The sequence below is a fragment of the Dermacentor silvarum genome, chromosome 10, assembly GCF_013339745.2.
Source record: "Dermacentor silvarum isolate Dsil-2018 chromosome 10, BIME_Dsil_1.4, whole genome shotgun sequence".
NCBI lineage: Eukaryota > Metazoa > Arthropoda > Arachnida > Ixodida > Ixodidae > Dermacentor > Dermacentor silvarum.
Window position 1 is genome coordinate 61972604 of NC_051163.1, and position 72089 is coordinate 62044692.

General features: G+C 46.3%; 1 protein-coding gene and 1 long non-coding RNA gene across 2 annotated transcripts in view; both read right to left on the bottom strand.

The window, feature by feature from the left end:
• Window positions 1-25789: 25789 nt before the first annotated feature.
• On the bottom strand, window positions 25790-31029 carry LOC125940887 (uncharacterized). Its single transcript, XR_007464060.1, has 3 exons — window positions 30932-31029; window positions 28230-28544; window positions 25790-26263 (listed from the first exon to the last, which is right to left on the bottom strand). It is a non-coding gene; the product is annotated as an uncharacterized LOC125940887 (long non-coding RNA).
• A 34733-nt stretch (window positions 31030-65762) lies between these two features.
• The window catches only part of LOC119465815 (probable lysosomal cobalamin transporter), a 37331-nt gene continuing 31004 nt past the window's right edge, over window positions 65763-72089 (bottom strand). The window contains exon 4 of the mRNA XM_037726291.2: window positions 65763-67514. Coding sequence (XP_037582219.1) covers window positions 67404-67514 — 111 coding nt within the window. The 3' untranslated portion in view covers window positions 65763-67403. The remainder of the gene's footprint in view (window positions 67515-72089) is intronic.

The window sequence follows — 72089 nt, forward strand, 5'->3', positions numbered from 1 at the left end:
TTAACACGAAAGTGTTTTATGCCGGGGTCCACCAAGACTTCACTGACGTATTTCCGTCACGGAAATACGTCATACGGAAATACGGAATGACGTTCTTACAGTGTACACGAACATAATACAAAGAAAGAAACCAGAAGAAAAAGTTCCACAAACATGCAAAATTGGGAAATCGAACCCACGACCTCTCGGTCCGCGACGATAGATCGCCGAGCGTTTAACCCATTGCGCCACAAACGCATTTGCAGAGAGCTACACAGACGCGCCTTATATATCTAACACTCCTCCGTGTACCCGCGCTCTTGCTCGGGGCGGTGCCGCCGCCTACGAGCAGAAAAGAGAAGTACTGCATTATGACACTAACGCGCACCGACAGTGAACGCTTCGGTGGTCTCAGCACTACGACGCCTCGATGCCAGCATTCGAAGGGACGCTGGCATCAAGAAGCACTACACCTAGGTGGCGTTCACCGTACTCAGCACAGCGGAGCGTGGCCTCCGCAATTAGCTCTGAAAATGTTTCTGAAGTTGATCGCGGAGGCTGCAATTACGACGCGCTGTACGCGCTTATTTGACTCGGTGACGATTCAGTTACGTGCTTTGTCTTGCGCGTTGTATTAGTGTGTCAGTTACGTGCTTCGTCTTTCGCGTTGTGCTAGCGTGTGCAGCGTAGTGCAGCTTCCATATGCACGACGGTTGCTCATGGTCATCGACGTTGGTAGTCGTGATGGAGGAGACGTGCCACCAGGCGTCAGCGTGGGTGCATCAACGCCTAAGGGCGCTTTAGCCACAAAACACCAATAGACATTATATATCAATGTGCAATAAACATTACACTACTTCTGTGAAGACACGTTTCACTTTCGTGTTCTATACCGATTCCTATATAAGAGGGATCAACCACATTTTTTTTCCTTTTTTCAGTTCCCTTGCATCATTTTCTGAGGCGTCCTTCCGCGGGCAACCACGTTTTACAGCTGCCGCTTCGGAGTACATCCCAGTAGCACCGATGAAATCCGAAGAGCGAGTGAAGTGCGGGAGGCAACCACGTGACGTGTGCAATGACGCACGCACTAGACACACCTCCTTTCGTACACTCATGATTTGGCGTCGAGAGTGGATTGCAGTAGACACATCACCGATGAAACCCAAAGAACAAGTGACACGTGGGAGGCAATGGGGACTCCGGATTAATTAGGACCACCTGGGGTTCTCTAACATGCGCCTAAAGCTAAGTACACGGGTGTTCTCTACATTTCGCCCCCATCGAAATGCGGCTGCCGTGGCCGGGATTTGATCCCGCGACCTCGCGCTTAGTAGCCCAACACCATAACCACTAAGCAACCGTGGCGGCTCCGGCTATCCTGCTCTACAATAATGGAAACTATACAAGCATCCCCTAGCTTCGGCTAACCAATCTGCAAGCTATGCTGCTTTGGGTTTTCATTTATGTAAAACAAAAACTGCGGGATGTTTCCTTGGAATGATTTTTATTATACGTCATGTACAAAGTATCTAGACGCACAACTGTGAAGAACAACGAAGCTACAATGTTGCGAGATATTGTACGCAATATAGGCTCAGTGGGTAATGCGCGGCTGTGGCCGTAGCCATCGCGTTTACAATATTACCGTCTCGGTAATATTAGACATGTGGCCGAAACAGTCTAAAAAACGTAAATCGTAAATTTTTGTGGCCACTTTTGTGGCAATAGTGTGAAATTATTAGGCTCTCCCAAAACGAGATTTCAGGTCAGCAGTTGAATTGCAATCTTGTAGAGGCGCAGCTCAGGCCGTACAAAGGCCAGACAGACAACAAATAGAAATACGAAGACTGTATTTCAGATCAATGCCTGGTACTTGATAGACTAAAGTGAGGGTGATAATTTTGACGAGGTTTCATGAAAAAGAACAAGCGTGAAAGAAGCCCACTCGAGGCACTTTTCGTGCATTTGCGGGCTTTTTTCGTGATCGGAAAAAAAACTTATGTAGCACGTATTGAGCAACAGGAAGCTGTATCGGAAGATTCTCTTGTTGCTTTTCTCGTTGACACTTTTCATCTAATTATATTGCTTAAGAAGCTGACTAATTAATTAAGACTAATTCTGTAAATAGACGGAAAAGAAAAATCTGGGTATCTCCAAGTGACGCCAAACAACATTACCTTGCTTTCGTCCAGCTACGTAGCATTTGCGTATTTTAAATCTGGGTGCATGATATTTGGGACACCCTGTATACATATCTGCTTTTGTTCATAAACTTCAGGCTCGTTTCTAAATTTGTGTACCTGCGCTCTCGTAGGTCTCAGTAGTTGACGAGTTGAGGTTTGCGAGAAAGCTGGACGACAGCTGGATAAAGTCTCCCCGCTGACCGCAGCGCCTCGATGTCTTCGCGAAGACAGGTAAGTCATCAGTTCGTATTGGATTCTTGATGCGAACGTCGCTCCAAGTGAAAAACTCTGACGACACGCTCCGGGCGACGCTTCTTTTAGGCCACGTCACAGGGATGTCGATGATCACGTGTCTGAAATACACTCGGCCATTTGTGGCGCGGTGGAGGAATTCTGACGAAGCCCGTAGCAGAACCTGCGTGTTAAGAAGCATCGTCTGCACTAAGGACAGGTCGCGTTATACAAATGGAAAGCATGCCCAAACAGCGGGCTGTTCGCGTGATGTGCATATATAATCACAAAGGAAATTCGCAGTGTGCTCTCAAATTTTCATGAAAACATCGCGTTATCTCTTCGAAAGTTTAAATAGCTAAAATACGCCATTATAACAGTACTGACTTACTTGCTTATATTACATAGACGTCATTCTATTAAGCCTTAATGCTCATGATTTTCTCCGAAAGTATGACTTATATCACGTTAAGATTACCTGCAGTGTGATCCCTTCAGCCGACTTTACTCTAGGCTTAGTCAGTGCGAATGTACCTGGCACGGTGGGTGGGGCTCGAGAAAAGCAACAGGACACGCTGCTATAATTCTTTACTGAAGTGAACATGTCTGAAATGAAAGCTACACACAGGCAAGACACACTTGAGCTTCCTGCTGGAACCAGAGTATACAACCTTTGCGGGTACGTAACTGCAAATTTTTCCGGAATAGTCTCACTTTATTCTCAATTAGTTACGTGTGTCAAACACGTGTGACAGTGCACCTGAACCACGTCCTTAATAACGGTTAGAGAAACCAGGAATGTGTGATTTCGCCTGCTCTGAGTGAATTCTGATAGGCGCAAGAGACGGCTGTGCTCTTATAGACAGGATGATTTAGCACTGCACGCATCGCATCATTAAAATGTTTGCCTGTCGTCTGCCAGGTTCGCTTACTGTAGCATACTGTAAATTACATATAAGATGGCACCAAACATAGACACCGAGGACAACATAGGGGAAATTGCACGTACTTACTAATTTAAATACAAAATGATAATTGAATGGAAATGAAAGTGGATGAAAAATCCTACAACATTGATGCCTTCAGGTAGCATATGTGGGTTTATTGACAAGTTGCCTTCATCCAAAAGGATCACGTACTCGTGACGCTTGCAGCAGAAAGGATGTTCCACATCCGCCGTCAAGGGTTGTGAGTGGTGGCGCTGGCTAACACTCCCAGGGTTATTTGTAGTAGTAAAACACAAATACCCCAGAAAATGGATGGGAAAACGACGCCGCGGTAGCTCAGTGGTAAGAGCATCACACGCGTAATGCGAAGACGTGGGATCGTTCCCCACCTGCAGCCAGTTGTTTTTCATCCAATTTCATTTCCATTAAATTATCATTATTTTAGTGCAATTAGTAAGTACATGTAATTCCCCCTATATTGTCCTGGGTGTCTTCGTTGGCTTCTGGGATGATTAATAAAAATCGGGCTCCTCGGTTCCCTTTCTTCTCTTTTATATCATATATATATATATATATATATATATATATATATATATATATATATTTCACAGATATATGCAATCTGCGCAACTGCTAACTGAGAAACAGAGAAATACTTTATTTTTCCCATCTGTTAAATTGGGAGGAGGGCCCTTAGTTCGGTACCCTCCTGCCGCTTTGGGCTTGACCCGACGTGGTACGGCAGTATAAAGTTAAATTTTCAGGTCACTCCTGCCCTAGTGACCTGAAAAGTTAACTAAGATAACGTATTTCACTCACTCACTCCTGACCTAGCCGCGCGTAATAGCCCTTCTTCGACCTATGCAGTATTAGAGCCATGGTCCAGATGACTGGCGGCTGCAGTCAGCCACCTTGGATTAGATGGGAGGGTAAGTCACGGAAAAGGAGCGAGTGGGGGCGGGCGTTCAGGTGGGCCAGGTCATATGATGTGGGAAGTGTCCACATTCCCTGTTCGCGCCTTTTTTTTTCATGTCCTTGGTCGGGGGCACGTCTTTTAAGCCACAGCGTTAAGGCCCCGTGTCGAAGAAAATCCGCGGTCGGTGTCGGCGCCAGCGTCTCGTCAACGAAACTTATATGCCACGCCTTGCTATATGACATGCGGTATATGCGGGTTATACGTGTACCGTGCTGTATTTCTGATGATGTGCCGTTTTGTATTGGGTGCCCATAAAAGGCAAGACCTGGAGACGTACGATGAATATGGGTGTGGTCAGAAATTCCAACACGTGACAAATAACACTGTCTCGTTGGCTGTTATTACTTTCCGCCTAATTCGGATCCTAAAGTTCTCACGAATGATTTTTTGGTTCCTGAGAACCAAAAAGGTTCAAAAGGTTCATATTTACGTGTGCATTAATCTCCCTAAAGTCGAATGGGCACCTAGTTTGGGGAACAGTAACTACACAGCCATGAGAGAAAAAGCCGGATGTCTCATTGATTTTAGTAACTTCCATAGGTTACGTCAATATAACGCGATGAAGAGCAACGCTTGTAACATTATAGATTTATTTATATCTAACGTGCCTGTTTTTGATGTTCAAGCGGTGCGCGATCCTATTGTTCTGGTAGATAAGTTTCATTGCCCGTTTACTCTGCCGTTCTTTTTGTCTTTTCGTGCAGTGCATGAATTCGAAGCAGAAAAATTTAGGTCGCTTACGGCGATTACCTTGGGCTGTACACTGAGCTTCACAACTATGATTGGTCTTTATTCTTTGAGATCGGGAATGTTGGTTCATGCGTTGAGCTACTGACATCATTTGTGCAAGGATTCATTAAAAAATGTCACAGTTTCGCCCTAAGGGCGAAGCAATGAATGCGATAGCAACACAGCAATGTCATACGAAGTAAGGTGAGCGGCTTTGGTAGCAACAACACGCAGAACTGTTGTCGACGCCATCGGCGTTTTGCCCGCGTTCGCTCAAAATGCGTGCGGCGTTGGTGACTGTTGCCGGAGCCTCTGATATAAATAGGCACTGCGTGCCGCAGCTAAACGTCGCCTCCCTTCCCTCCCCCTCCCCCACGGCCTCTCGCTGGTTGGAAGAAGGCGCGTTTGCTCTACATACATGGTTATTGTGAAGGAGAACAGAGACGCCTACTTCTGCAGCCCTTAAGCGAGCACGGCGCAGAACGCGCGTTTGTTCTCCGCCGTGCGTTCACTCCCCGTGAAAGACGCGCCCCTCGCGCCCTTTCACTCGCACATACAGCGTTCGGCGCGCGGCGACGATTTCTTCTCCAAATGACGTCATACGGAACCTCACGGCGACGGCGACGGCGACGGCGACGGCGACGGCGACGCCGACGGCAGAATTCTGCTTTTGAGTGTCCATATAATTGCTATCGCAATAAAATGTATACCGCGACGTCATCCGAGAAAGTCTAGACTCCCTTGTTGGTTTTCTTGCGATTTGAAACACCACTTGAAGAAAAAACATCTGTATCACAAACTACGCAAAATCATAAAGTGAGTATTGGTAATAAGATATCCATTACGTAGACAAACTGTGAAAAAAAAACTTGTTGTAGGCGATGAAGCCGCATAGCGTAAACTTCTTGAAGAGAACAAGAAAGAACCAAAGTGTTCTGTGCGGAAGCAAAGTAAAGATAACGTCAGTACTGCTGTGCTGAAGATGCGTGATAGTATTTGTTTCAAACCGCAAGATGTATGCCAAGCTGTCGCTGAACACTAACTCTTGTCTTGCACGCCCTGATAACACACCCACTGTTATCACCTTCGATGACACCATTGGCTGCTTAGTGTATGAAAGTGTCGATGAACATGAGGCTTTATCGATGATTAAAAAGCTTAAGCCAGAACTTTCAGCAGGAGTCGATAAAATTGCCACCTTCATAATCAAAGAATGTGCTCACATTTTTGCAGTATTTGTTTCAATCCGGAAGATGTATGCCAAGCCATCGCTGAACACTTTAGCTCTTGCCTTGTGCACCCTGATAGCACAACCACTCTTATCAGCTTCATGACAGCCCGGACTGCTTAGTGTATGAAAGTGTCGATGAACATGAGCTTTTATCGGCGATTAAAGACGTTAAGCCAAAACTTTCAATAGGAGTCGATGAAATTACCAGCTTCATAATCAAGGGATGTGCTAACATTTTTAGTCGTGCTTTGACGTATTTGTTCAACTTATCTTTGCGCACTGGTGTTTTTCCTTGCGTCGGAAGGTGTCAGTAGTTGTTCCTGTATTTAAATCCAGCAATGCATGTGATGTGAATTATTTTCGACCAGTGTCACTTATTTGTTGTTTTGCAAACGTTTTGAAAAGGGTAATGTACGAGCACATGAGTTCATATTTCAAACAAAATATCTCATGTTTACTACGCGACAATCCGTTGACTCGAATTTATGCGCCTTTCTTGGATACAGTGGGTCTCACATGCTTAAACGTGATTAGGGGGACCCAATCTGCTTTCACAAGAGTAAAGTGTTCGACAAGGGTTCCCATGAGGTACCTGTGATGAAGATGGCAAAATACGGGCTTTGCCTCATCTACTGCAAATGGCTCAAAAGCTACGTTTCCGCCGCCGTAATCGAGTCATATTATCTGGTTGTGTCCGACGAATTTGTATCAACATCCGGAGTACCTCAAGCTCCAACCTTGGACCTTTATTGTTTATATTATTTATCAATGATTTGCCGCTACATGTCATGAACTGGAAGGTTTTGTTCTTTGCAGGTGATTTAAAATTATTCCGTAAGATTGAGAACTTAAAGGACTGCGCCGTTTGCAAGCTGAGATTGACAACATCGAGAATTGGTGCTCAGAGAGTAGGCTTAAATTTAACATTAAGAAAACTTCTGTTTTGTCTGTTACTAGAAAACATGATACAGGTATGTGTAATTACACTTTTCTTGGCGGACAAATATTCTGTGCTGCCCATGTACGAGACCTTGGCGTTATTGTTGACCCAAGGCTTGATTTCCGGTTGCATGTATCTTCAATTGTTTTCGGCGCATTGAAAAATATTGGTGGTACATCTGGGTTAACAAGAGAATTTCGTCGATGCGAGTCTCTGCGAACTATTTACTGGGCTCTCGTGAGACCACGTCTCGTGTTGGCGTCAGTAGCCTGGAATAAGCGTCTCCATTAGCTATTGCAATCGAATCGAAAATGTTCAGTGTAAGTTTGTACGCATCCTTTATGATAGATATATTGACCGCCATCGTTTCTATGACTGTTATTCTCTCTTAGCAGACCTCGGTATGTACATTCATGACCGGCAACTTTAGCGTGACATATAAATTCTTCATGAAGTTGTAGGTGGCTCCATCGACTGTGACCAGTTATTGACGTCACTGCGATTTCGTGTGCCTCATGCAAAAGCAGCCAAATGTTCTGATGCATGACTCGTTTGCATATCACCTATAATTCGTCCTTTCATTTCGCGGACATATTTGCCAAAATGGCTGTTTTTATAGCTCTTTTTAGACAATTGTTTCATATTGTATATATTGTCTTTGCGATTTGCATTTCCCTGAAATCTGTCGGGTTCATGTCATATGGTATTTGTTTTTGACCTAGTGTGCGCTCGTTCACGCCGAAGGCTGTTAAGTCACACTCAAAATAAAGTATTGATACGGGGAGATGTCAAAAAGGGTTTATAGACAATATTTACACGTGACAGCGAGTGGAACCACAACAACAAAGATGGCGGGCCGGGATACTGCTCGTCCTTTTTCTCGTCTGCTATTTCACTACTATTTCGTCCGCAGCATAGGAGCATGACTCATAACATTAACCGCCGGCGGCGAAAGCAGTCGAAGTACGACAGCACGGAAAAGGTTCACTGCAGACACAGGGTTATTGAGTGTCTGGGACGTGGTAGCGCTTCAGGCGGGCGACGTGCACGATGTCGGTGCGGGGTTGAGCCTATGGGGATGAAGACAATAGAGCAATTTCGTACGTTACGTTGGTCACTTGGCAAAATACTCGATATGGCCCGGTGTACGGGAACAGCAACTTTTTAGAAAGCCCGACACGGCGCGTTGGGGACCAGAGGGGGACAAGAGACCCAGGGGCTAGTGGATAGTCTACGATCACCTGCAAAAGAAACTGTCTGCCCCGTTCAGTTAGCAGTTGCCGAAGTGCACCATGCTAAAGAATGACGTTATGGAGTAAGCAGTCCGCAACGTCGGTCGCGCAGCTTGTGGGTAAAGCACGGGAGATGGCGAATCGCATCGCATAGCCTGTAGCGATGGCGACTCATCTGTTTACTGAGACTGACACTGGAAACGGGCCAAGTAAGTCGAGGCCGACGCGATGCAATGGCTCATATGGAACGTCAAGAGGCTGAAGATGGCCAGCAGGTGGGGAGCGGCGGCTTTTTTTTTCCGGCGCTGACAAAGGCCACAAGAGGCCACGTAACGGCGCACCGCGCGGGACATGTCTGGCCAGTATAACCGACGGCGTGCGCGATCGTATGTGAATGAAACGTCGAGGTAACCCGCTGTTGGCGTATCATGAAGCTGGGCCACAAGACTCGAGCGGAGATGTGCCGGAATGACAAGTAAGAGGTCAGGACCATCAAGAAGCAAACTTCGACGATGTAAAGTGTTATCGTGTAGCACAAAAAGTCGGAGAGAGGCATCATGAGCCTGGGAGTTGAGACGGTTGATAATCTTGCGTATGGCCGAGTCCCGGTGCTGTTCAGCAGCAATGTTGAAGAGTTCGGAGATGGCAAGCATACAAGGACTGTAGTCGCTTGGTGCAGGTTCCGGTTGGTCGACGGGGTACCGAAAAAGGCAGTCGGCATCCCGATGCAAACGGCCAGATTTGTAGATGACCGTGTATTCTTTAAGTCGTAATGCCCAGCGACCCATGGAATCTTTGAGGGAAGATAGCCACCAGACAGCGTGATGGTCAGTCACAACGGTAAAGGTTCTGCCATACAGATAAGGGCGAAATATTGCAACGGCCCAAACAAGAACGAGACACTCTTTGTGATGGAATAATTCCGCTCAGCGGCGGAAAGGAGGCGGCTGGCATACGCAATAGCAAAGTCCTGACCACGATGTCTTCCGCAGCAGCAGAATTGTCGAAGAGAGTCATAACAGGTGGCGTAGTGAGTAGTGCGATGAGCTGCGAAAAGGCAGATGCTTGGGCAGGACCCCAGGTAAAAGGAAGGTTTTTCTTGCGCAGGCATGTGAGAGACCGTGCTATCTTTGCAAAGTCTTTCACTAGGCGATGAAAGTAAGAGCAGAGGACAAAAAACGAGCGGACGTCTTGCGACGAACGGGGCGTTGAAAAGTTGGGAACAGCGCGTACTTTGGCAGGGTCAGCTCGGATACCGGCTACATCAACAGGATGACCAAGTACGGTGATCTGTCGGTGTCCGAAGCGCTATTTGGAGGAGTTGAGTTGAAGCCGGGCGCTGTGAAACAGCTGCAAAATATCGGATAGTTGTTGGAGATGACTGGGGAATGTGGGTGCAACAACTACGACGTCGTCAAGGTAACGCAAAAAAGCAGACCACTTGAACACGTGGAGAAGGGAGTCAATGATTCTTTCAAAGGTTGTTGCATTACACAACCCTAAGGGGATGACTTTAAACTGGTAGAACCCATCGGGCGTAATGAAGGCGGTTTTTTCGCGATGCTGCTCATCAACGGCAATTTGCCAATAGCCGGACCGAAGATCTATGAAAGAAAAATACCTTGCGCCATAGATAGAGTCGAGCGCATTGTCTATGCACGGCAAAGGGTAGACGTCCTTTTTAGTTACCTTGTTCAAGTATCGATAGTCGATACAGAACCACAAGGTGTTGTCTTTTTTTCTGACAAGCACCACAGGGGACACCCAAGGACTCGCAGATGATTCAATGATGGCCTTATACAGTCCACAGTTTTTCAACTTCGGTTTGAATAACACGGCGTTCGGACGCAGACAATCGATAAGGGCGCCTATGGCGCCCTTACCAAGCCCCAGTATTGATGCGATGTGTTACGAGTGATGTCTGGCCAAGATGGGGCGAAGAAAAAACAAGAACATCGCAGTAAGATGCTAATAAGCTGCGAAGATCTTCGGACTGAGAAGGGGAGAGATCAGGGCCAATCATACCGTCAAGAGGGTCGTCAAGCGTAGTACCTGTGTTCGGGCTTCCAGATAACGACTGTGGAGTATCGATAGTCAGGGCCAGAGGGTCGCGTGCGCCTAAAGGTGATATGCTGCTCAACGTGATGCTTCCGGAAAAAATATTGGGTTGCGTATACACGCCCGGTATACACGCCCGGCTCTCAGCAACAGTCACAACAGAGTGAGGGAGCACAACACACCACGTCAAAAGAGCGTCTAGAGAAGAAGAGATCACATAGTCACCGTCACAAACAGGGGGCTCTGAGGTCAACGTGACATACGTCACGGCTGCTGGTCGCAGACGACCAAGCTCGACGACACCTAAACGCGGTGGCGACGCGGTGTTGAGGTCGCGTACAGAGGGGAGTTCCAACTATAGAAGGCCAGATGAGCAGTCAGCGAGAGCAGAATGGGTGCTCAGGAAGTCATGTCCGAGGATGACATCATGGGGACACTGGTGTCCTATGGTGAACGGTGAATAGAACTGAGGTCTGGTGGCCAGCTAAGCTCACATGCGCAGTGCACATGCCCACGACGCAAAGTGTACTGCCGTCGGCAACGCGAATGACAGGCGACGTGGCGGGTGTAAGAACCTTGCGGAGACGACAAAAAAGGCGATGGCTCATTACCGATAGTTTCGCCCCAGTGCCTATGAGTGCCGAAACAGGCACGCCGCCCACTTCTATGTCCAAAAGTTTTCGTCGGGTAGCCAGGGTCAATGGAGGATTTCGGGGTCGGTTGGCCAATGCAGCAATATCTATCATTATCATCAACCTATTTTTGTGTTCCCCTCTGAATGCATTGAAGTTCGGAGACTCCACGCGCCCCCGTTTTTGAGACAGCCATGAACAAGATATTATAGTGCTTTCTGTAGACATAACTGCATGCAGATGACTGAAGATGATGCGTTTATTGCAAGGGTTGGCACTACAGCCTATTTTGGGAACGGATAAGAAACGCCACTGTTTACGTCAAGGTGGATGCCTCTTTCCGGAGCTAAGGACAGTGGCGACTTTGGGTCAGAACCGCGAGCCGTCACCATAGGCGGGGCCATTCACTCTTCAGAAATTTCGTACGGCACATGCGTGAGCCTTGCGTGCGCATTGCGGCTTTTGCGACATTGCGACATTTGGGGCTTTGGTGAATAGCAAACGTCAACGTCAGAAATATACGCGACATTGTTACCGTTTCTCTTATTTATGCGGTGCAGCAAAACTATAAGCAAAATCTGGGTTGTCACTGATTAGCTTGCTCCCATCAAAGTGTTAATGGCGTACAGCGGTTCCAGCTTGCTGCTCTGTTTCTCGCCTATAAATCGGCGGTAGCGTGTGTGAAAGAGACGGGGGTGGAAGTTCTAAAAAGTGGTACAGTAGCTACACTTCGATTGTTGGAACAGTTTCAGTTCATGCTCAGTACCTTGAGGTTATCCAAGATAGTCTCATCTGGCTGGACGTCAGCATGGATGGAGATGAGCACGTCTTTGTAGCCACCGTCGGACTTGTCGATCTCCAGTGCGGCCAAGTTCCCGAGTAGGCTCACGAGTGCAAACACTGCATGAAGGTGCTTAGCCATGTTCAGGGTTCCTGTGGAGCGAAAGAAGTTAAGCGAATGGATAATCATATTTTTATAACATGCAAACATAACAAGTAGTTCAGAATAAGTGTTTCTCAATTGCACGCGGGGCCTTTTACGGGAATATTTATTGTTTCCTCCCACAGAGTCCAAACATAAGACTAATTCTGACCAAACTTATGCAAGCCACTTAAAATAGCCATGTCTTCTCACAGGAAAGTATTGCGACATATTACAGGGGAAGGAGGAGGAGGAGGAGGAAAACTAACCCATATCTTGTTAGTTAGAAAATTTCTGTCATGATCTCAAAGCTACAAATACCAGATTTTTTAAAGCGCCTGTTAAAGCTTATATATCGCTTATTTACATGAGGTACGAGAAGAATTCAGTGGCAGGAAGAAACGCAAAAGAAAACACTATTCTAAGAAATTGAGGAATGCATAAAAATTGGTTGTGATACAGGAACCCGGTGGAACAAATGAGCTAGACTTTAATTTGAACAGAATATCTCAGGAGATGAAGTATTGCAGCATAGGAGAGCTCACAATGTTCAAAAAGATTAGAAAATGAATTCAAGTGAAAGCAAGAGTATATGCAACAAAACCAAGAAAAGGATTATCACACTAATAATTGATCTCACGCAAAAAGAAATATTCCGCACTGCGTAAAAGTCATCGCTGTGGCCAATTCATAGCGCCGAGAACAAGAAAGCTATAAGAATAGAACATTCAATCCCATTAAAATCTCAGCTTCGCGGTGCAAATTGAATGTGCACACATTTAAAATTCCATGTGCATATACGCGCTCAATCCTGTAGACGACTGGCTGCGCTTTGACGGGCCAGAAGGGCACACTGTTGTAGCGAAATATCGAGAGTTTATTCTGAGGGAAAGTCATTGCCTATGACGTCGCTAGATCGGCAAACAGAAACCGGTCCCTGTACGCTAGCTGACAGAATGAGAAGCCGACCGACTAGGCCTTTCGCATAAGGTACCTGTGGTAAAATAAAGTCGTGTACCGACTATGCTAAAAAGCACTACTTATAGAGTTTGCAAGGACAAGTCATACGTGGCGTACCGCAGAAATAGTTGTGAGGTTCTAATAAGTACCGGCAGAACAATATCTCGGTTCATAGCGTCCGCATTTTTCGTGAGCCGGTAGCCTAGTGGGAGTGGTGCCAGTCGGTGCCACTGCGCAATACACATTCGCCAACATTTCCTGAAACAAAACCCATGAAATCCAGAGTCTGGCTTCTGCTAGAAGTGAATAAATATTCAAGCAAGCCAGTCACTGGTTCTGAGTGAGAGCCTAGCTCTAAATACTGAAGGATTGAACGATGGAGCGCAAGCAAGTAATAAAAAATATAAATCACCTGAGAATCAACTGCAGTGCCAAGAAAAAACAAGACGCTTGGTTTGGTTTGGTGCCTATATATAGGGCACAACCCACTACTACCATTGACCATGAATTGGGCGGCAGTGGGTAAAAAAGGGAACAATACCTAAGTAGCATTTTCTTATTTAAGAATGACGTTTTAAATAAATACTAATCGTTAATATAAAATGTCCTGCTGATATTACTTTAAAACTTGAAATAATATTTTTGTTTTCTGGTTGAGGAAAATACAACAATAAAATCAACATGGCAGTCTCCTTGTTTCCCTTACAGAAATGAATGCGGCATCACATACGTTCCAATTGCAGTGTCCTAGTGCCGATGCCTCCAGAGACAGTATGACAGGAAGCGTAATGACTAATGCAAGTGGCAGAATGCTAGAAGTCGTTTTCTATGAACGGTGAACCTACGACACTCTATAAAGGCATTAGCTATAGTTTGGGGCTCATTACAATAAAAACAATAAGGGAAGGTGCCAAACCAGACCTATGCGAATAAAAATTCAGCATCGGTATTCGGCAACGCATTCGCGTAAATGAAACTTCAAAGCTTCTTGTTAATTGAACACGATCTGCTGCGCCAAGAAAATCTAGGGTGCTGAAACTTGGTGTTAGTTAATACGCATGATTTGGCATGTTCTTCGCGGACGGATATTTTTTTTTTACTCTTGCAGAAGTGATGTATGCCGAGTGTCTTAGGATCCGCAGTACCGGGTTTTTAAGAGAAGCCGCTGCTAGTGCGTCTACTGACTCGTTTAAAGTGATTTACACGTGGCCTGGCACGCATACCAGATGGACGAGGCGCAAATGTGGGGGGATAGATGAACTAAATTGTCGAAAATGGTTGATGAATTGGGCTCTGATAGAGCAGAACAAAAAGACAAGGAGTCGATTATGATTACGGCTCAAGAAGCGTCGCGTTCACTTATTCCGATTCATAGCCGATCCCCCAAAGTGGGTTGCGCCATTTCCACTAGGAAACAAGAACTTGTTCCGTGCTCTTCCTTTCTTGTTATAACCTTCAATACCACTATTGGCACTTACCCACTTCAAGGGATCGGCTGACGGGCGGATTTTATAGGAGACGTCGTAAGAAGAAGAAGCAATGTGAGAAGGCTATAAATTACGTTTGTAACATTCTCGTGAAATGAAGACACGCAGCACTGAAATTAAAACAGCGGACTTCAGAAAAAAAAACCTCAAACCAAATTTAAAAATTTCCCGATATCAAGCGAGACCAAGCAGCCTATTTACAAAAAAAAATTTTGAAGAAATAAAATTACTTTGTTAAAGAGAAGGAATTATGAAGATCAGAAAATGGATATTTTCGCGAAGTTAACGGGACAGTCTGCTCGTTTCTCAAAGGAAGTCGCAAGTAGCAAAGCGAACGTTCGTGCTCTTGACGGTGATGATATTTTGAAGAAGTGGCAGATAATCGCAGTGACGGAGAGAGAAAAACTTGTGCTGAGAGAATGAACACAACATCTTCAAATATTCTAAAGAGAAAATTAATTGACGGATGCACGAAAGAAAACCGAGAAATATGGCGAATTGCAAAGTGGAATTCATTCAGCTTTTGAAAGGAATATTATGCGACACATAAATAGTTGCTTTACTAATGATGCAAGGTATAAAGGAATTATTCTGCTGCAAACTGTGAATAGAGAAGAAGGCAAGATAAGTTATTAACAAAGTAATACATTTGTGTCCTTGAGTTCAACGTTGAAGCTTCGAACTCCGAGGAAGTCACATCCCACTAAAACGAATTTCTTCTATGATCAGTGCAAGCTACGTCATCAGCATTGTACATGGCCTTCAATTTGTGCTGAATCTGAAAAAAAAACTACTCATGAGGTATTATTGGTCTTCTTGCTTGCCAGCGATTCTTACCTTAGCCCTGCCTGCCAATGCAGCATGGCGATCCCCAGCCATAAACGACAACGTCGACATCACGAATGGACCATTATCGTCATCATGAAGAAATGGTTGTAGATGTTTGTCGGACGAAGCTTGAGAAGGTCCGCGGAGCCTTTGTGTGTAACCCTGTCTGAAGCGGCTTCCACGGGCCTTTTTTCATAGGCAGTCTGCGCAGCTATTGTGAAGACAACGTTTAAAGGGCCCCTAAACCACCTCAGATATTTTTCGAACATTTCAAGTAAGCACGCGCATCGAGTTCTGAATGCCGTCACGATCCACGATGCCAAACGCGCTACGCACCGCGGGCGTGCCACAAAATCAAAAAATTAAACAATGCCGTCCTCCTCTCCTGACCTTTCCGGTATCCCCAGCGGTCGTCACGATGTCAGCAGGGTGAATCTGGTGATGTCAACGTCGGTGACGATGCCCATTGGTGGAACAAGAACCTGCGACTTCCGGCTTGTCTGCTAGCAGGTACGCGCGCTCCAGGGTTGCCATATTTGGCAACCCTGAACAACCCTACTTTTGTTGTAAACCCTACTTTTCACTTTTTGCACCTGGCAACCCTGAAGCAGGGAGCGCGGCTGCCAAATCTGGCAACCCTGCCAGCAGAAATCTATTGATCAGGCTTTTTTTTTTTGTCGCGCTATATTTTCACAAAACGGAAGCGACAAAGCTTAAGTTGTGTTTTTGAGCCGTGTATTGAGGCATCAACAAGAACAACTTTTACTTAGAGCATGGGTGCTAGGCTACAGCAACAGGGACGTATGCCTAAACGTCGCTGACTGCCTCTGTGAAACAAAAATATTACGTTGCGTATGTTACTATATCTTAAGGCCAAAGCCTTAGTTGTCTATGTTGGCGGTGCTCTTGGCGTACCCTTGGCGGTGACCTTGGCGAAACTGGGCCGTGACGAAAAATGGCCGACGCCGCAAAAAAAATGCTCGAATTGACGTCGCATTTGTCAGGGAGGATTCTGTAAACAAAGTAAATTAGAGGCTTTGAAAAAGAAATTGGTACATTTCGGTCTGGGTGGGAATCGAACCCGAGCTTCCGGGGTGCGAGACGAGCTGCTTTTCTTTTTTTTATTTTTATTGCCGACTTTGCCACTATACACCGACAGAAACACAAAACACCAACAAAACACGAAAGATGAAACATGTCTGCAAAATTTTTACTGGCACGACATACTAAATTTTTTAATGCTGCCAATTCGTACAGCACTTCAATCCATGTTGGCTATTCAGAAAAAGTTACCTTTAGATCCACAGGGAATAAGATTCTTAGCGGTAAAAATGGACGGTTTTCCGTATGACGCTATAATGATCCTGGGCCTCCACAGTTTGTGGAAAACTAGAATGCGGTTCCACAATGCTGATGTCATAGTGAGATCTGTACGCGATCATTTTATTGGAAGTGTAGTACGGCTCAGGGATGACCTGACGCCATGGCTGCTCCACGGTTCTGGCTTACTAAAGGTGTACCTAGTGCGTGCGTGTTTGCACACGTCACGTAGCAGCCATCTAGCAGACTAAATGTGTGGCCTAGTGCGTGCACCAACATGCTGCCCTTTAGGTACTACGTTAAGTGTTCATATGTGGCGTTCCGGATGTCGCCTTAGGGCCACACGTGTACTTCCCATTGCGACTCGTTATGTCTTGCAAGAAGTCTGGCCCCGATTGTATGACGTAATGCATTACCAATATGTCTTACAAAGAAGTCTAACCCCGATTGTGTAACTTCATGTATTACCAAATGTGCAGCCGGCTTTCGCCTTCGTGTGTTGCAAAAGTGCAGCACCTGCCGAACATTTTATTCCTTCTTCAACGATAACCTCACAATTTTTTCCTTCTTTATAATATTACAGATTTCGAGTTGAACGAAGACATATATAAACACTCACTTAAACATGTATGAGAAAGCGATTACAACACCGTTTCATTGCTAGCGCTTTGCTAACTATATAGCTTCGGCCGGCACACGGTAGAATGATAATGATGATGGTGATGATGATGATGATGATTATGCCTTATTTAATGGCAGAAACCTACCGTGGGGGATAGGCCACCAATCAGGTGGTAATATGATTCAAAAAATAAACAAGGGAAAATAAATAATCGAGGATGAGAAAGAAATCGATAACAAATGAAATAAAAAAGTGTACAATAAAGTATAGTCAGCCTTGCATAGACACTTAGTAAAGAGTAAGTAAAATTTTCAACAATAATAATAATAATAATATGATTACTGTGAAATTGTGTTCTTGCTATTGGAATTTTATAAATTGATAATTTATTGATAGAGATATAGCTCAATCATGGAAAATGGGAAATATTAATCAAGTAATCTTTCTGTGGCTGTATCCTAATACCGTTGCTCCAAGTAAGAGTAGAACACTGCTGCATAAAGGCAGTCCTAGGTTACGCAGCGGGATTTCCAAAACATCGTTTTCGTTGAGTAGAGAACCGCCGACACGATAGTAAAGAAGTCACAGCCCTGGGCGACACACGCAGCACACTCACAGCGTAAGCTGGTTGAACGGCGCAAGAGTAGCTCCAATTTCGGCACCACACACAATAGGGTCTTCGCGGCAAAGTGTCTTCGCCTCGATTTTCACGATAACGATCTGAACTGTCCGCCCGGCGTGAACGGCGAACTGCGGCTTGTAATGCTCTCTGCACAGCACTCTGCTGAGCCAGATGATGCCTGGTTGTAGCCGCGCACGTAGCTCTACGATTCGCTTCTTCAGCAGCGGTTCGTACCTTGCGAGGAGACGCCATAACGTGTAACGAAGAGGTACCCAGAATACGTGGCGCACATCTAACATCGGGATAGCGTTGATTGCGCACCTCGTCTGAATCTCATCGCGTCTGAATCGCATCTCGACGCACGCGGCGGTTGCAGGCACGTTAACTAGATGGCGCCACCATACTGGCCGAGGCTCTGGTCGTCAGCGCCTGCGCGCCTGCCTATAGGGCATAGAGTAACATACGGATTACAAGAGTGGCCACTGCATCCTAAAAGCGGTAGAGCTACGCAGCTTCATGCCGCCCGCTAGAGGGCAATGCAACACTCCCTGTCTCCAAAGGAACGCGCGTACAAGTTATCTAATGTAGTAACTTTTCTAGTGCACTATACGTCTACTTGTTAATGTGGCTGTAGACGTAGACATTATCAACGGGATCAGCCGGCCGTGTGCGGTGGATTATAAGACTAGTATATAGAATAAATCATAACGCATCGCTACAAAATATCGGCCATGGTGTGATCAGGCAAGGCTACGCTATAAAAGATGTGCGATAACGTCTGCGTCGTCTTTGCTGGGTTCGTCTGCCAGAACGTCTGTCTGCTTGGCTGCTGCTTGGTAAGAAGGCCTTCATTAAGTTCTTTTTCGCTTCATTACTTTGCAAATTGCTTATGTATTTGTCACTTCAGCCGTAAGTTGACATTTGTCGCATTGCGCTGTTCGGTGCAGAGAGCTTTTTGTGTTCTTCACTTCGCACATGATGTTCGTGGATTGCTTCACATTATGTAAGAAACCGCAATTTCGAATGCTGCGCACACGTTTGCGAGAAAATTGTTTCTTGGCGCGAGAAAGTCAGTCAGCACACGCCGGTATACGTAGTCTGAATTCAATGCATGTGTGTGCAATTGTGTGAAATAATGCAGTTATGCTTAGGATCGTTATTCGTGGTGTGCGCAGATTGCTTGAAGCCTTTGTTACGAGTGCAGTTAGAGAGAACTTGCGAATTGAGAAGAATGTTTGTAAGCTGTGGCTGCGACGTATTCTGAATACACACTCCTGCCTCAGTAGCGCATGCATGGCACCGAAGGTTGCTTTTTTTTTTTAGCTACCGCAATTGTGCGTGGCGCTTTTCGCGAAAGGGCGATATGTAGTGCGTAGGCGAAAATTTGTGCGAAGGCGGTAGAGAAGACATAACCAATACTTTTTTTTTCAGGGCATGCCGTCCGTAGTCAAGTACTACGGGAATTATTGCTGTGTTGCGTGGTGCAGTAACAACGGCAGGACAGGGTGGGAGCGTGGTTGGCTGACAACTGCAGTGAGCAGCCTTCATTCCTTGTTTGCTATGCAGCCCGAAGCTACCACTTTATAAGAAAGGTTAGGCTTCAAAGGACGAGCGTTGTTTTCCCCTTTAATGCTAATGCTGTCTTCTGCAGTTTTACTGTTCTGTGGGGTTTTTCATAATATCGCCTGTTTATTCCTATTGTGAAATTTATTCTCAACATATGGCACCTGTATTGACGTGTCTTGCACTTTGCCATGCAACCATCTTTCTGTGCTTCCGTTCATCGAACGTTGCGAAAAAAAAAGTGTGCATGTGCTTACTGAGAATTTGACTTGAAAATAAAATGTTTCGTCTCTTCCAACACTTGTGATGTTTATTTAAAATGTCTGCATAAACACACAGTAGCATCTGTGCTTGCTGCTCTGGCGGTACAGCTTACACGAAGCTACTCGATGCATGCAAGAAACGCGCTAAAAAAAATCGAAATATAACCTCCGGGACGAGCACTCGCACGGAAGCGATCTTGGATGCCGTGTAATTTTTATAATCACCAGAAGATAGCCTTCCAGATAAGTTTTCCTGTGGTCCCAATCCCTGAGTCTGTGTAGATTCCACACACCCGCTCGGTGCGCTGTGAACCAAAATCGGGTAAATTATCAAGGGGCTTTAAAATCGGCCGCAGGGGCCTATGAAAGTGTCCTGTCTTATCCTTATGTATGTAACTCTGTGTATAGGGCGCGTATAAAGGGAATTTTTCTTCTGCCTGATAGCAAGCGCTTGCATGGCTCAGTGGTAAAGTATGCGACTCCCACGCAGCGGGCCTGGGCTTGATCCCGGCGGAGAGCGGGTACTTTTTTTCGCATTTCCGGCGATAGCGGTTACGGGGCAGCGGCGGCATCATCGCGACCAGAAACGGCCATTGGAATGAGCCCATAACAGCTTACACTGTAAAAAGATCGATGGATTCCGGTTCATTCCAGAGGTACTATAAAGTCTATACCGCCAGACCACATCATCATCATCAGCCTATATTTATGTCCACTACTGGACGAAGGCCTCTCTCTGCTATCTCCAATTACCCCTGTCTAGAGCAAGTTGGAAGCGCTAGCGTATTCCAACTTGCGCCTGCGAATTTCCTAACTTCATCATCCCACCTGGTTTTCTGCCGTCCTCGACTGCGCTTCCCATCTCTTGGTATCCATTCTGTAACCCTAATGGTCCACCGGTTATCCATCCTACGCATTACATGGCCGGCCCAGCTCCATTTCTTCCGCTTAATGTCAACTAGAATATCGTCTATCCCCGTTTGTTCTCTGATCCACACCGCTCTCTTCCTGTCTCTTAACGTTACTCCTAAGATTTTTCGTTCCATCGCTCTTTGTGCGGTCCTTAACTTGTTCTCGAGCTTCTTTGTTAACCTCCAAGTTTCTGCCCCATATGTTAGCACCGGTAGAATGCAATGATTGTATACTTTTCTTTTTGAACGACAGTGGTAAGCTCCCAGTCAGGATTTGGCAATGCCTGCCGTATGCACTCCAACCCAATTTTATTCTTCTGTAAATTTCTTTCTTGTGATCAGGGTCCCCTGTGAGTAATTGACCTAGATAAACGTACTCCTTTACAGACTCTAGAGGCTGACTGGCGATCCTGAATTCTTGTTCCCTTGCCAGGCTATTGAACATTATCTTTGTCTTCTGCATATTCATCTTCAACCCAATTTTTACACTTTCTCGATTAAGGTCCTCAATCATTTGTTGTAATTCGTCTCCATTGTTGCTGAATAGGACAATGTCATCTGCAAACCGAAGGTTGCTGAGATATTCGCCATCGATCCTCACTCCTAAGCCTTCCCAGTCTAAGAGCTTAAATACTTCTTCTAAGCATGCAGTGAATAGCATTCGAGAGATTGTGTCTCCTTGCCTGACCCTTCTTGATAGCTAACTTTCTACTTTTCTTGTGAAGAACCAAGGTATATGTGGAATCCTTGTAGATATTTTCTAAGATATTCACGTATGCCTCCTGTACTCCTTGATTACGCAATGCCTCTATGACTGCTGGTATCTCTACTGAATCAAATGCCTTTTCATAATCTATGAAAGCCATGTAGAGAGGTTGATTGTACTCCGCAGATTTCTCGATTACCTGATTTATGACATGAATATGATCCATCGTAGAATATCCCTTCCTGAAGCCAGCCTGTTCTCTTGGTTGGCTGAAGTCAAGTGTTGCCCTGATTCTATTGGAAATTATCTTGGTTTATCTATTTTATATTCACCAAGCAGGGCAAAAAGCAGGTTGGTTAGCAAGCAATTGGAAACTACGGCATCGATTCTAGGAATGCAAGAGGAGAGATGTTGGTAGAATTCGCGGAAAGGAATAGGCTCCGAATAATGAATACATTCTTCAGGAAGCGCAGCAACAGGAAGTGGACCTGGAAAAGCCCTAATGGAGAAACAAGGAATGAAATAGATTTCATACTCTCTGCCGATCCAAGCATAGTTAAGAATGTAGAAGTGTTAGGTAAGGTAAAGTGCAGTGACCATAGGTTAGTAAGGTCTAGGATTTCTCTCAATTTGAAGAGAGAAAGAGTGAAATTAGTCAAAAGGAAACAGGCCAACCTAGACGCAGTAAGGGTGAAAGCAGACCAATTCAGGCTGGTGCTCGCAAACAAATATGCAGCTTTAGAACAGGAAGATGAAGATAACATAGAGGTAATGAATGAAACCGTAACTAGGCTGATCTCAGAAGCAGCAATTGAAGTGGGAGGTAAGGTACCAAGGCAACCAGTAGGGAAGCTCTGTGCAAGTAAAAATAAAGTGGTCTAATGCGGCTTGGGGCTACGGAATCAAAGCCCCAGTTAGAACACACTTTCTCCGTCGCGCGTACTCTTTTCATAATACATCCCCGGTTAACTTGCACCAGAACATTGGTTGCCGCGCTTGACAATCTTAAAACACATTGGAACAGAACAGCTTTAATATGCGTGCACGAAAAAATAGTTGAATTCGTCAATTCACAACAGTTGACCGACTCGAATACGCCCCTCTCGTATCCCAGTTTGATCATGGAGGCCGAGTTCGTCGCCGTCCGCTCACTGGAAACAAAATATTCCGAGCATACACGCGAAGAAGCTGATGGCGTCGAGTTCGTTCTGTTTACGCTGGCAATCCAAAGCTGACGCTTGTCTACAACTTACTTTTTGACCCCGATACGGCACAGCGGTAGCCCGTTGACCTTGATACATCTGACGTTGCAACAATCGCAGACGGAACACGCTATATACTCCATCTCAGAAGCTGGTTGCAATGACACCGCTACCGTTCCAAGCTGCCAATGGGAGAAACGGCGACCCGCACTTACCATTGCGAGGAGCAGAGTGGCATGGCGCGCTGGTTCGAGGCTACGTTCATCCTCGCCGATAAAACGGTCTATAGTGAGAGAACAGCCTATAGCGAGGTCTATATTCAGGAAACGAAGGCCAGATTCACACAGCGGTCAAACGCCCAGCCTCGTCACCGTCAAGGCACCGGCGTTCGTAATGAGACAGTGTTTTTTTCGCCGATTTCTCCTCAAAAATAGCACACCGGTGACTTTGGTTGACGCTCCGAAAACACTGTTTCATGAGGGACTCCGCTGCCGTGACGGTGACGGGACGGGGCGTTTGACGGCTCTGTGAATCCGTCCTGATAAGATTCCATGCAAGTTCCATGCGTGTCGCCAGTAGTGTTGTACGTACATTCTGGAACGCAGGCGAGCGCCACTGATCACGCTTGAATAAACGACGTTGACCCGTCGATCCAATTTCTACGACCGACGACTGTGCTCGCCGTTGTATTGTGCTTTTGAATAACAAAAAAAAAAAATTGCAGCCCCTGTGCCGCAATGCGCCCCTGGGTCCACAGTGAGTGTTAGTGGGTATGTGACCCTATAGGGCCCTTGCTCGCTTTGTGTTCCGTATCCATATGAACGTATATACATTTAAAAAGTAAAATGGTCCGACGGCTAGATTTGCACGGATGATTTGCACGGAGATTTGCACATCCAGCACGGATGCCCGATCCCGTGAACATTATGCCACGGACCTTTCTGCACCATTACAGCGTGTCTGTCTCATAATCAGATCGTAGTTTTGGCAAGTAAAACCACAGAAAGTATCTAAAATTAATGAACACGTCATCATAATTCAAAATGTTGTTTCAATCTCAAGGATACTGGAGTCTAAAAAAGTGGGCAGATCACGAAGTTAGCGCGGTATAAAATTCTGCGGAGCAGCCCCGATCTTGAAGCACAGCTATGGGCTGTCCATCGGGCCCGCGACGCAGCAGAGAGGCTCGGCCTTTCTGTGCCGACGTGGGAGCGGCCCGCTACGTGCTCACGCGCGTTCCGACGGACAATAATAAAGTTTTACCATACCATACCATACCATACCATACCATACCATACCCATCTCAGGATGACTGCCGAGGGTAATGCGTTAACGTTGAATCAATTTAACTCGAAGCAAGTTAGGTATGAGGCGTGTACTGCAGAGGGACTCCTCTTTCGTGCTTCCCTAAAACACCCAGCGTCATCCGGCGCCGCCGCCGGATTGCCACGTCATCATAATTCAAAATGTTGTGTAAATCGCAAGGCGCGCCCGTGCGTGCGAACGCCGAGAAGAGCGTCACGCGACAACCGGGCCCCTCTCTCGCGCTTCTTTCCGGACACGATGCACCATCGGGTGGCACTGCCGACAAGTCTGCGCGTCGCCTCCGATAAGGATTGCGTGGCACGCTGGTTCCTGCGAACACTGAGAATGTGTCCCTTAGTAGCCGCACATTCAGGGGCCCATAGTCAATGACTTGGCGAGAGGTTCATTGAAGTGGCGCATAACCCAGTGCATTCGTGGCGCCGTAGAAACTTGACGCCTCGTTTTATATAGTCATCTTGAACAAAAGTTCGGAAACGGCCAATCATTTCCCTCGAGCGGCGTTATCGTGGACTGAATGAAACATAAAGAGATGGTGCAAACCCGCGTTTGAATATTTTTGATATCCCTACAAGGTGATATCCCCACAGAGCCCTTCTTCCGTGTGGTCCCTCGACCTCCTCGGCCCCTTTCCAATTTTCATTACAGGAAACAAATGGATTGCTGTAGCAACAGATTATGCCACGAGATATGCCATCGCACAATCGATGCCAAACAGCTGCGCTACAGATGTTGCCGACTTCTTACTCTACGACGTCATCCTGCACCACGGCTGCCCCTCGCCAGTCACTCACGGATCGCGGCCGCTGCTTTCTATCGAAGGTCGTCGATGATCTGCTCCGCTCCTGTTCTACAGAGCACAAGCTTGCTACCGCGTACCACACTCAAACTAACTGCCTCGCCGAACGACTCAACCGCACACTAACTGAAACGCTGGTCATGATCGTTTCAGACGATCACCTCGATTGGGACGTCGCTTCACCATATATTACTTTTGCATATAACTCGTCCCGCATATATAACTTACCGGATTCTCACCATTTTACCTTTTGTATGGCCGCAACCCTCTACTTCGTGTCCCCTTCTTTCCCTTCACCATAACAATATTGTCATCCTTTACATTGTAAACTACGCCACTGACATACATATAATATTGCAACTTTTTTTTTTGCGACTGATTGCAACTGATGAAAACACCGACGCTCTACGGCCATGACAGGTTATTGCTTTTGAGGATGTACTGGTGTTTTCTTTAGATAATGACAGTAACACTTATGACACTGTAACATTACTTCAGCCAACTTGCCGCGACCACGTAGGATTCAATCGCAGAGTTACGGTTGTACCAAAATTGTACACATCGTACTTGCGTGATCATATGTAGCGTTATACTTTCCTAAAGTTACATTCTCTTCGCGTGACTTTGTCCGAATATTCGCTTAATGTAGCGTTACAGTTGTGCAACATTCGCCTTCACAATCGCGCAACATCAGAGAAAGCTTCGCTTAACAGTAATTCTTATCTAATCGTCGGGCTTCCAACTCTTGTTTTCTAAAGTGACTAAAATTCCGGTAGATAAGCGTTAACTTTTCAGCGGCAAACCATTTCTCCTTATGTTACCACTGACATATGAACCTACTGTATCAATACCTCATGTCAGACACTTCACTGTGATAAGGGAAAGTTGAAGAAAAACAACATTTAGATTGATATATTCCCAGTCAGGTGTTCTCTTCCATAGTGAATCATTGTACGCGGCTACTTCTAGAATGCCGGCCGACGCTACCGAAAATCAAACCAGCGACATTGTGCTCAGCAACAGTGCGCAACAGACATTGGACCACCGCGGAAAGTGGCAGCATTTTGAGTATCTGTTACAGAGAGCAAAAAAAAACAAAAAAAAACGGGCAGTTGCGTCATTGTTTATTAAACTTCGTCTGTCCTCTCGCAGGTGTTGAGGCTTTCCAGGTCGTCGCGTTGGCCTTTGAAAATGGTGGCGAGGCGCAGAACACACTGCAGCCCATGCATAACTATTTTATTGGTTTATAATTAAAGACTCCCCGATAACCTGACAAATATTTTGTGTGAATGCGTGCTCATTGCGAATTCATTCCCATATATTTTTTTTTCACCCTGAAAGATAAGGTCGAACTTATATCATGCATATTTAGGCCATTAGTAGTTGCTTCAAGGCAGAAATAAAGCCTTGAAAACCTTTACAAGTTTTTGTGAATGTGTCCGGAAGTGTACGCGATCGTCTACGTTGCAAAAGCACGGTTCGAATTGACCGGTTCGGGCCATGTTAAGTTTGTCACCAGTCGATGACGCTGTTCGCACTTGAACGCTCGCCTGAAGGTTGTTATGGAAGGCAAGGCCAAGTTGCAGATGACCGTCTGGGGAGAAATGGAATAAATATATGTATTGCAAAAATTCAGCGGCCATTTAGCGGAAAATTCGAGAGAAATGTGTTAGCAATACATCGCACCTCTTTGAGGTCCCGGATCCATGTCTTAAACCGCGTTCACCACAATGCAAAGTGTTCAGGAGCGCACTCGGCCCACATCCTGCCTCTTCGAGTAGCCAAGGGCAACTGACGGTGTTCCGGAGCAGACTACCGTCAGTTGCATTATATAAAACTTTGAAACTGCCCTGACGACGTCGAAACTGTTGGCATAATAAACTTCGTTTTTGTTTACGTAAGATAACGTTGCGCTCTCTCTCTCTCTCTCTCTCTCTCTAATATATATATATATATATATATATATAGATAGATAATACCGGCCTTTACAGAATTTTTAAAATTAGAAATCGTCTGTGGAGGTAGCATATTACTTATCATTCAGTTGGATTATCGACAAAGTAGACATTAGAAGCATGAGAAATGGGCACATACTGAACTAATTAACTGCTCAGTTTATTAATTTACGACACATATTGCGATTTAGGCGTATCCAATTGGAATGAATTTCCAGAATCACACCAATTTGGAGATATGCGCCATCAAACTCGCTGTAAAAATGCACTGTTGTTCAACTTACTTTTTTACCAAAATGCTGTTTTATACATTGAAGCACAAAAGTAACAGGAACGCCCATGTATTTCATCCCACACTTTAGGAAACAACTCGAAAGTGGTGTCATCCTGGAAATTCATTTCAAGTGGATGCGTCTTGCAAACTCATCGGCTACAATTCGTAAATTGCAATATGTGTCGTAAAGTTATTAACTAAGAAGTTAATTAGTGCATCTTTGTTAAATAGTTGAATATGTGTATCCATTTCTCGTGCTACTAATGTCCGCCTCTTCGAATAACCCAGCTTAACGGGTAAGAATTATGCTACCTGCGCAAAAGCCATTTTTAAAAATTCCGTAAAGCTTAATTTTGAACACCCTGGATATATAAATTGAACGAGAAGAAAGGAAACCAAGGGGCCCAATTTTTATTCGTCATATAATAAGTGGCTAATAGGCATCCACCGCCAAGGCCAGGAGTGGTGACGCTGGCTAACGCTCCCAGGGTTAGTTCCTGTGATAAACCTAAAAACCCCATAAAGTGGATGGGAAAATGGTGCCCTGGTACCTCAATTGGTAAGTGCATCGCACACGTAATGAGAAAACGTGGGATCGTATCCCACCTGCGGCGAGTTGTTTTTTCAGCCACTTTCATTTTCTTTTATATAGTTATCATTTCTTTAGTTCAATTAATAACCGCAGGTATTTTTACTATGTCCACCGCCAAGGCCAGGAGTGGTGACGCTGGCTAACGCTCCCAGGGTTAGTTCCTGTGATAAACCTAAAAACCCCATAAAGTGGATGGGAAAATGGTGCCCTGGTACCTCAATTGGTAAGTGCATCGCACACGTAATGAGAAAACGTGGGATCGTATCCCACCTGCGGCGAGTTGTTTTTTCAGCCACTTTCATTTTCTTTTATATAGTTATCATTTCTTTAGTTCAATTAATAACCGCAGGTATTTCTACTATGCTGTCCTTGGTGTCATTGTTTGTTGGCTTCTTATGATATGACTAATAAAAATTGGGCCCCTTGGTTTCCTTTCTTCTCGTTCATTACGTAGCGAGGGCCTCGAATCCGACAGCTATGATACCTTCCAGTAGCATGTGTGGGTTTGTTGGCCAGTTAGCCAACACCCAAAAATTTCGCGTAGACGCAATGCCTACCGCAAAAAGGACGTTCGACACCCACCGCCAAAGCCATGAGTGGTGGTGCTGGCTAACACTCCCGGGCTTAGTTCTAGTAGACAAATATAAATACCCCAGAAAGTGAATGGGAGAACGGCGGTGTGCGTGCGCGTGTGTGTGCGTGTGCGTCTGTTGCTGTCAATGCGTTTTCTTGTACGCACCTGCAATTCATACGCAGTCCCAGCCTCGCCGCAACGGGTGAAGCAGTTGACGAGGAAAAACAGTTGATCGGCGGGGACGCCAATCAAAGAGCTTTGCTCATCGCTCGCATGCGCCTCTGCCATCTCCGCGGCGACGGCTCGTGCCTCGGGCAAGCTCGTAATGTAGCTGGCGAAGTACGTGGTGAGGCTGTCGAGAACCAGCTCGTCCATCTCGCGATGATTGAATTTCTCGACGAAGCGGGATCTCCGGACCAGGTTCTCGTAGTGCTCGCGTGTCACGTCGTGGTCAGTCCAGTTGCTTCGGACAAGAACGCTCTGCGAGTATACGGAAATCGTCGCAGTCATGTGAATCATCACCTATTCGTTTCGACTAGATGCCTTCAAAAAAATTGCGATAGAAATCATCTCACATTGACTGTCGACGGTAATGCTATCAGCATTCGGGGAACGTGGCGACACACCGTATTTCTTAAGTCGCGTTTATTTAACATCTGTATAGTGTTCATTCTGAGACTTCTGTTGCTTCGGCTACATGCGACATACTCCGGTACCGTCCCCCTTTGCTATTATTGCACACGCTTGCCAAGGTCGCCCATGACCATGGCGGGATGATGACTGTATAGCGACGCAGTGACAACGCTGGAATGACGTTGATGGAACGACAAAGGCCGTATGACGACGATGACATGACGATTCCACAATGATGACGATGGTATAACAACGACACCGTGACGACCACGACATGACAAAGGGATGACGGCGATGACGTCCTGACGACGGTATAATGGCAGACAAATGACGAAGTTGAAATGACGACGACGGCACGACGACGGATAAATGACAGCGACTGTCTGACAACGGCGCAATGACAACGATAGAATGAAAACGGTGGCTACTCGGGCAGCCGCTGTATAAGTTTGCAATTTTTGTCAGTTTGTTTAATTGACGACCTAAATCAAAAATTCGGAACCAACAGCCACTAGCTTTTAACTTTTTCTTTTAAATGCAACAAACCTCAACAAATTCGGTGCAGTGGTTGCCGAAAAAATTCTCAGCTTTTTTTTTCCGAAAGGCGAAGCATCAATTGCGAAAGCAAATTAATAGAGAGCTATACGGAGTAAGGATAGTTTTATCGGCTATTGGACTTGGACACATTCGCTTACTAACTGATTTAACAAGCATGGTGTCACAGCGTGCACACGCAAACATGAATAGATCACACTCGATGACCGCACACGACCGCACGCTGTCAAAACGCTGACGTGAGCAATCGTGCCAGCAGCAGCGAGCGAAGCTTCGTGAGGTCTATCGCTTCAACGGAAACTGAGCGGCGAAAGCACAGCGCATACAAAGGTGGGAGCCGCGTTGTAGATCGCTTTCAAGTTACGGTGCGCGCGAACAGCCCCCGCCGTGCAAAGTACAAGTACGCAGTTGCTCGCAGAGCAGAAGCCGCACCCCTACCTCCCGCGCTACCTTCCCGCTTTCCCCCTTTCGCCAGCGAGGTTCCAGTTCCCCTTGTGCCCGGTCGCAAGGGGAACTGGAATCTCGCATAGCGCGCGGCGACAATTTTATCGCCCTTGGACTTTACACAGAACCTTTACACAGAAATCCACTTGGAGAGTCCATATAATTGCTATTACAATAAAAACCATTTCTCCTTTCCCATGTATTTAGCTTCCTCTTAACTCTTCGAAGTGCCGTTTTGGACACCGCGATGTCAAAGTTTTCGGCCACCTTGTCAGTGCTGCCATCATACGTCGTTATCCTGATAAGGTTCACGCTGTCAAGAATTTTCCTTTACCCTGCTCAGCAAAAGATGCGCGCAGCTTCGTGTGCTTATGCTTCTATTTTCATCGGTTTGCTAAAAATCTTGCTGATATCACCCGGTCACTGACGGACCTTCTCAAGAAGGACACTGCGTTCTTTTGGGGCCGTGAACAAGCTGACGCCTTCTACATCCTCATTCGCTAGCTGCCAACGCCACCGATATTAAGCCACTTTGATACATTATACATGATACATCACTGATACAGCATAATGAAAATAACTTCCTGGCACCATCATTCGTTAATTTTGTTCGCGTGTTGTGAAGTGGATCACCTAAAGCTAGGCGATTTGTCAGTCAGCGAAAACTCAAGTAAAGGTCGAACGTTTTCATTTTATTCACACATTTCGTACTGGATAAAGTGCGAAAGTGTCAATCTACACAAGCAATTTTCATTCACAACGGAAATTTGTACATAATGAGCGAACATAGATTCCAGAAGATCCAAACCAATGCGAAAGTTATTAACCACCACGGCTGTGTCTTTCTTTTCTTTGACCTTGGTTGTGCATGTCAACAAAGAGTGAACGAAATGTATAGCCCAACAAACACGCAGTCAAGCCCCTGATTACAAGTATTTCACCGGCAGCAGATGGGCTGCCGTCATGACGAATGAGTCGAGCGACACTGCTCTTATGTCAGTCCATTCAGGCTTGCACATAACTGGTTTACTCATGCAAAATGGATACCTTCTCAGAAAATAGAGTGAAATACTTTTTCCGTCCTGCTTGCGCAATGTTTGACGTAATTTATGTCATTTTCTCTCTTTGTTAGCCAACACGTAGTGTCGCAAGAGTTGGCGGAGCGAAACGCCGCGTTGTCTTCTACCAGGAGCTTGCAAGATGCACGAACCAGGCATCCATTTCCAGCCAGGAACCTGTTGTCATTAGGAAACCTGAAAAACTTCGCAGAACTGAAAATCCCGGTGTTAGAACACCACATAGCCACACAAGACATGCGATGCCCCGATTTAGCCCTCGTCGTCTAATGCTTGGTTGGCTTGGGCCGGTATTTTGTAGCGATGCCTTTAAAGTAATAATGCCTTTTCACGCTTATCGCGCTTTGTCAGTGGTCAGAGCGACGGTCCGCTCACGATATCAACGTTGATAACGCGAGCGGACCGTCGCTCTGACCACTGACAAAGCGCAATAAGCGCGAAAAGGCATTATTACTTTAAAGGCATCACTGCAAAATACCGGCCTTGGTTTCCTGCGTCTTCCGTTCCTTGCATGCCTAATCAAGCTTATCGCATTATCTTTCCCATCTTCATACTCGACACGACAACCGAAGCAGGTGACCGAGCGTGATTCGACTTGTGCTATCACTGATCGAGTGGCAAGGGTGAGCAGAGGCAAGCTCGACGGACGCACGAAGACAACCACTTCCGTTGGACGACGTTGTCCACCTCACCTCCGTTCCACTTTCTTGCTGAGCTCCCCGACACACCCGCTGTCAGACACCTTGACACCTCCCGCACCTACGACAGAATGCGATGTCACTTCTGACCAGGCCTGTACCGCTCTGTGCGACGTTACGTTGCGGTTATGATTTCTGTCAGTGGCAAAAGAGGCCATGTGCGCAACCTGCTGGCCACCTTCATACAATCGATGTTAAATTCCAGTTAAATTCTTAACAAAATGTCACTTTATGCATTGAAGCACACAATTAACTGGAACGCCAATGCAGTTCTTCGCAAAGTTCGGGAATTAATATCTCGAAACTGGTCTCATGCTGAGAATTAATTCCTAGTGTATCCGCCTTGCGAACTCCCCGGCTACAATTTGTAAATTGCAATATGGGCCATCAGGTAATTAGTTAAAAACTTAATTAGTGAATTTTTGTTAATTAGTCGATTATGCATTTCAATTTTTTGTGCAAGTAATGTCCGCCTCTTCGAGTACACCAGCTCATTAACTAGAATTGGGCTATCTGCTGCAGGCAACCTTAAATAAATTCTGAAAGTGTTCGCTGAAACACCCTGTATATATATATATATATATATATATATATATATATATGTACGCCGCAGACTGCTTGCGCAATGTTTGACGTAATTTATGTCATTTTCTCTCTTTCTTAGCCAACACGTAGTGTCGCAAGAGTTGGCGGAGCGAAACGCCGCGTTGTCTTCTACCAGGAGCTTGCAAGATGCACGAACCAGGCATCCACTTCCAGCCCTTCCAAAGCAGCGAGTGCAAGAGAATCGTTAAATGGCTTCTGGGGCCACGTTTTAGAGCGTTCCCATGTCAAGTTTTCCTTTTTTTTTTTTGTTCGCTCTTCGTCATCGGCTCGGGCATGACTCGCCCGCCGCCGCGCTGCCTTTATCGTTGTGAATCTGCCTCTAGGCGCGTCGCGTGATAAAAACAATGGAAAATGAAATCGAACATTACAATATACGAATTCTGCTTTGCCTGCGGGAGGTAAAATCCACAGCACCGCGCTAACGGTGTGCGCTGCAGTGCGAAATTGAGAACAAAAGAGTGGCACTCACGAACAAGAGCAAAAAAAAGGCAACCAAATAAGAGATCGCTACACTCTTCCCGTCATGACTCTGCAGTCATAATAGACGAGCAAAGGGAGAGCTCGAGCTGCCTGGCTTGAACCCTTCTGGCTGCTGAATGGGATCTGCATGCTACGGACATTGGCGATAGCACCCGGAATTTCATCTCGCTATGCAAATGTCTCTGGCTTTGGCAGCAGGGGTCACAGGAAAGCTGACCCAGCCCTTCTGCCGGCCGACAACAGTAATTGTGAGAGTAACTTCGTGAACAGTGTCGGCGACAGGGATCTGGACCATTCCAACGAATGTTTCGCTTCCGACAGACCTCTGGAAGCTGCTGGCCGGTGGCGTGGGACCGTATAGTGCGCGATTCCTTCCTCTCCGTGGAATGGCCACTAGCACCCGAGTCTACTTCAGTTCGTAGCACAGCCAGCAAAAGGTCTGCTTGGAAAGCCGACAGCGGCGCCGCAAGTAATTTTCCGCCATCTCTTCCAACGCATACTTTCAGCTATCGTCGTCACCGGGAGAGCTACTCTAATCAGACGACGAGGGCAAATCATGGTCTCCGAGGCAACCAAGGCAACGCGGCCGGTGCGCGCGGCCATGGCCTCAAGCCAGCAGCCAAGCTACAGAAACGGAACCCAAAGCGCCGGTTCCTCTTTGCCGGTTCCGCTCTTAGCCGACGACGGGATCGCTTTGAAAATGATTGACAGATGCGTGACGTGTTCATAATTTACGGTGCCGCCTCGCTGTCTCTGACAGCCGTTGACGCAAGCACAATTATGACCAATCACGTGAGGCCAAGTGAACCGTCTGCTTTCCGAACCGTTGTAAGATTCAGCCCCAGGACACCTCGAAAACGCGCCTGGCTATCACCGTTACGTGTCACAATGATTAATTTTCTACTAAAACAGCATGTAAAGAGCGGTTTTCGCTTTATTATTGCACAAAAAAACAAGTTTTTTTTTTAGTTATGCATGAGGACTTGTGATTAGATGTACAATTATATGAAACGTAAAAAGCATCCGCGCGCCGCTAAAGTTGGGACAGACGACAAGATTCGCCCTCGCTTTGGAACAGTTTGTCGTCTGTTCTTGCTTTTCTTCGCTTGATTATGCATTGTGGACCAGTACACTCTACTGAAAAATGTGATATTGGTGAGTTAAAATCTTTTATGAAGATTTTATTTTAAGAACGCATTATCTGTGGAGCCATATCCACGTTTTAGACGAAGCCTCGTACAACACCAGCCAAAAGAAGCCTCGCACACCCATATAACGTCATTCCCATCACGGCACTGCGCTCGTAAGAAAACTCCTATAGACAGTGGCGCCAGATTTTCTTCTGGTAATATAGTGAGAAACTATATGCTTCTACCAAAGCGATACGTGTCAGGCTGCATAAAAGGGGCGTCCCGTCACATTTTTTTTTTTATTCTTCTGCTGCTACGGGTCGTGCTTTATGAATATCCCCTGCGGTAGCGAACGGTACAACACATCAAGCTATGTACCTCACAAAAATATCAACCTACATAATGTTGGTTCTGCCTGAATTTCTTCAGTGAACAGCCGTCAACCAGCACAACTGTGACGGTATAGTATAGGTTGATAGCACGATGCAGATAAAAGAGCTATATTGGTTGGCATTCGGCAACAACTGCGCCCAGCCGCTCGGCTGCACTAGCGCACGTGGCCTTTGCATTGGCGCCCCCGTATACGAGTGATTAAGGAATTTTTTGGTCGGTTACCCATCAAATTTTGACCCGTCAAAACACGGCAAAGTAATACGGGTTTCTTTTGTGCCGTGGTCAACGGACTGCGAGCTCTGCCCCTATCCAGAATCGTTGCATCACGTCTTTTTCTTTTATATAATTGTAGCACACTTTTGGCACAACATACGAATTGTGTTTGATGTACAGATATACCCAAATTGGAGAAGATGTAAAGTTTTCCGACAGTGGAACACCAAGAAAATAACAACAGTGTTGAAACCCTGATATCACTAGTTTTGTATGCGATTCGGAGATCACGAACCGACTGCACACTACGCCTATAGAAAACGCGGAACCGGCGTGGACCCACTTTTGTGATGCTTTTGCGTATACAAGTTCGCTGCTTGACGACGAAAATGAGTTTCGCAACAGATGATCGCTAAAGAAGAAGCGCTTGCAGCAATGACTGATCGTTATAGATAGATGTGCGATTCCTTCTCTCTATGTGTTAGGAAACTATGAAACGTGTGAAAAATGCTTCAGTACATGGTACTTGCTATGTTGGAAAAATATTATGCGGGACAAAAAAAGAAAATGGCGCTCGGCAACGACTGCGCCCAGCCACTCGGCAGCGCGAAGGGACGTGGCCTTTGCGTCGGCGCCTCTGTAACACCAGTGGTTGGAGACCGACCACCGACCACGAAATCGGGCGAAACGACCAAAGAAAGCTGCCGTTTTAAAATTGTGGCGCATCCTCGTGGTTGCGTGACCGGGCGCTGAGTATACTCACCCTAAACGAGTCGTCGTACCGCAAGAGAAAACGTGCGATGGTGAGCAGCTGCTTGCATATCTCGGTGCCGACGAAAGCCGCTAGTACGGGCAGCAGGTGTGGCGAATCCATCGGCGTTGCCACCACGGGAAAGCTCTGCACGATTACTTCACGCACCACGAGGTTTCGGTAGAGAACGACGCTGGCAATTCCCGGTGCGTGCAGCATAATGTTGCGAGGCCGGCGCATGGAGTGCTTGGAGACGGTGATGCTCAGACGACACGTTCGCAAGTACAGGTCGAAAAACCCACTGTTGCTGTCGAGTTGCACGTGGGCGTACGCCTGATCCAGAACTCCCCACGTGAGTGTCATGTTGTAGGCGTTGCTCGAAACCTGCCGCGTCACGGTGTTGAACATTCTGCCGAGTGTGTCGCCAATCACGCGCTGCAGCCTGTCCACAGACTTTGCGATTAGCTGCTGCATCGTCCAACCGACGCTTCTGATACCCTGGGTGTCGTCGTAGAACTTCCACCTGGCCAGTGGCATGACGGACTCGAGCGCTTCCAGACACTTGGCGAGTCGGTGACTTTTCAAGGTGCCGGCCCAGCCCACATCATCGAGTAATGCGGCCGTTAGGTAGCGCGAGGCGAACGGCGACAACCACCACACCGCGTATGCGCCCAGGTAAAGCCGAAAGCCCTCGGCGTTGTCGGTGAGCTGCGTTTGGTTCAGCTCATGGAACAGTTCGGACTGCATGTTCACGATCTCATCGTTTGGCCACAGCTGCGAGTCGTCTGGAAGGTAACCGTTGACGGCCCGCCGAAGCTCGAAATCGTGCATTTGCTGCAGGTACGGAACTGTCGATTTGTCCCAATAGCGACGAACCATTTCGGCAATGTATAGGTGCGTCGTGGTCACGGCACGGATCATGGTTGAGTACGACTGTCCGATGCCGCCCACGATCTCCGCACAGCGTCGTAGGTAATCGTCGTGTCTTTCTCGCATCATGAGACGTCCGAAGTCGGCGATCCACTCGAAGCAGCGTATCTCCAGGGTCATGTAGATGGTGTGTTCGTGCGGGCGAGATGGATGACGACCCACGTAGAAAGCCCAGAACAGTGGCGTGCCAAAGTGGAGCGAAGCCTTGGCCAGAGTGTTGAGTAGGTCGTACCTCGTAGCCGGAGACTTCCTCGGCCACGGAAGACCCAACTCGAGAAGCACCTTGGAAAGGCTCCACGTGTTCCGTATTCCTGTCTGCAGTCAGATATAAGGAAAACGACAGTGGGATCGTATGTTCTCATCTCTGAATGAAATAGCACTACGTTAAAGAAACAGTGCAGATTCTTATTGACAGGTTACGTCAGGTATGGTTTTCGAATGGACAACTTCCTATGCATGCAAGTTCGGTCGGCAATTTCTTGCAGAAAAAGAAAAAGGTTGTCTAATGAGTCGTATACTCAAATATCAAATATCCAATCAAATTTCAAATATCACATCGAGTTGGAAAGCCCAGAAACCACAACTACTTTGCACACATTTCGCCGCAGTTCGTAACTTGTGCCCCGATAGTGCTCTGTTTAATTATGGCTGTGTTTCGGTTGTCCTTTGCTTTTAGTACGCATTCGTGGCTTTCCATACAATTATTCCCTTCTTTATTCCGTATGCCTATATATTTTATTGTTCGAACCTAGGAATTTTGTTTTTATGTATTATGATCACCCGATCACAGGCATCATTAAACACCAAAGGCTTAACTTATTTCCATTGAAACTAGAGCGCTGCCGTCCTCCAGAGTGTCGTCTATATATGGGTAACACTGTATGCATTTTAATTTTGGTAATTGGCATTGGGCCAGACGTCTATTTTCGAGCATCGCATACACACTGGCGATGTCAGCCCCGTTCACCGAAGTCCCTATAAAGCTTCTGCGTCTGCCCGAAACGTTATCCAGCAGAAATTCACGAAGATGCTTGCCAAAGACATAGTCGAGCCTTCCTCCAATCCCTGGGTCTCCGCTGTCGTGTTAGTTAAGAAGAATTAATCATGGATATTTTACGTTGACGATCACCTCATAAACAACACTGGGAAGAAAAACGCGTACCCTTTACCACGAATTGATGACGCCCTTGACCACCTGTATTGTGCGATACCTACTTCTCTTCTGTTGAACTTCGCTCCGGCTATAGGCAGCGTCCATGGATAGATGTGGACGCTATGGACCGTGAGAAAAGAGCGTTTCTCAAAATTGATGGGCGTTACCAGGTCAAGGTCATGCAATTTGGACTGGGCAATGCCCCAGCCCCTTTCGAAAAAATGATGGACTCTCTACTCAACTGGTTAAAATGGTCATCATGGCTGTGTTATTTAGATGAGGTCAACCTGTTTTCGCCTGGTTCGAAACGCGCATTAACCGCCTTTCCGCCATTCTTGATGTGTTTCGCCGGGTTGGGCTGCATTTGAGTTCTACCGAGTGCAGATTTTGGACGACGCCAAATTACCCTTTTTTCGGCATCTTGTGGACGCTACAGAAGTAAAGCCCACCTGACCGACTTCCCTGTCCCAAGGTTTGCCAAAGATGTTCAGACATTTCCAACTACCGCCAACACCAGTTGGCGGTAGTTGGAAAATTAGAGTTTTTTTTCACTGGGATTCATAACGAATTGGAAACACTAATTGAATAAAATTAGACTTCCAATTCTATTCAGATGGCAGCCAACTTAAAAAAATATGGTGGCCAATTCAGCTAGTTAGATATGACTGCAGCTAACTAAATGTAACTGGTTGCCCAGCTAGATTTTCGTTGCAATCTGAGTGAATCTAACTGGCATCCAATTAAGTGGTTACCCAATTAGGCCTGTGTAGCCGTCCAATTGAAAGTAGCTGGTGACTCAGATGGACCTGTGTGTGTGCTTTTGTGTACTTTATTTCTATTGAAAAATATTACTATATGATTAGGTGACGTACGTAAAGCCAAAGAAACCAAGTTGCCTGATTGCGTGACAACTGCACTACAAAAAATGACTTCACCGAGGCACGGGCCCCCATACATTTCGCTAAATGTAACCTCACGCCCACTATATTTGTCACGTAGTAGTGACGCTGAAGAAAACGGTGGTAAAACTGTGTATGACGAAACTGATTCTTTATTGGGCGAAGCTGTGCCCACAAAAGCAATCTACACTCGAAGCACAACGATAGCGGCGAACACAGTCGGCGATCGTCGAAATCTGATCAGCGGCGAAACGCGTCGGCTTTTATACATGAGTCATCGAAGGTTCTAGATTAATCCCTGGTGCCCGCGTGTCTTCCAGAAAGTATACTAGACAATTCGCGTCGCTCATAGAGTCAGATTACATAAGCGTCGGTGATAATAGACAATGGATAGAAGCATTGATAAAGTTCGAGAAACTTCCGATCCATATATGCAGGCGCGTCCTGTGCCTTGCGATAACGTTTAACATTTATCAGCCAGTGAAAAATGGTCACCGGTGAAAGATAAACGTGTATACGTGTCAATATGCAAGTAAATTATGGCCCAGCAGGTAGTGTGACTTCTTCAAAACAGGTAAATTGTTATGGCAGATTGTAAATGTCAAAGAACAAATAAAGGCCACCCTTCATTTATCATACCAAAGCAGGTACAAAAATATCTTATTTCCTGACTTGCGCTTTAATTGTGGAATTAATTTTGTCAATTATTTTATTGTTTCACAGCATTGCATGCTCATCTGTGTGGCTTCCAATTGAAACAAATTAACATGTCAATGAACTCACTAACATGTCAAATCAGGTGACCGCTCCGTTCCACTCAACTATCGTCCTATCTCATTAACTATAGTAACATATGTAAACTTCTCGAGCACATCATACATTCTCAAGTAATAAGTTACCTAGAAGAACATGGCATAATTTTTAAATATCAGCACGGTTTTCGCAAGGGTTACTCATGTGACACACAACTCGCCGGTTTTACTCACGATTTATTTTCAGCAGTTGACGCAGGCTTTCAAGTGGACGCAGTGTTTCTCGATTACTCTAAGGCTTTTGATCGTGTTCCTCATCACCGGCTTCTAACGAAATTAACGCACCTCAATATTCATCCTAACGTGATCGCCTGGATTAAAGAATTTCTTTCCAATAGACAACAATACACATGTGCTAATGGCTCTAACTCTTCTTCTGTTCCCGTAACCTCTGGAGTTCCTCAAGGCAGTGTTCTTGGTCCCCTACTTTTCTTAATTTTTATTAATGATCTCCCGAAACGTGTTTCCTCCAAAATTCGATTATTCGCAAATGATTGTGTTATATATAGAAAAATTACTAACGATGCTGACCACCATGTCCTCCAAACTGACCTTGAGGAAGTGACAACTTGGTGCTCCTCATGGCTAATGTCCCTGAATGCGTCTAAAACGAAGCTAATGTCATTCACTAACCATTCCACTCGCCTTCCTACAACCTACTTACTCAATAATACTAGCATTGAACTTACATCAACCTATAAGTACCTTGGTGTCCATCTTCAGTCTGATTTAACTTGGCACTACCATATTAGCACTGTATTAGCATCAGCTAACCGAGCATTCGGTCTTCTCAAGCGTAACCTCAAGCATACCCCATCCCACCTAAAAAAGCTAGCTTACATAACACTCATCCGCCCAAAGATTGAATATGCTTCTGCAATATGGGATCCTGATCAAACATATATCATCAACAACATTGAATCCTTGCAAAACCGTGCTGCTCGCTTCATCTACTCCGATTACTCCCGCTTCACGAGTGTCACAGCATTAAAGCAACGAGCCGAGTTGGAACCACTATCACGTCGACGTCACTTTGCTCGGCTAACCCTATTTCATAAACTGTACTATCATCGCACGCTTCATAATGACTTCTTTTCTTCACCTCACGTTGTCTTCCCGCGCCGTGACCATGATAACAAAGTAGCACGCATAACTTGCCGCTCATCTCTTTACGCTAAATCATTTATACCACGCACAATCATTGAATGGAATAACCTAGCGTCATACATAGCGACTGAATCTAATTTATCATCTTTTCAGGCTTTCTTACGAGAAAAGTTTACTTACACTGCATGATCGTTATGATACCTGTTTTCGTTATGTACGCAGCAATACATTTAGCATCAGTGTGAATATAATGCTGCATCAACCACTGTTACTATGTTTATATGTTTTCTAATCACAAAATGTGAACGCTTTCAAATTTGTGTTATACATAATGTTCCTGCTATAATGATGTATTAATACCAGCTTTTATATATGTTCCACAGTTGTATTTCTTTTTTTCCGCTTCTTTTTCGAATGTACCCGCCCCCCTATGTAATACCCTCGTAAAAGGGCCCTTAGGGGTTTTTTTTGAATAAATAAATGAATGAATAAATAATAAATAACTCCCACTGAAATCAACTGGGTCAAGTCCCATTAAGAGCAGCTGGCATTTAGGATCCTTCCAGTTGCTAATTCTAAATTTCAACTTGAAATCCTTGAAAATCACTTGATCAACACGGACGCCTCAGATATATCGCCCAAAGGGACATAAGAGTACCAAATGGAACTGTCTTAACACCAACTAACTGGTCTCATCACAATATCCAATTTGAATGCTTAGTATAAACTGGACCCATAACGATGTCAAAACATTGCACTTGGAAGAGCACTGTTCCAAAGAGTTGACCCTATTTGGAATTGTGCAACCAGTGGAACTAGGCACTGTTCTGATCGGTCCTCAATTGGAATGTGCACAATTGGAATAACAAGCATTCCAACGGGGAGACAAAATGCAAAATTGTGCACCAACTGCCATGACCATTTGGAACTGCCAAGTCGAATTATACTCGCCTATTTAACCATAACATTCCAATTGGCTTCCAGTTGGCAATATCACGAGATGTTCCGAGCAAATTTACTACGGACTTCGCGAACTTCCCACGACGTAATTTTTTTCTATACGGTGCCCCGCGTACATTACTGATCGGCTGAGGCCGTACTTTCTTTTCTAAAGTCATCAACATCATGTGTTGCTACTGTACCCAGTACAAGCTCACCACACCGTACCATCTCCAGAGCAACGGGCTCAGATACAAGCAATGTCTATCGCATCAACAGATAACGTCATTGTCTAAAATGCATAATGCGCGACTCGAACTGAGCCCCCCTATATGCCATAACTACCGCGAAGATCAATTAGCAGCACGATTTTGTCATCAACAAAAATGGAACCTAGTGTCGACTGTGACTTGTTTTAAGCGCTTATTTCAATCTGCTGACACATTTCTATGAAATTATGGCAACTATAACGAAATAAAAGCGAATGCACGATAATAAACAAGACCATAACCATAACTTTTCGTAGAACATGCAAATTGTAACATGGTCAACTGACTTGAAGTGATGGGGGCGAAATGCGAAAACACCCGTGTACTTAGATTTAGGTGCACGTTAAAGAACCCCAGGTGGTACAAATTTCCGGAGTCCCCCACTACGGCGTGCCTCATAATCAGAACTGGTTTTGGCACGTAAAACCCCATTAATTCAACTGACTTGAAGTAACCTGCCAGAAGACGGCTTGAACATCGAATGCGCAAAGGAAACGAAGCCAGCTAGGTATTAAAAACAAACAAATTTTAAGCACTCAAGCCTTAACGCCCGCAGTCTTGAACGTTTCTTCTCTTCACCGCGTAATTACACGTGGGCCAGAATAATGGATTCGCTTAGTGTCATATGCACCTTGGCTTACCCTGCTCAGGCACATCAGCAGAAGAGCCGAAGCTTTGTGTTCGGCCTTGGCTGAACGCGAGGGAAACCGGCGAAGCAGGACACTCTTGATGACGCGCTGATCGAAGACGCTGCTGTACTTGGCCAAAGGCGTCCTGTAGCGGCGATTCAGGTTGCCGTCCCAGCCGCTGCAGACGTGCCTGTGGCACCCACAAGGAAAGAAGAAAAAAACACATGTACAAGTCCCAGCCATTCAAATACTTGGCGTGCTTTAATGACGTATAGTAGTGATTGAGCAACGCGCGTCGCCCAAAAATCTGAACATCAGCATCACAGGTTAAACGTCTTGCTTTGTTTTTGAGCTCGAAGGGCGGCTTAAAACATAGCATGTGACAGAGTGCACTGCTGCACTTTCTCAGGCGGATTTCTAGAAAGCCGGAAAATACATGTAGCATTAGTTGCAATGTATGGAAGGTAATTGAAGAGATTAATTACCTTTGAAACTGTTTTTTTTTAAGGCGCACGTTGCAGTTTTGGAAATGGAGCGGCGTCATTACAAAATATCACTAAGCAGAAACTACGAGACTGTAGAATAAGTGTTGAGATATCTCTCCTAGAAACCTGCTAAAAGAACACATCGACATTACAGTTAATATCCTCACTAAGTGCTAGCCCATTTTGGGGACGGATTTCTTCACAGATCGTGCTAGATTTAGGATGTCTCCTCAGCTTACGTGATTTCGCTGCTAAACTATTTAATTTCACAGTTTCAACATTCTTCTTAATGTGAACAATAAAAAATTATTTCTTGGAAGTCTCTTTTGCAATAATCTCTCATGGGTTTGGCAGTATGACAAAAAAATTATTCTGAGCCCCTTTATGTCTATCCGCTAGAACCACGCAAACACTTGCACACACGTAAAAACGCACAAACATGCACATGGTAGCGCACAGAGAATATCTTCCGACCTGAAGACAGCTCAGTGACGTAATTCCTTTCAAATTCGGGTCTTCTTAATGACTGGTGTTCTACGAACGTGAATTTGCAAATTTTGTGTTTAAATACCCCTGTAAGATGATGAAAGCAGAACATCCCTGTACGTGGATAACGTAATGATCTGGTCACGTTTGTTAGGGTTCAAAATTTCCTTTTCTTCCATAAGCACGGGCAACAAGGTGGTGTGGTGTGTTGGCATGTCGACGGCTACATTCCGCGTTTTCACGTCATATTACTGTATTGGAATCAAGTTACCCGGACGCTCCTCGTCGCTTGTGACGAAACAATTGCCTAGATCGAATTATTGCTGTTGTGATCGGCCGTTTACCCAGCGAAACCAGTCGCTCACGTAGAATGCGACAACGGTAGACATGCCGACGCCCTCGTCAGAGCCATCTCCAACTGTCATGATTCAAGGCAAACAGTCGGACACTGCTAGGACGGGTTTGGACAATTTGCAAGGGGACATTCCTTCACATGTCCTCGGGGCGACTGATCATCATCAGCCTATATTTTATGTCCACTGCAGGACGAAGGCCTCTCCCTGCGATTTCAATTACCGCTATCTTGCACTAGCTGATTCCAACTAGCGCCTGCAAATTTCCTAACTTCATCACCCCACCTAGTTTTCTGCCATCCTCGACTGCGCTTCATCCCTCTTGGTATCCATTCTGTAACTCTAATGGCCCGGAGGTTACCCTTCCTATGCATTACATCAGTGGCGTAGCCAAGGGGGGGGTTGGGGGGGTTCAAACCCCCCCCGAAATTTTTTGCACCCCCCCCCCCCCCCACTAACCCACCCTTTTCTCTCGTCGCTTCGCGCTGACATATTTCAAGAAACCGGTGCTACTTTCACACTTTCATTCCTGGGCGCTTCCGTTTGGGTTGGTAATTTACAGCGAATCATCTCTGCATATGGAAAAAAACTGTCACGGTGTTTGTCAAGGCCTTGACACTCTGTGAAGTTTTGGGCGCGAATGTGGCGTCCGCATTCTGAAACAACAAATGCGCAACAAATGCGCAACAAATGAAGCAACAAATGCGGCAGCCGCATTTTAGATGAAGGCGAAAATGCTCGAGGCCCGTTTACTTAGATTTAGGTGCATGTTAAAGTCCCCAGGTGGTCGAAATTTCCGGTATACATTTCCGCCGCTTCCCTTCAGGAGCCGGTTAGGCCGCGTTCGCGTAGGAACTTGGTCTCGAAGTGTCGGAAGCGGCAAAATCTTGCAAAAATCCGCCCGCCGAGGCGGCAAAACAGGCAGAAAAACAGGCGGCAAGCCAAATTGGTCTGGGACCGATTTTTTCGCCATGGCGAAGCGGAAACGCGGCAGTAGAGTGACCTAGAATCCATGTTCTAGTACACTCTAGCGGCAGAAAGTCATTCTGCTCGACCGGAAGCTACACTAGCATGTAAACTTTCGGTCGTAATATTGAACATGGCACCAAAAGTGTAGGCTGTAATGCTGATCGACGCGATCAAGAACCACCCCTTCCTCTACGACAAGAGTGGCACTCAAACGTACTGTCAGCAATACTCGCGATAGTATTCAACGTCGCGCGACAGGAGGTGCGGCAACGAAGCCTTGGCGTGACCCAACTTCTTACACTTTTGCAAAGCCAGGCGAACCCACCACTGCCGTTTCCGAGGTTTTCTTGTCTTCCGTTTATTCATTGTCGATTTCTAGAAAACAAGTAGGTAGAAGTATAAAAGCCATTTCTTCTTCCACTTCCATGGAAGACAATAGTTAGGCAGATTCCTCGTTGGCGCTCCATAATTCTCCTCGCACGTGCACGGTATGTTGCAGAAGTCGCGGGGTGCTTTTCTCGTCGCGACGATAGATTGGCAGCGTAGGTCTCACGTAGGACGCGCAGGCTTCGGTGAGCCTCAACACAAGGGCCAGCCCGGGTTTTAGCTTTGGTGTTCCCGTTGCCGCTTTCGTGTCCTGGAGGCGCCGCAAATAATACGAAATGATGAAATGTTATTACAACTTGTAAATAAAAGCTAATAAAGAAATATAATCACGCCTATACGCAGCAACCTGTGACGCGCGCTACCGCGCCCGTGTGAGGAGAATTACAGAACGCCAACGAGGAACTTACCGAAGGTGGCAGATGACACGCGAAATTGCGCAAGATGGTCACTTTTGATGACGGGTGGGTCAGTGAATGAACATACCGCTCGAAATAATGCGATAATGAGCGCCACCACGCCGACAAACGTACGCAGACTAGATGGATGTGGACGAAAGCGGCAGCGCGGCCGCGGTGGTAGCAAAACAAATGTGAAGTTGGACATGCGCGGAAAAGATTTTCCGGCCGCTTTGGCCTCTCCACCCGCTTGCCGCTTCCCAAATGTGAACGTAGCCATAGTCTGCAGCGCAAAACGTCTCTCGTTTGCGATTGCGCCCCTACGGAAGGCTGGTAGTTACTGTTGTGTTGCTGAATCCCAAACCAGCAATTACGAAAGGCTGGTAGTTGCTGTTGTGTTGTGGAATCCCAAACCAGCAATGTACACACGAAAGGGTTGATGCCAGCAGTGAAATTCCAGCGACTCGCAACAGAATGCACGAAACAGACAGCCGACAAGCATGGATTACTGCTGTGCGCAGTACAGCGTAAGTAAACTCTTGTTGCAGGCGCTGACAGTTCTCGTCGGAGTTCACGCGTCCTGAGAAATTGATAATGTGCACTATGCACTGAACAAGACCGGAGTTCATTCCTGCATCACTAGTACACCAATCAGTCGAGATTCTGTGAGGTACAAGGCCGCTTCCTGTTTGCACCGGCGTAAGTGAAGCAGAAATGAGTTGCACGCACTACTTAAAATGCGTACACTTGCAATATCTATGCTGTGCGGTGAAATATTCTGTACAATTCTGAATCTGTTGACGTAAAGGCAAATGACGGCTGCACGCTCGCACACAGCGGAAGACACAGCGGCCCATGCACTTGCCGCAGCAAATGCAAGGCGACGAAAGCTTCGTAAAAAAAAAAAAAGCCATACTCGTTTTTGCGCGTATTTAAGTTTTCTAGCGCAAAGACGCAGCGAACAAGCTATTGCTATGGGTGTAGGTATAGCCTGGTAACACGTGCATTTTCACATGTATAGCCGTCCTTGACCTGTGAAACGCACTTCGCCCCGACGAGGACAACGCCATCTGCGCTTAACGGAGATTAACAATTAATGATGTCTTCTCCGATCGGGCGGATCGTCTCAATGATGCGTTTTCGAAGACTGGTCCATTCAGTGGCGCGATGGGAGACGGTTGCTCCAAACGCCCACTGTACCTGTCGTACTTACTGTATTTTACTGAGCTTACATTACTTTTTACTTAATTTCTGCACAAGCACACAGTGCCACACACACACGCGAGAAGGGGGGGGGGGGGGGGGGGGGGTCCCATGTCTTTGATATACATCCATAGAGTGTGCTTAAACTACCGATACTTATTATCGATCACGTCACGTAGTGGAAAGCAGACGCTTGCCCCCCCCCCCCCCCCCCCGGTCGGGCCGATGAACCCCCCCCGAAAAAAATTTCTGGCTACGCCCCTGCATTACATGGCCTGCCCAGATCCATTTTTTTCTCTTAATGTCATCTAGAATATCGACTATCCCCGTTTGCTCTCTGATCCACACCGCTCTCTTCCAGTCTCTCAACGTTAGGCCTAACATTTTTCGTTCCATCGTTCTTTGTGTGGTCCCCTTAACCTGTTCTCAAGATTCTTTATTAACCTCCAAGTTTCTTCCCCATATGTTAGCACCGGCAGAATACAATGATTGCACACTTTTCTTTTGAATTGCAGTGGTACGTTGCCAGTCAGGATTTGGTAATGCCTGCTGTATACACTCCAACCCGATTTTATTCTTCTGTAAATTTCTTTCTCGTGATCAGGGTCCCCTGTGAGTAATTGACCTAGATAAACGTACTCCTTTACAGACTCTAGAGGCCGACTGGCGATCCTGAATTCTAGTTCCCTTGCCAGGCTATTGAACATTATCTTTGTCTTCTGCATATTAATCCTCAACCCCAATCTTACACTTTCTCGGTTAAGGTCCTCAATCATTTTCTGTAATTCGTCTCCATTGTTGCTGAATAGGACAATGTCATCTGCAAACCGAAGGTTGCTGAGATATTCTGCGTTGATCCTCACTCCTAAGCCTTCCCAGTCTAAGAGCTTGAATACTTCTAAGCATGCAGTGAAAAGCACTGGAGAGATTGTTTCCTTGCCTGACCCCTTTCTTGATAGGTATATTTCTACTTATCTTGTGGAGAACCAAGGTTGCTGTCCAATCTTTGTAGATATTTGCCAAGATATTCACGTATACCTGCTGTACTCCTTGATTACGCAATGCCTCTATGACTGCTGGTATCTCTACTGAATCAAATGCCTTTTCATAATCTGTGAAATCCATATAGAGAGGTTGATTGTACTCCGTAGATTTCTCTATTACCTGATTAATGAAATGGATATTTTCCATCGTAGAATATCCCTTCCTGAAGACAGCCTTTTCTCTTGGTTGGCTGAAGTCAAGTGTTGCCCTGATTCTATTGGAAATTATTTTGGTGAATATTTTATACAATACTCAAAACAAGCTAATGTGTCTATAATTCTTCAATTCTTTAACGTTTAATTCTTATGGATTAGTATAATGTTGGCGTTCTTCCAGCTCTCTGGTACACTTGAAGTCGTGAGACATTGCGTATAAAAAGCCGCAAGCTTTTCAAGCATGATATCTCCACGATCTTTGAATAAACCGACTGTTATTCCATCTTCTCCAGCAGCTTTTCCCCTGGTCATGTCTTGCAAGGCCCTTCTAACTCATGTGTTTTGGGCCAAGCCACCACCAAGCTCTCCTCAGAGCAAAAGGGAAGCAAACCTCCGATTGACCGGGGGTGATGTCACCTCCCTCCAGACACCGGATTGGGAGAAGGTGATGTGCCTGTTAGGACGAAGGTGTCAAAAGACGCAACGAACGCTTGGTGATCTAGAATCGGCAGCTTGTACTTGAACGTGAACATCTTCAGTATTCATCCTCATTCTTGTACAAAATGTAATATAAACGTGTTTAAGAACTTCCTGGATGCCATGCTCTGCTCCACGTTCTTACTCCACCATGGCGAGCGAAGCTCCGCCATCTTCGGACTCCCAGTAGTAACAGTGCCGATATATTAACGCGATATCGTTAAAGGCCCCGTGTCACAGAAAAACCCGGCGTTAGCGTCGGTGTCAGTCTCGGCGTCTGCGGCCAAGAAATGCTTCCCGAACCATCCCGACCATGCAGGCCCTCCGCGAGGAGCAGAGGCGCTGGTCAACTAATCGAATTTCTCTAAGCAAAATGCGTCAAAAAAATCGTAAAGTACGACGTAACCGCAACCTATAGAGTCGTGATAGCGTCGGAGAATAATTTGAATATACGAGAAAATGAAATTCTCTTGCGCCGAAACTCAAACACAAGCCCCTTTTCCAGCATTTGTACCACTCATACAGCGGCGCGCCGCGGTTAGCTCCTTGCAAAAATACCATCCAGGTGGCGCTCGCCACCTCGGCAGCGGCACGCGGAGGCGAAGTTGGAGAAAAAAGAAAGGTGCAGCTGCCGGGAAGTCTGATAAGCAGCCAGGGATCTTTGAATGCTGTCGCGTTCCACTCTTAAAGGCGAAGCTTAAACGTCCTCTAACTTTTTTTTTTTTGGCACAGCGGCAGCACACTGCACTGTGCTGCCACTGTGTTTGATCGCCACTGGCACAGTGGCGATCAAAAATATGACTATGCCATTCCCACAAATCAATCTGCATAGAATGTACAGGGGGTTTCACGAGCATTTGTGCTTACCGGTAGAAGTCGTCGCACGGGTGCACGCCGTGGTCGCGCGAGCGCTCAAGATCCCTCCCGAGAGAGAGACGGCTCCGCTGTCGTTGCCGCTCGAAGTACAGCATCGGCGGAGCTAGCAGGACGGCCGACGTGACGAAGGCCGCGATCAGAACGAAGCAAGAGTATCGCCGCCACGAATCGGGCTCGGAAGTATCCTCGGGCAACGGGAAAGCGCGAGCCAGGAACAACTCCACCGGCTGCTCCGGATTGGCAGAGGTTTGATGCCGCCACGGCGGGGCTCTCTCGCCTCGCATCTCGCGAGCCTTCCCTCAACTGACAGCTTCGACAGCAAGTGGGCTCCAAATGCGCACTTTCGGTGGTGTAAGAAATCTTCGAGTCCTTCAGTCTGACTAGCCCAGAGAGACGCTGGAGCTGCTCCTGCTGCTGCTGCTGCTGTCGTCGAATATAACGTCAGAGTCATGTTAATGATGATTGCCTTCAAGGCAGTGGCACGTGCTCACAAAGGAAGATTGACAAAGAACCGGTTGGCGCTGACAAAACTGAGGCAACAACAACAAAACTGCATTGGTGAGATAGCGTTGTTTGGACGGTTAAGTTTCTCAGTGCAATGGCGCAACTCACTCTGGGTGTCCGCGATGACTCGGGCGGTGGAAGGTTTAAAAAAAAAATTCTGAGCCCTTCCACTACTGTGAATATGGAAGCCAGCGAAGCTGACTGTGGTAGGTCTGCTGTAGTGAATATTGTCCCCCCCCCCCCCCCTCCGATGAGAATGGGCGTATCGTCGTTGGGCATCACCCAACCGAACATGTCTATCATGAACGTTTCGATGTCCTTCGTAGGCGTTGCAGGGGTAACCTACACTGTCGCGATCACCGTACCGTCAAAACGTTTTATTAAAGACGGCTACGCCAATCGCGGCACGCACACAAGCGCTAACGCGCTCACGTGGTCGCCAGGATGACCTACGTCACGTAATGAAGAAGCAGACGTTATATCCGGCGAAAACCGCGATATAATGCACACCTTTTTACAATCCTAAGTTTGAAAACGCCGCCAACCCGGCATTTTGATACGACTGCACGAGGTGGCGCGACGTGTCCAAAATTGTTGTATCTACACTTTCGGTTTTCTACGAGCGCAATCTCCTGGAACCTAGCCTATAACAGCTTCGCTTTAATAATAATAATAATTCGGGGGGACATAAATTGAAAAAAAACTTAATAGCTAGAACTTCTGAGATGAAATGTTAACGGATGCAGATATGAATTCTACGTAACTAAATATTACAGTAAATAATTATGGGAATAGCGTTTCGATAGGGAAACGAATAAAAGCAATAGGAATAGAAAACTAATAGTGATTCAGAACTGTTATTTAAGCAACCCTGGTTTAGCTTTGTACCCTCTGCGTAAATTTTTCAATGTACCTGAATCTATCGACCATTTTTTATTACCTGCCACTGACTTGCAAGACAAGGAAAACTTTAGTTCCATTTCGCCAACTTGGGCTACCACTAACTTAGTTAGCCAATCTCCTACTTGGAGCTACTGCACTCGGATTCAGTCATAGAGATGCTTTTATCGCAATTTATAACTTTATAAGGAACCCAAGACGATTACCTCATTAAAATTTTACTATCTATTCATTCTTTCACTTAACTTTTAAATTAAATCCTGTAATCTTTAAATTTATTACAGCTATCTTCTCATTTCTGCAGTTGCTATCTTTCGCCCACAGCCTATAACAAAATATTTATTAATGCGATTAGCAATCTTTGTCTACTTCATGCGTTTTGAGCCTATCTATATATCTATCCTCTTACGCCGACACGGCGACCCAAGTTGTCTACCTGCTCGGGCCACTAGCAGCCGCTGGGGACTGAGGGCCATGGGTTAATTGCATGAGTCATGAGGGAGGTAGTGGCCGAATACTGCTCCAGGGAGGCCAATTCCTGTTCTGGTGAGGGAATGACTTTGTTGAAGCTTAGTGCGCCTTCCAAATCTTGGTTGCACCTGGACTAGTATAGCCCCACTAGCTCTCGGTAATATATATATATATATATATATATATACGGGGTGTTTTACCGAACACTTTCAAAAATTCTTAAAGGTGGCCTGTGGCAGATAGCACAATTCTAGTTTATAGGCTGGTCTACTCAAAGAGGCGGACATTACTTGCACAAGAAATTGAAATGCATAATCGAATAATTAACAGAAATTCACTCATTAAGTTTTTAACTAATTGCCTGATGACCCATATTGCAATTTACAAATTGTAGCCGTGGAGTTCGCAAGGCGATCCGGATCCACTTGGAACGAATTCTCAGGATGACACCCGTTTCGAGATATTAATTCCGGAACTTTGCGAAGCAATGCATTGGCGTTCCAGTTAGGTTCTAAACAAAACGTCGCTTTATGCACTGAAGCACAAAATTAACTGCAACGCCAATGCATTTCTCCGCAAAGTTCGGGAATTAATATCGCGAAAGTGGTGTCATTCTGAGAATTCGTTCCAATTAAGTGGCATATATATATATATATATATATATCCGGCACCACTCCATGCCTGAAAACGTAGTGGACTGGAGGAGGATTTGAACTTATAAGTTATCACCTTCAGATTAGAAGCCCGGTGTTCTACCTCTGCTCCACGCCACCACCTGCGTATGCTGCAGCCATAAAAACGTCGCAGTTTCGCCCAAAAGGTGAAGCATCGATTGCGATAGCAAATTAGTACACAGCTATGCGATGTAAGGGTAGTAGTTTTATCAGCCGTATTGGATGGTTGGTAAAAAAGTTCAATGAGTGGCCTGCAGATTGATGACCCGGGCTCAGGTCTCCCACGTAGGGACATCCAGGCCTTGCCTAGTTGCCGCTTCGCGGGCCTGCTGAACGGCCGAGGTTTGGTCAACGAGCCTGGAGCTGTGCAGGGCATCGGCCCAGCTAGCTGATAAACTTGTAAACATTCGCTTACTAAGTTAACAAGCATGGCGACGCGCGCGCACACGCAAACATGAACAGATCTCATTGGATGACCGCGGAAACTCGCTGCCAAAACGCCAGTGAGGAAGCGCGGCAACAGCAGCGAGCGAATTGACCGCGTCGCGCTGCTTCCCGCTTCAACGCGAAGCGGCGAAACACGGCGCACACCAAGATATCAGCGCTCGGCGCACTTTGTCCACTTTGTCCCCGTCGCAGATCGTTTCCAAGCCCGCGCGCGGTCGCGCCATACGCAGCAGCCGCCGCAGTAGAACGCCCCCCCCCCCCCCTTCTCCCCCAAGTACCTTGCACGCGACTGAAGATGGCGCGCTTTCTCCCTTGCGCGCGCGAGATAGAGCCGCCATCGTCGGCTCACCCTCGCAAGCTTTCACTGGTACATGCAGCATATGGCGCGGCGACGGTGTTATCGCTCTTGAACTTTACACGGAACATCACGGCGACGGCAGAAATGCGCCCAGAGTGTCCATATAATTATCACAATAAAATCCGGAGACCACAAAGTACATCCTAATGGAATGCGAAGGGATTCACCCAGTAGGTAACCAGTAGGTAACTTACACCTTCCAGAAGCGCTTGGGTTTAAAGTGGACAGAAGCGTCAACCGGTCCGCAGTCATGATAAGCAAGAGAAGTGTAGAGTATTGGTGAAAATTGGCAGCCTATCCACGAAGTGAATGCTGATGATGGAGCGAAGCTCCATGGACGATTACGGCTGCTGCTCGAGCTTTCGCTTCGGGGTCTTGCTGCCGTTGCCGGCGTGCTGCTGCTTCTCGTGCTAGTAGCTCGGGGTTAGCTTCGCGGCGTTGCCGTTGGGCTGCCGCGTCTCGTTCTCGAAGTGTAGGTCACTGTAGGATTAGAGTCACGACGTTTGCGCTTACGTTCGCGCTGCAGTGCTAAGCGACAGCGGCGCGGCGCCGGCGCTACACATGCGCGCGCTGCGTGCGCTCTGCGAACGGTTCTGCGCATGACGTCGTGCGCTTGCTCGGAGAGGGGTTTCGGAGCGGCGCTGGCGCAGCGCAACACCTGTGCGCGGTAGGTATGCACGCTGCGTGCGCGACGAGGAGCTACGACGACGGCGACAACGGACATCGTGAGAGCCTAAGGAGCTTCGCTCCTAAAAAAAAAAAAATAAGCAGAGAAGAGATTGATACTCTTACAGTCATATGTAGCGGTACAAAGTAGATGTTGAAGGGGAATAAATATTGTAACATAGCAGCGGCAGCCTAGCTGCCGTTATGCAAGAAGGGAGACGTTGCCGACGAAGTGCTTAGCCGAGAACAGCCACAAGCGTTTATTGCACGCATATATAAAGCAAAAGGGGAAAGGGGGGGGCACCTGTTGAGCGAACAGAGAAAACAACTTGGCGCATGCGCATTGACAGCGCGCACATGACGCGGCGGTTTAATACAGCATTTTACAACAAGACGTATACAAAAATGCTTGATAACAAGGATTGTATAGCATACCTGATTAAATCAAGCAGGCTGGGTGACTATTTGTCACCGCCCCGTTCCACAGGGGATGCATTAAATCATCATCATCACCATAATCTAAGCGCACTGCGGCTCGCTGAGGACAGCCGCGTTTGACTTACGTTTGGCGCGTCGTAGACCCCAAAATCGGAAGTAGTGGCGTCTACGTTAACATCCAAAATCAAGCTTGAACTGCGCGCCATGGTGACGTGTAGTTGGCGGAGCGTTGTGGGCACCAGCTGCTCCGCCGTAGCCTTCGCAATGCAAATCATTGAAGAAGGAGTGGAAGTACCGTGAACGCTGTGTTTGATTACCAAGAACTCCGCTTCTGCTGAATGCATTGAAGTACTTTTTGCGGCAAATTATTTCTAAAATAGCCTATTTTAACTTCAAGTGCATTTCTCCACTTCGATAAAAAGTGGTTCCGGGCCCCTTTAATGCGTCGCTCCTGGGTTTCACCGATCATGCCTTAAACCTCGGTGCAGTAATATCGGCTGCAGTCGAAGATTCCGTCATGACGAAATGTGCACAAGGAATTAGCGACTTATTTCACTAAGTCTCTCTAGAATTCATGTTAAACAAATGTTTTCTTACGTTGAACGCGCTTAGCCTGCTTTATTGTGAGCGGTGTATGGTGCAAGATCTTTACAACGAAGTTACCGGTATAACGAAGGATTTTGCAGGTCCCAAGCACTGCGTTATAAAGACGTTTGAGTATATTTTGTGATTCTCTGGACCAGCGCAAGCAGCTAAGTAAAATGATTGTCTTTTTCGTGACCTAGATGTAAATCTTCTTGACGGCTGTCACGTAGTGCTTGTTGGAGATTTGAACCAGGGTGCAGAAACTCCCTATACCTCCCTTGGGACGCTCAGTGGCAGGCCGATACACGGCGGCAGCGCCGCTTCCACCACTGGCGGCTGCCGGGTATCCAACTGAAAATAATTCACAAACAAAACAATGCCTTCATGACATCACTGATGAGGTCAGAAGGTAGAGGGAGAGAGTGCCCAGCTGGGAGGAGCAGGGTACAGTGGAAGCCCTCCTTTCCCACTTCGCATGCAAGCGGCATGTGTTCGTGCTCTCCTGCAGGTCCGCTGGCCGAGTGGCGACATTGGCCAAATCACGAAGCAGAACCCGTTGAAGTGTGCCCTGTTTAGGAAGCGCTATTTTTTTGTCGCGTTTACCTTGCAAGCTTCTACTCATGCTTTAAAGCACTGGAACATCGCTCGTACACGCCAGCGCCAAGCAATTTTATGAGAAGACTTATATAGTAAACCGTCGTTAACCACCAATATTCGCTGTTAAAATGTTACATTTCATCATTTCGTGAAAGTATTCGCATTGAAATTTCAAACTTGTGTTCAAGTTTAGGACTACAGTTGAACTAGTCCACAGATATTAGTGGAGGCTTGCATAAAGAAAATAACTTCCTAGCCCCATCATTCGTTAGCTTTGTTCGTGTGTTGTGAAGTGGATCAATTAAAGATCGCCGATTTCTCAGTCAACCAGAACTCAACACGAGGAAAAGTCAACGTTTTTGTTTTTATTCACGCATTTCGTACTGTAAAAGGACTGACCTCCACGCATTGCGAAAGTGTCAATCTGCAGAAGCAATTTTCATTCACAACTAAAATTTGTAAATAAAAACGGTAGGCGACCGTAATTTTTGACTTAGGTATCTCTTAGTGGCTCTCGCACCGCGGCGTTGGTGCTCTTTAGGTTAACTTAGTGTGTGTCTATATTTTGAAAGAAGTACACGGACACAGCGAACCATCGTATGTAGGTCTTCTTGTCGGTAGGCTGTGCTTGGCCTGGCGGCTTCCTCGTCGACCACCTCCATGGCGAACGCAACGCACGAACCAAACTCGGAGGTGCAAGTGACCGAACGCCTTTCCCCTGGCACGATATGCGGGCGAGGTGCGAGGAGGAAGCGCAGAGCACCCCACCTGGCGGGGCGTAGTCCTCTAGCGAGCGGCGCACGAAACACACCTTTCGTGCCCTCTCCGGTGCTGACGACTGAGTATGTAACGAGCGCGCGCGCAGCTGTTGCGAGCAAGCGAACGAGCGATAAGGTGCGCGCCGGGAGAGCACAAGCGAGAGGAGGGAGTGACATCACATCCGCTCTGCCAGGCAGATATGCAGTCTATGCCAGGCAACTGCTTTGCATTAATTAGCCGATTAAATATCATGCCACCTTCTTGTGTGTGACGTATTACTTCCGCTTTCTACTTTCCGGTTTCCATGAATTGCGCCAAAGTCGTGCTCAAGTGACGGGTATCTAAAGTCTACGATTCTGTGCTTTGGTGTGCGGTAATCGGTGATTTCTAATTAATTCTAATTATTCCAGACACTTCATGCAGTAACTCATCTTGTTCTTCTCGTCTTTCTGGAGTTTTACGTGCCAAAACCAGTTCTGATTATGAGGTACGCCATAGTGGAAGGCTCCGGATTAATTTTGACCACCTGGGGTTCTTTACCGTCCCCTACAAGGCAAGCACACAGGCGTTTTTGCATTTCGCCTCCATCGAAATGCGGCCGGGATTCGATACCGCGATCTCGTGCTCAGCAGCGCAATTCATCTTGTAACTAAACGTATAGTCTGATATCATATCTATAACGAAACCCATGAATTTTGTACTGTACTATTTTTTTCTGATTTATTGTGAATTTCGTCCCCAGCAATCAGCGATTTCTAATTAATTCTAATCATTCCAGACACGTCAGTAACTCAACTTGTAACTAAACTTATGCTCTGATATTATTCTCTAATGAAACCCGTGAATTTTGTACTATACTATTTTTTATATTTTTTCCGATTTATTCTCAATTTCGTCCCCGGTCGTCTCAGGAGGTGAACCGGAAGTGCTGCGTAAGAAACAAAAGTGTCACTCGATGCTCGTGCCACCAATAAGCGAACATAGATTCCAGAAGATCCAAACGAATGTGGAGGAGTAGGAGGAGTAGATTTTAATGAAAAGGGAGGAGAGGTCGGCCTGGAGATCGGGTCTCTAGCCTGCTACTCCTCACTGGGGTAAGGGGAAGTGGGAGATACAGGGAGAGGTAAGTGGCAGGTGATTATGATATCATACAATGAGCTTTGGTGTGCGGTAATCGGTTATTTCTAATTAATTTTAATTATTCCAGACACTGCAGTAACTCATCTTGTTCTCTTCTTTCTGGCTTTTTACGTGCCAAAACCAGCTCTGGTTATGAGGCACGCCGTAGTGGAGGGCTCCGGATTAATTTTGACCACCTGGAACTTGACTCTATCACGTATTATAGAAGGTCGAGTACAACATATGTATTTCACTGTCATTATTAGAAGTAGTGGCGCATCAAAACGCCACAAGGAATTAAGTGCTTGCATCGTTTTGCCGTCATTGCTCTTAAAATTTAATAAAACATCACAACTGTGTCTTTTATTGCGATAAAAATCATATGGACGCTCCAGGCGCATTTCTGCCGTCGCTGTCGCCGTGAGGTTCCGTATAGAGTCCGTATGAAGTCCCGTTCTACTCCGGGCGGCGCCAGTGGCCGCACGCGCCCGCGCGGACCGCTGCATTTTGAAGGCAGCCTGCGCCGTGGACACAATCCGCCTACGCTGTGTTTTCGCGGCTTAGTTCGCATTGATGCGTGACGCAGCACGAAGCTCAATTCGCTCGCCGCCGCGCTTCGTCACTCCAGCGTTTTGACAGCGAGTTTTCGCGGTTATCGAGTGAGATATGTGTTCCTGTTTGCTTGTGCGTACGTGACACCATGCTTGTTCATTGAGTTAGTAAGCCTATGTCTACATGTTTAGCCGGCCGATAAAACTACTACCCTTACTTCGCACAGCTGTCCACCAATTTGCTATTGCAATCGATGCTTCGCCTTTCCGAGCGAAACTTCAACGGTTTTTTTTTCTCGCTTTTTTTTTACTTCAGGTGCGGCTGTACATGTGTCGACAATGAGTGAACAAAATGTTTAGCCCAACAAACACGCACTCATGCCCTTCATTACAAGTATTTCACCAGCAGCAGATGGGCTTTTTCGTCATTGTAGAGTGGCACATTCGCGGTGGCACATACCTATAGTTACTCGAATTAGCGTAAATGAAGCTCATTGAAGAGAAGCACTCACCTATTGGCACATACCCAGTGACCTAAGTTGGCATCGGAGAGGTTCATTGACCACCAACACAGACCGAGTGGCACAGTGCTCCAAGTCGACGTCAAAGCGTTTCTCCGACCAGCGGTACCTACCAAGTCCTGCATCTTACAGTGACCCATGTCGGCCTGAGAGATTCGTTGAAGAGCGGCATGTATGTACTATCGACCCAAAAAGCTTACGGGCAACGGGATTTCAGATAACGCTGAATATCCGAGCAGCCATTAAAGGGGCCCTGAACTACCCCTCGGGCTTGGTGAAATAACGTAGTCCGTGGGTAGCATACGCTGTTGTGAACATCTCAGCCAAGTTCTGCTGTCGTATGCGGTCCGTGAAGCTCGCAAGCGGAGCGCGAAGTCACTTTTTCTCAAACGCTTTCGTTTCAAAAACCCCATGATCCTCACTCTTTTCTGTGCGCTTTATTTCGTCATAAAGCGCACTCCAATACGCGGCTGCTATTGGTCGCTGCGGTCGGCTACACCGCGGCCGCCGCGAGTTCCCGCCACGAGTCCAGTGGCTAAGCGCACTGCGGCTCTCTGAGGACAGCCGCGTTTGGTTTGCGTTTAGCCAGGCTGTTACGTATTCGGCGGCTCGACGCCGAGGGCGGCAGGACGACCGGCCCAAGGAACAGACGACCCACGCAGTGCCAGGAAGACAATCACCTTTATTCTTGCAGCGACGAGCTTTTTATGCGCTACGTAGCCAATCAGGGAGTGGCAAAAATAAAAAGATATCGCGGCAAGCGGGGCAATCTTATCTGCAGGCCCCAACGTAGAGTGCGACCAGCACCGCGAATTTTACAGCTCGGCCAAAGCTACCCATTTCGGAAAGCGTTCAAGAGGATGACGCTTCTTGAAGAACTGTAGGGGCGAACAGGTAGCCAACGATAGAAACAAGATTGTCCATGCAAGCACAGCACTGACGCGTTTTGCATGATCACATTGTCCTTGCGCTTGGAAAGGGTGAAGAAGCCGAGGTGCATGGTGGCACAGGCGGGCATGATGAGGTAGCCATCGCAGAAAAGATGAAGGCACTGTGCATCACGTCTCTTCGGGGGCGTGGGTTCGTATCCCACCGCTGCCACCAGCTGTTACGTATTCGGCGGCTCGACGACCGGCCCAAGGAACAGACGACCCACGCAGTGCCAGGAAGACAATCACCTTTATTCTTGCAGCGACGCGCTTTTTGTGCGCTACATAGCCAATCAGGGAGTGGCAAAAATAAAAAGAAAAGATATCGCGGCAAGTGGGGCAATCTTATCTGCAGGCCCCAACGTAGAGTGCGACCAGCACCGCGTATGTTACAAGGCGTAGGCACCGAATCGAAAATTTGAAGTGACGGTTACGTCTCCGCCGTAGCCTTCGCAGTGCAAGGCTTTGGAGGAGGAGGGGGAGCACAATGGAGGCCGTGTTTGACTGCCGATAACTCCACTTCTGCTGAACGCATTGAAGTACTTTTTGCAGCAAAGTGATTCCGCAATAGCCTATTTTCACTTCAAATGTCTTTCTCCACTTCGATAAAGTGGTTCAGGGCCCCTTTAAATGTAGGCAGTAAAACCGTAAATGTTGGAAATGGGAATACCAGGCTGCGTTTTGAGGCTGCGGAGATATTCAGCTTTTTTGTCAGATCCCTTGGTCTGTAAACTTTTTGGTCGATGGTATGTATACATTGCCACATACCCAAAGACCCAAGTTGGTCCTACGGTTGGTTTCGAACCCTGTTACCTCAGCGCAGCAGACTGATGCACTATCCATTCGACCACGGACTACCCAGCGACACAGGTAGGCGGAAAAACGGTTAGATCCGAACAAACATACATAGATACAAACATATTGTCACGTAGCAGTGACGCTGAAGTAAACAGTCGAAAAAGCTGTGTATGACGAAACTGATTCTTTATTGGGCGAACCTGTGCCCACAAAAGCAAGCTACACTCGAAGCACAACGAAAGCGGCGAACACAGTCGGCGATCGTCGAAAATCTGATCAGCGGCGAAGCGCGTCGGCTTTTATACCTGAGTCATCGAAGGTTCCAGATTAATCCCTGATGCCCGCGTGTCTTCCAGAAAGTTCTAGACAATTCGCGTCGGTCATACAATCAGATAACATAAGCGTCGGTGAAAACAGGCAACGGAAAGAAGCATCGATAACGTTCTAGAAACTTCCGATACAGGCGCGTCCTGCGCCGAGCGATAACGTTTAACATTTGTTAGCCGGTGGAAAGCGGCCACCGGTGAAAGATAAACATGTATACGTGTCAATACCCTCCCCTTAAAAAGCATCGTCCCGATGCTACAAACACGAAAGCGAAAACAAAACCATGCGTAATAAACAACAACAACAACAACAAAAAAAAAAAACAATAACAAAGTAACAAAGTACCTAACGTCGTCAGCGGGCGTAGAAAGGTTTAAGACGCACCACATGGATGACTTCAGGTCGTGCCCGGCGCCGCTGTGATTGCGAAATGCCGTCTGGCACGACCTCATAGTCCAGTGCGCCAATACGTCGGATTATCTTATATGGTCCGAAATAGCGACGCAACAGTTTCTCGCTAAGTCCTCGTCGGCGTATCGGAGTCCAGACCCAAACACGGTCGCCGGGCTGGTACTCGACGTAGCGTCGTCGAAGATTGTAGTGTCGGCTGTCGGTCCTCTGCTGGTTCTTGATGCGCAAACGGACGAGCTGTCGACCTTCTTCGGCACGCTGCAGATAGGTGGCAACGTCGAGATTTTCTTCGTCGGTGACGTCCGGTAGCATGGCGTCAAGCGTCGTTGCCGGGTTCCTTCCGTAGACCAGGTTGAACGGCGCCATGTGCGTCGTTTCTTGCATGGCCGTGTTGTATGCGAAGGTCACGTACGGAAGGATGGCATCCCACGTCTTGTGTTCGACGTCGACGTACATTGCCAGCATGTCGGCGATGGTCTTATTTAGGCGCTCGGTGAGGCCATTCGTCTGCGGGTGGTAGGCGGTGGTTCGGCGATGGCTTGTCTGGCTGTAGCGCAGGATCGCTTGAGTTAGTTCAGCCGTGAAGGCCGTACCTCTGTCGGTGATGAGGACTTCTGGGGCGCCGTGACGCAGGAGGATGTTCTCAACGAAGAATCGGGCTACCTCGGCGGCACTGCCTTTGGGCAAGGCTTTTGTTTCGGCGTAGCGGGTGAGGTAGTCCGTAGCTACGACGATCCATTTATTCCCGGACGTCGACGTCGGAAAAGGCCCCGGTAAGTCCATCCCGATCTGCTGGAACGGTCGGCGAGGTGGCTCGATCGGCTGTAGAAGTCCGGCTGGCCTTGTCGGTGGTGTTTTGCGTCGCTGACAGTGTCGGCATGTCCTTACGTAATGGGCGACGTCGGCAGAGAGGCGAGGCCAATAGAATTTTTCTTGTATCCTCGCGAGCGTGCGGGAAAAACCGAGGTGTCCAGCCGTTGGGTCGTCATGGAGAGCTTGCAGAACCTCTGGACGCCATGCTGCGGGTACCACGAGGAGGTAGTTGGCTCGGAGAGGCGAGAAGTTCTTCTTTAGGAGAATGTCGTTTTGCAAGAAAAACGACGCCACTCCTCGCCTGAACACCTTCGGCACAATGATGGTCTTGCCCTCCAGGTAGTCTACAAGGCTCCTTAGTTCCGTGTTGGCTCGCTGTTGCTCGGCGAATTCGTCGGCACTGATGGGTCCCAAGAAAGTGTCGTCATCCTGGTCGTCTTATGGCGGCGGTTCGACGGGGGCGCGAGACAAGCAGTCAGCGTCAGAGTGCTTTCACCCGGACTTGTAAACGACGGTGATGTCGAATGCTTGAAGTCTTAGACTCCATCGTGCGAGGCGACCTGAAGGATCCTTCAAGTTAGCTAGCCAACACAAGGCGTGGTGGTCGCTCACAACTTTAAAGGGCCTGCCATAGAGGTAGGGACGAAACTTTGATGTAGTCCAGATGATGGCGAGGCACTCCTTTTCTGTTGTGGAATAATTTGCTTCCGCCTTCGATAGCGACCGGCTAGCGTAACTTACAACCCTTTCTAGTCCGTCAGTCCTCTGCACAAGAACGGCGCCGAGTCCTACGCTGCTTGCGTCGGTGTGGACTTCGGTATCGGCGTTTTCGTCGAAATGCGCAAGTATTGGCGGCGATTGCAGGCGTCGCTTCAGTTCTTCAAATGCTTCAACTTCCGGCGTCTCCCACTTGAACTCGACGTCGGCCTTCGTGAGGTACGTCAGTGGCTCAGCGATCCGCGAAAAGTCCTTGACGAAGCGCCTGTAATAGGCGCACAGTCCAAGAAATCTACGCACTGCGTTCTTGTCGGCGGGCGGAGGAAAGTTGGAGATGGCTGCAGTTTTCTGAGGGTCGGGGCGCACTCCAGACTTGTTGATGGACTTGTTGATGGTGAAAGATAAACATGTATACGTGTCATTATATAGCCCCGGGAAAATGCGTGAAGTATCCTAAGAATGCTAACACAATAAATAAACTTAGTGACATTCAAGAATTAGTCAATTATGTATTGCAATTTTCGAGCAAATAATGTCTGCCTCGGAGTAGTTCAGCTCAAGGACTAGAATTGTGTTATCTGTCACAGGCAAGCTCTAAACATCGCTAAAGATCTTCACAGAAGCCCAGTATTAGTTCCACTTTTTCCTCCAGTTATATGCCGCTACATTGAAGACTTCGACTGCCTAGCACTGGGGGATACAGAGCCGGTCTCTTTCGCCCATTTTCGTGGTCGTCTGACTTTCATCGCTGATACAAAGGCGGCGTTGCAAAGGGCACGTGCTCATGTGCAATCAATTGCGGGGGCGCATCAGACGCCAAAAACCAGCAATTACAACAGAGTTGTAAGCGAGAACTTTCAGGCCTCTCAGGGTTTACATGCTGTGGTGGAGCCACAGAGAGTGGAGCACTAAATAAAGCCCATGGAGCACAGAAAAGCCGTTCTATTTTGCCGCCGCCCTCTCCCCTTAATTGTGGGGGCTGCGGGAGAGAAGGATGGCGGTCTCCTTTCAAGCCAGCGCTAGTTCCACTGAAGACGTACAACACATATGACGCATCGGCCTTGTACGTACGGCCACCTACACTAGCACTGCAGATGTGCTGGCTAACGGCTCTGTTCCCTATAGAATTAAACAAAACATGCTACCTAAATATTCACAATGCAAAAAATATACGCTTTCAAGCGATCATTCGATTGATAAAGTGAAGAGCTTCCTGGAAAGGTCCGGCTATCCATTTACATTGAGGATTATCGTCAATGGTTACTGCACTTTTTTTTTCTTTTGTGCTACCATGTTGCTACGCTCTACAAGGGTACAAAAAATTTTCCGTCTTTCATTCTCGTACCACATACGTTTGTGTTGCTCTCGTTCTTATTGTTTGTATCCTGTCCCTTGTGTCTTGTATGTTATACTCCATGTGTTGCAATATTTTTTCCATGTTGAAATAGTGTTGGGACCTCTAGAATTACTCTTCCCAGTCTGAAGCATAATCGGGTAAGCAGCATGTCGGCGACAAAGAATTTTGGTATTAATGTTGTACTGAAGGCTATTGTGGCCTACACAACCATCTGCAATTCTCAATGCACCACCTACGCCCATGATACCAGTACTGCTTTGTGCTCTGCAAGCGCAATTACGGTAGGCATGCCACTGTCATCTGTGAGCAGCCACATTCGTGTATGAAGATTTTGTGGCTTCCTCTGTCCAGGGAAGTGCATACATCAATCACTCATCACTTGAATATGCATTTTCAGTATAATCAATGGGCACCATTTTCAATATCAGTAGACTCTCAGGTAGACAATAAGGCTTCTCAAAGATTTTCTGTTGTGCGACCCGTGTCGGCCATGTATACGCTCGCACCGCCCTCTCTTAGTCATCAAACCAAGCGCTTGCGTGCCTAGTTTCCTCCCACTCTCCCGGCGTGGCAGTCCTGTCGCGCGTCTACTTTCCACCGGCTCCCCGAGGTGGCAATATGCAAATGTAAGCCGCCTATCAAGACCACTGATTAAAATAAAGGTGTGTGCATGTGGCTTATTCGGGATGATCGCTGTCGCCGCTCAAGAGAAATAAAATTTGCTGACACCTTTGATCTAAATTCTGTGTCACCTCTACACCGTGTACTAAACTGCTTCGCTGGTAATCCACTTTCACAGCAGTTTAATGGTGCGCGATTTTTTTCTTTGAGAATATTTGAAAATGTATTGGTGCCATGCCTATCAGGTGCGACCAACTCCTTTCTCGAGTCACCGACTTGTGTGGCAAAGTGAGAGCGCTTTCACGTTCAGATAATTCTTTACTCACATTTGTTCACATCAACAGGTTCGAACGAAGCCGAGCTCAAATTCCACCAAAGGGTACTGCTGAATACCTTCTTTACCTGCTAAAGATCCAATCATTATAAACCCCACCAATCAAGTGACTTACCTGTTCTTGCCCTGGATATTGCTGACTTCGCCAGCGAGTCTGGCAAGGCAGCCTAAAGTTATAGAGACAGATTGATTGACAGAGAAGAGGAAAGCCTGCTGACTGCACCCTACTGCTGGCAGATGTTCAGGCTGACTGCACCCTACTGCTGGCAGATGTTCAGGTGTCATCTGCCAGCAGTGTGGGGACGGGTGGAGAAGAGACAGAAAGATGAGAGAGGCAGCTGCATTGCTAGACCACACCCTCTCAAAGCTGCCACTTTCCTCTTCGTGGCAGCATTTCCATCTTTTCCACAGTGGGGCCTCGAAAAAACTATAGGTGGAGATGGCTCGTGATGACACAGACGGAATCGATGTAGTGTGCGATTCAGTGGTGCACTGACAAGGGGGGGTTTCGGGTGTTGTAACCCCCCCCCCCCCCCCCGAGCCAGAGTTAACCCCCCTCCCCCCCACGCGTCCAGCCCCACCAGTCCAACGTGTACCTTCAGCGCTCTGTTCACATTGTCATTACAATTCAGGAGGTGGCTTGAGGTCGAATTTTCCTGATTAACACAAACACTCTATCACTGTCTTACATTTATTCATTCACTCTTAAATTACTATCAGTAAAACGCTGAAGAAATAACCATCGTCATCATCCTTGGTGTCATTATTGTAATTATTAGGCATTTTTATTTCGCTGTTGCATTCCTCTGGCTAAAGCAAGAAAATTGCATATTATGCAAAGAGCTTGCTTCCCCCCGCCCCCTACACAAAAATTTAACCCCCCCTGGCAGATTTCCTGGGTGTGCTACTGGTGCAATTCTGACAGTTATAAAGCTTGCCTGTGGCCTATTTTGCCTCAAGGGCCACTTACTGGTCAAAACATCTGCACAATATTTCAGGTGGGAATCAAACTTCACACCTCTTGATTGAGGTGTCACCATACCTCGATAATGCTACTCAGCAATTCTTGAGTGATTGCCAGAGAAACACCTCTCTTCTCGATCCAGTGTTTTCAACATGATGTTGAAAGCACCTGATTAAAAAACTAAGAATTGCCGAGGTGCATTACTGAGGAGTATACTAAAGCATGAGGGAGAAGCATGAGGTGAGCGGCATTGATGAATATACTGGGGCTGATATAAGAGTTACTTGTCACATAGTAATACAGTAGGCAACAAACAGGGGGAGATGTCAAACTTATCTTTATTTTAATTTGCACTTCATTCCAACATTAGGTAGTGTGGAAGGGCAAGAACAAGCAAAATAAAAACACTGCTTTTGCAGAATTGTACAGTCAGCACACAGCGTATATATTATGTACAGTTTCCTTTGAGTTTCAAAAACATCTAATGTCAAGTCTGACTCGCTCGTAGCACATTTGGGTACTGTCAGCAACTAAAGGAACAGGCTATCTTGGTTTTCCACAGCAGTTATGGACATTCGACTGGACATTTTAGAGCGCTCTAGCTGTGCTACCAGAATACTTGGGTATAGTAGCGATAATCCAGCTTCATTAACACTACTGGAGCCCACTTACGTCCACACTAGAGCTTTGCTGCTGTTTTCGAAGCACTGCTGGAGTGCTCTGAAAAGACCAGTCAAATGTGCCATGAATGTGCCATATGTGCCACATCACGTGAAATTACAGACACAGTTGTATCCTGCAGTGAGACATTATAGGGTTTTAGCCTGTTTATATATCACATCACAACACACCACTTTATTTTCCTTAAAGACGCCTTTTGGGGTGTTATATAAGGGGTGAGGTTTATGAAATATATATCTGCAATATATTTACAAGGTATATATATTACACTTTGCTGAATACCAAAGCAGTGAAGATGTGGTTGGCAGCCAAAGCGCTCACAGCCGCATCTTTTTTCGGAGAAAAAAGAAAAAAGCCACTACAGTCGCAACTACATAACGAACATGAATTTAACAAATTATCGAACACAATGAAGTTTTTCAAATTAAATGTTTCTCACCGATATCAGCATGCAATGAATATCTACTCGTAACTAATATTGCTTATAACGACAGTATTTTTGTGTCAGTGCCGTACTTTGTTATAATGAAGTTCGACTACATGCATTCCTTATTTCATTGTTGCCAATGCCTTTGTGCCAGCGCTGCTGCTTAGGCCTACCTCACCGATACTCTGTGAAGAGCTTGTGTATATACAGTTCCATTACTCACAAACCGCGAAAGCAATGTAACTGATACATAGTTCTGAATGATTATCTCTGGCCTGACTGACTGAGAAGCACATCAAAGATAAAAAGTAAGCACAGGGCTCAGTAATTTTCACAACTGCACAGCACCAGTCTATTTCTATTGTTCCTGGTGCCACTACCAATGAAGAACTTCTTGGTCAACAAATTGACATCAGCGGATGACAAAAGAACTTCACAACAAAAGCTTGCTATCGTAAAGATGCTGGAACGTTTTCACAAGCACCGTGGCAGTCAGCTGCATACATTGTCTTGCTCTCACACATAAACTGACCCCTCTGTGCTATTAGAATAAACCTTATTTCGAATAAAATAACAGTGGTTCTCAATCACAATGTGTACAAGTAACTTACAATAACCTTTAGCATACTTAATAAAACTGCAAGAAACCAAGAAAAAAAAACATTTCTATAAAGGTTTTTTTTCAGCAATACACAAGTGTAAGATATGGGCTGTAGTACTTCCCACTCTTCTGTGCGATGCTGCCTGCAAACTATAAATACTATCTCGTTTGCACACAAATTTATCTCATGAAATACACACACACACACACTCATTCCAATGCTTTAATAGGAGAATATAAACGACACTACACTCCCGGTCATGTCAACTATTAGTAGCAGTGGGAAACCGCAAGTTGGCTTTTAGCAATGCAACAGCATGAGGTTCTTCTCAACCTTAGCATGCAATTGCTCACTGCACAATTGTAGTGCCAGTGAGACTAGAGACCACTGTGCTATAGACAGGGTCACAAAGTTCAAGTACCAGGCCTTTTCTAAAACATTTTCATACTCCTAAAGACCGTTTGCCTGCATGTGCCTGGCTCACACATTGTGGGCTCTTTTCTGAGCCCATAAAAGAATATGTTAATGCCAACTGCAGCAAAACTTTGGACCGCACAATAAGCTTAGTTTGAGATAGTGCAGGTATGGAGCAGTCGCCATACAAAATTTTACGTTACGAGTACGAATGGATGATCAGAAAAAGCTACAAAAGAAAAATACATTTTTGGCACCAAAACTGAAAGAAATTTTTTTAAAACACTGCCATTACCACTTGCCAGAAGTGACGCATTACCTAGAACGTTGAAAACCAGCGCAGTCCCTCGGCACGACCTGTGAGATTAGGCAGCACTTGTGGCTGCCTGCATCGTGCTGAAAAAATCTCGGGCAAGGCGACGTACTGGCATTTACTTCCCATTTGCTAACCTCCACATACATTCTTATGCGCTATTCAAAAGCCTGCTAATAAGAAAGCTAGACAACTGCCAGCCCCTGCAGCTTAACCAAGAATGCTTCAATAGTACACAATACTCATTTATAACCGATTTAGCTAAAGTGACACTCTGTTGTAGTTGGCCTTAAGCAATATACCTGACTGCAATTATATACACATATTTGGCTGTGTGTTCATTAGCCAAAACTAGTAAAGAATGCCTGTTATTGAGAGATGATGGAGCACAGGAAAACAGCAAACACCGAAAAGGGACTGATCTCTCACAGGGGTGGACTCAGAACGTGGTGATAGCACGCCAAGTGGCCTTGACTAATGGCACGTCGTATCGTTCAGGCGCGAACGAGGGGCTCTTCATCGTCGTCCTCAAATTCATCGGTGTCGACCTCCACCGATGACTGCCGCCCACGCACCATCAGCACAAGGAAGGAGACCACCATGCTCTGTGCAAATAGATGCAAACAGGTGGTCAAAACCTTTGCAACTTTGCAGCAAAGGTTGCAAACCTTGCAGCAAGATCTTTGAAACTTCTGCTATTCTCAATCAACCACAGCCCTCGTCTATTTATGTTGCAATGCAAACACAGTTACAACGAAACTAAGTCAGATTTACAGAACTTCGGAGACAAACGATGGCGTCGGCAGACACAAGACATGGGTAATCAGGGATTGGTGAGAAAAGCTTTAGCTTTGCAGTGTACAAGTGGGAACATACAGCTTGCGAAATCTGCAAGAGCGTGGCACACTGCATTTTTGTGCCCTCTGACAGAGCAAGTGGCTGGTGTCGAGACATGGCATTGCACATGCACGTCCTTTCGTGCTCGTGTGCCTGCCTACACACAATACCAGGCGCTTGCTCTGTCAGAGGGCCCAAGAACGTAGTTTGACATGCGCTCACAGATTCCACAATATTTTTGTCCCTGCTTGTCCGTAAACTGAATAATGATGATGGTGATGATATTTACATTGTAGTGAAGACAAATACCTGTGCTCAGTAATAAGCCAAGACTGCAGTGGAGATATCCAAAAGATATGGCACTAGTTTGCCAAACAATCAACTTTTCCATTCTCAAATGGCATGTGTGTATCTGTTCGTTTCTCATACACCAGTCAATCACAATTGCATACTGGCTACCTTTCAAGTGTGCATGTGTGTTTGTGCTTCGTCACTCCATGTGCTTGGTGCCTTTACCCTCCGCTGGTACTTCTGAAACATGCTGCATGATGAGGACTATCATACTAATGAAACTACCGTATTTTCCGGTCTATACGTCGCACCTTTGTATAAGACGCAGTTCAGTAAGCAATTAAAAAAAAAATCGTGACGTTTCTTTCCGTGAACGCGGGTCACGCGCAAGCGTATGGGTGCTCTATATAATTCCGCTCCAGGCGCATTTCTGCTGTCGTGGTTGCCGCGATGTTCCGTATAAAGTAAAAGGTCGATAAAGGACGATAGCATCATCCCCGCGCGCCATACGCTATATGTGCGAGTGAAAGCGTCCGACGGTGAGCCGAATCGCGCACAAGGGAGGAAAGCGGGAAGGCAGCGCGGGAGAGAGCCGGGGGGGGGGTTGTATTCTGGTAGCAACTGCGTAGTGTGCGCAGCGGCGCGTGCCGTATCTTGTGAGCGATCAGCAGATGCGACGAATTCGGGGTCGGCCTGCCGCCGCTTGCGTTGCTGCTCCGCCCTTCTCGCATGGCGCTTGGGAACTCGATCATGAGAAGAATTCGGCACCTCAATAGCGTGCACAGAACACGTAGCAATTACATACGTCAAGCTGCGTGCTTCACGTGGCCACATCAGATCCGATTTCGACGGCAGTTTTCCCGGGAAAAAAAAAACGTACATAAGTCGCATCGTTCTATAAGAGGCCCCGCCGAAAAATTCAGAAAAAAAAAATGCGTCTTATACACCAGAAAGTACGGTAATAGAGCAATGTAGGCAGTGAAGTCGATGCATGGACTTAGATGTGCCAGCTTCTGATGTGCTACACAGGATTCTCTCTCTCCCTTAGTTCTCTCTTTTCATGCCTTAAGATGAAGCTTTAGCTCCAGACCAACTCTGATTTTCCTATTCAAATACATGTAAAATGCAGAAATGCATTTATGACAATACTGCTGGACTGATTTGAATAAAATTTCGTGCATTTGAGAGAAGGTCTAGTTCTAGTGACTCTAGGAAGCAGATTTTTTTATCATTTAAGGCATGAACTTTTTGACAAAAAAATTCCCAAACGATGATAAGTTTAAAAATTAATTAAAGCTCGAAGTTTACCCCAATTCGTTACCTCTACATCAAAAACAGAAATATCGCATTTCTGTAAACTGAACATGTTAGAGCATCTAAAGCACACAATCTTGATACAATAGACGTCTGGTTGACTTTGGTTAATTCGATTTTTTTTTTGTTAATTGCATCTCATCAGTAGGTCCCGGCCGGGGCCCACGCATTTCTATGAGCCCAAACTTTCATTATTTCGGTCTTAAAATTGGCTTTCTCTAGATAATTAGAACTTGAACAGCCAACACGCACGCGCCTGACCCCTATATTGCCGACCCCAGTAGTGACCCCATTAGTGGCAGAGTCTGTCTTGGTGCAGCTTATGGGACAGTGAATAGGTTGAACACACAAGAAAAAATCTCCCGTCAGCAATGCCTATTTTCGGCCTGCCCTAGGAAGATTTCAACAACTGTAGCTCACAATGTCCTGGTTATGATATTTACCCGATTATAACGCATGCATTTTTTTTTCAAGAAAATTGGCACGGAAATTGTCTACATGGTGCAATCGGATATGAAACCAAAAGTACCTTCGCGGCATTTCTAAGCTTCACCACATAACAGATACATTGCAGCAAAGCTGACTTTAAAAAGAAAACGATTGCTAAAACTTATCAGACCTTTGACCACATTTTTCTTCCTAAAAATCAGGTGCACGTTAGATTTCTACATTGTTTAGAACCTTTAATGTCATTCCTAGATTAGTTTCCTACTTTGGAGCGATAGAAAGTGGGCATGTTTGATACGGGGGGTGCTTTAGAATAAGGCAAATACTGCCAAACGGATCAACGGTGTGTTTTAGCATTTTTTTTTTTTCTGATTCTTCTTTAATTTGACGTGCCGGATAATTTGATAAATTTTGTTGGTCCTATTGGGTCGAATTAACAAATTCAATTTTTAGATTACGTGAAATTGTCACAATTCTTATGGGGGCTTTGCAAGATTCCTACTCCCACATTAGTGGTATACAATCAACATCCGTTAATTCTACCTTGACGGGACCGATGAGAATGATCGAATTATCCGGCGGGTCAAATTAGACAAGATGAAAAAATGCCAAAACACAGCAGATTCACTTGGCAGTATTTGGGAGAGTCCAACACAGCCCCAAATCAAGCGCGCACCCACTTTATGTGTGTCTAAAGCAGAAATCTGACACGCACCCGATTTTTCTAGGAATGGCAGCCGGTTTCCTAATGTCAGCTTCACTGCACAATTTTTAAAGTCAGCTTCGCCGCAACAGACTTGTGTTATGCAGTAAAGTGTACGAATGCGACGTAGGTGGTTTAGGTTTCGCATTCGATTGTACTGCACACTCAATTGTTGATCCAGTTTCCTTGGAAAACAGAAGACATGCGTTAGCATCGGGTAAATACAGTAATCTGACATTGTGAGCTACCGTTGCTGCTTAGAAACCTTCCTAGGGCGGGCCAAAAATAGGCGTTTCTGACGGGAGATAACATGCGTTCAACGCACTCACTGTTCCCTAAGCACCGCCAAGACAGACGCTGCCTATAAAGGGGTCAATATTGTGGGTCACCATATGAGTCAAGCGCGCACGTGCGAACTCGTCAAGTTCGAATTTTCCACCAAACCAATTTCAGGATCGAAATAATGAACGTTTGGGCCCATAGAAATGCATGGGCGCCGGCCGAGACCTTTGGTCGGGATTGAACTAACCGAAAAATCAAATTAACCCGTAAAATTAACGAAAGTCTACTGTATTTCAGAGCAGTGCACAGAACATCCATTTTGTCCGCTTTAGATGTATTATTTGGTGCAGTTTAAAGAATTGTGATATCACATTGCATTGTTGAGTTACAGAATGGTAAATATGTTTTTTTTTGTAATTTCCAAGGATGTTTCTAAAAAATCTGACAGCCTAAATAAAAATCTGCTTCCTACAGCCACTAGTATTTAATATTTTCTTTTAAATGCAACAAACCTTGTCAATATGGGGGGAGTGGTCGTGAAGAAAATCAATTTATCCGTTTCCATGAATTTTAGACATGAGCTCTGTGTAGAGTATCAAGCTTGCGGCAGTGTTCTCATGCGATCACTTTCAGGGATACAATAACATTCGTATGACTCATCACCGAACACGTCTGCGCATACGGTCAATAGCATTCGTGGCACTGTGCCTAGCCTTTTATCTTCGTACAGTGCCAGCAATCCTTCAAACTGTATACAGTAGAATTCATTCATAAGTTTTGCGAGAAAAAAACATACAATCCGAAGTAACTAAAATAATTGGAAGACTCAACTACAACTGCATACAGTAGAACCTCGTTTACACGTGTTGGAAAAAGAATGTCAGAAAAACACTAACCAACGCTCGTCACAAATCATTGCCGCACAAGCAGCCGACTCACGTTGAGCTAAAGGGGCCCCAAGAGACGAGAGATGCATGATGTTGTTTGCCTATTGTGTAGTCGTTTAATTAGGATGGCAGCGGGAAACCGAAACAATTTCTTTTCGGGAAACGTCGGCGGGTGACAAAACGTCGGTGGGCGACGCTGAAATACCATACCTACATGTCGCTAGAGCAAAACATGGCACTCACATTGTGCTTCCTGCAGCAGGGAATGGTGGCATGTTCGGATTACTGCCCATTAAAAGTGTGCAGTATGCTTCTAACAGCACTATGCACCACGCGCTGTGAAACAGACAGGTGAAGATGCTTATCGCAATAGGGTTGGTGGCGATAGCTGTGAATGCAACATGTGAAGACCTAAGAGG